Source organism: Coffea eugenioides, chromosome 7, assembly GCF_003713205.1.
Source record: "Coffea eugenioides isolate CCC68of chromosome 7, Ceug_1.0, whole genome shotgun sequence".
Lineage (NCBI taxonomy): Eukaryota > Viridiplantae > Streptophyta > Magnoliopsida > Gentianales > Rubiaceae > Coffea > Coffea eugenioides.
This window is the reverse complement of record NC_040041.1, coordinates 19,588,275-19,660,363: the sequence shown is the minus strand read 5'-3', so window position 1 is coordinate 19,660,363 and position 72,089 is coordinate 19,588,275. Positions and strand designations below refer to the sequence as shown.

Here is a 72,089-nt window from a genome sequence, read left to right as displayed (position 1 = left end):
GTCGAAGTCAGTTTCATAGCTTCTTTCTTGCATTATTATCCTATTTGATCTTCAAAAAGGCTTTGTATCGGAGATTTTGATTGTGTTAATGAGTGGTATATTCTGTTGGATTTTAGTTGACAAATCAATGGGTTTTGTATGATTTTCCGCGTATAAAGCTGATACTTTGCAAAGAAAAGTTGCAGAAGATGAAATGAAGAAGAAAGCCTCGGTTCTGATTTGCATGAAACTTTTAAAAACTGCATTTTGACCCTTGACTTTTCACGTAATTTCACTCTTGCTCAAAAACTTCTACAAATGGATTATTTTTACTCCTTTTAAGCATTAATCTTCTTTTAGATGTCCTAAGCATGTTTCTGAGCATGTTATTTTCAGATTTCAGGGCATGAATAGAGCCTAATTTTTTTTAGAAGAATTATTGTTTTGTTGGATTAGGTTTTGGGTTAAGAAATATTTTTAGTTGGGTTGTTGTTTTATTTCTCTTGGGTTTGGCATTGGGTCAAGAGGGTAAAGCCCAACACTTTTGATTGATTTTCTTTGCTTGGTAAAAGGCAGGCCAACCCACCCTTTTAGTTGGGTCTGTTTGGTCAAAAATGATAGGCTAGTCCGCATTTCTTTCCTTGGGTTTTTGATGGGCCGGGTGGCTTTCAGCCCACAAAAGAAAAAAAGATGACCCAATGGCCTGGTTTGTTAAGAAAATCTAATGCGTAAATTGCAAAATGGTCTGTGTACTTTTCATTAACTATACTATAGCCCTAAAAACTTTGATTTTATTTCAATAAGGTCCCTATGTTAAAAAGACAAAGTATAATCATGAGAGTTCGTCTAGTCACGAATCTTAGTCCCCGCACCCATTATGTTGCATTCCTCTCTTTTAAGTCATGTATATTTATATATTATAATTTTTTTTTCCTTTGGGTCTCATTTTTGCATATTCGTGGCCTTTTCAAAGAGTCATTCTTGGACGTCGCAATTAATGCGATTGACACCAATTAAATTTCGAAGAGATATTCCGGCCCCTCGATACCCTTCTAAGTTTAGGTTTTGCATCCATGTAGAAACATCCCAATGTGATAAGTCTATAGGTTAGATTAAGAAAATTTTCGACTAAATCTCGCAACTAACTTTGGTTAGGTTGAAAGAGTGCTTTAGGTATGATTCTATCAAACCTTTACCTTCCCTTTCTTCAACCGTGACTTCCGAACTCTTTTCTCTTATTATCAAAGATCTGGAGTCGTCTAAAAAAGGGTTTTATCTATTTTTTTTATCAAAAATACATTTTTAGGTGACTTGGTACACCTAAACTCGATACCAAGTGGCGACTCCTATTTTTTCTAACAAATCCTTTTTAAACTATTATTTTGATCCAAAATTGCCGTACTTTTAAATCCCATTTTAGGCCCTTTTCTTTTGTTTACTTTTCTAAAATAAAAAACTCATTTTTCAAATCAAAAATTCATTTTTCTAACACCTAAACGCACTAGATTTATTTTATTTTTCAAAAAAATGGGGCGCGACACTCATATATTTACATATTTTATACTAATATAGGCATATATAAACTAAATTTCACCGTGTATGCCTACTAGTATTAATGAATGTGGTAAATGGTTCCCTTTTTGAGTCTTGATAGATTCATCTTCCAAAAAGCATATTGTTTTCTTTAATATCTTAGTAGCTAAGGTGAGTCATTGTGATGGGTCTGATAATCAAAAGAAATCCTTACCTACTCTCGTTGGCATAACTGTATTAGCTACTAGATTCGATCAGTTCATCGAAGGGGCAAAGTTGCATATTTTTCAAAAACAAGATTTTCAAATACAATGCTACAGTAATATTCAAACAAAAACAATTGAAAAAATATTTCATCCATACAATATATCAAATATTTCAAAAAAAATCTATAATAAAGTTTTTATATACACTACTACAGTAAAATATTTCAAAAACACCCAAAAAAACAACTAATCCAAATGAAGCGTTAGTTTTTCACTGGCTCTTAGTTCTTCCTTGACATCTTCTTCAAGTCAAAAGTCCATAATCACTCTCTATGAAAACAACCTGATATTTTCTAAATACATAATAGAGTTTAATGTTGACAATTCCAAATTAAAGTTGAATATCAATTAAACAATAAAATAGCATTTGGAATCCTAAATAAAAACTTTAATTATTCCCCCAATATTAGGGACTAGTGACTAAATTCAAATTAGGGTATTACTATTAGGAATTCCTAGCAATTTTAGAAAATCAAGAACAACACAAAGCAATTAAACTATATTTATAAACAATTACCTCAAAACTCAAATCCTATTCTTCTGAAACAATTCAAAGGCGGATTAAAAACCCAATTACGCGACCTACTTCCGAGTCCTAATTAGCCCTTAACGAACACAGTAATGTCTCATCCCCAGTTGGATGAGAGGAGAAGAGAGAGGAAGGAGCATCAAGAGAAAAAATAGTTTGCGACTTTTGTGTATGGAGAATAAATGACAGTGATGAAAAATTTAGGAAGAAAAAGAAACTAGTAATTTTACCAATTATATATATATATATATATATATTTGTAGGACATTGTAGATCACTCATTTACACCATTGCTTGACATACGCAATTAACATGTCATCTAAACCAAGTAATTTTAAAAATAAGAAATCTAAAAATTCGAGAAACTTAATCCGAAACACAAAGCCACATATTAAAAAGAAGTTGTAAACAAGTAAATTTAATCAGTAAAATCACAGTTCCAACGGTATTTACCTTAAATTAGAAGAATGATAATCAAAGTATTCGAAGCAACATTTCAATCTATTTGAGGAAAAATCTTAGTCAATGACATGTAGAAAAAGTAATTTTACCAATTCAGAAAAATGAACCAAGAGACTAAGTCATATGAAGACTTAAATTAAACGTTAGCATAACTAATTAAACAAAATTCCACAAATTAAACCAACAAAACAACGTGAATTTTGAAAATAGATAGAAAAATAGAAATATTCCACCAAAAACTTTGAATAAAAGAGTAAATAGATTTGATTTCAAGTGAAGCATAATTTAAAATAACTAATTTCATTACCTTAATAACAAAATGAAATTTGTCTCTCTAAAACACTAGCTTACAATACCTTCAAATCCTATATATATATAAAAGAAGACAATAGATAGCAACATAAACTTATAAAGGGTAAGTAGAAAAACATCGAAGCAAATGAAGAGAGAGAAGGACACTGATTATTGGATCAATTTATTTGACTTAAAAGAGGAAAAGAAAGAAATTAATAAAGAAGATTGCATTCTAGTGAAATGGAAGTAAAAGCAAGAATTTTAAATAGCGGGAGTTACAATTGTATGGACAACAAATTAAATTACTTCTTTAATACATATTAAATGCAATCTTATGTATTCTAAATGATTACTTATTAAAGATTCCACAAAAACCATCTAATTTAGATAGATGCAAAACTTACAAACCACATATGAGGGTAAATAGGTAAATTTATCAAAATAGTAACCTTCAATAATACATCTGCATCTACATTATGTGTTGGATGAGCACATAAAGGCTAAAAATGTCATTTTACTACATGTCTGCTTGTTACATTTTTGTACAATTCACTTTAACTATTTTACTATAGTGATTTAAACTACTAAATTAACCCTAAAACAAGTGGATGAAAACTTATCAAATATAAGTCACAAACTCCTTTTTATACACTATACTAGGGGGGAGTGCCTGCGCATCGCGCTGGTGTTTGGTGCCTGTGGGGAAAGAGGTTTTTTCGTTGAACAAATAATAGTACATTATGAGAAGAAATAAAACTTAGTATGGAAAGATAAACGATATAATTAATCAATTCACACAGTGTTACAATAAAACTGTGTCAAATTAAAGGTCGTTGATAATGCAGAAAGGTAGAGCAACACAGAAAGCTAACATTATTCCATGATCCCCACCGAGAGCTCTTTCTTGCTGTTGCTCCAAACCTATAAGATTATAATCAATCCAGACCAATTGGGGTTAGGCAATGCGAAAAATGCTATCTTGCAACTAAGCAACGTGATAAGAGTCGCTAATTGTAAATACTAAGAATACACCGACAAAATTAAGGGAGGAACTGAAAAATTGGGGGGGTGAAATCTAACCTCACGCTGAACCACCAGGAGTAGCTAGGACTGAAGAGCATTCTGAGCTGATTAGTATGAAACCAGGTAGAATTATCCCAATCTTACAATACGAACAGGGAGAAACTGATAATCAACCATTTAGGCATTAAGATACCAACGATTCGGCAATTGAATTGGGTGTAATTAATGACGAAATAATAGGTAATTTTAGAGTTGAGCTCGGATGGAAGAAAAAACGATGAGGCAAATCGTTGTAGACAAAAGCAAAAAGGGAAAACTTAACTCCTGAAGCTGAAAGGGGATAAAATGACCAACGTTTGTGGCTGGTACATGCAGATTATAAATGATAGAGAAATGGGTTCCTACCATTGATAGAGAAATTGTTGGCTTATTTCCTAAATCCGATTGCCATTCAAATGTTTCAGACAAATCAACATTTCAAACGGTTATTTGCGGCTAAAAGGGGAATTATTAGTAGCTAAGGGATATTCCAGTAATTACACCAACATACAAACATATAAAGGTTGTACAAAATGCAAAAACGGTTGCACACTAATTACACATTCCATCAATACCCAGATGGCTCATCAATGACAACTTTAAATGTATTAAAATAGGGTCATTTAAGTAAACATACCCAAATACATGCTTCCTTAACTTGTACTTAAAGCTTTTAAACTAATACACAACATTTTACATTCCTAGAAAGCCCCCACCTATGCGGTTGAAATTCAACTTATTCTTTGATCAAAATTCAATCTTATATAGTATAAGAATACTAGGGGGAAAGTGCCCGCCCATCGCGCGAGTGTTTGATGCCTATGATTAGGGAGGATTTTTCATTAAACAAATAATAGTATATTTTGGAAAGAAATAGTTATTAAATATGATAAAACTAATAATAGTATATTCTAATTGTAGCACACACTTGTACATTTTATCAATACTTTTACAATTTTACCATTCCTAAAAGACCCCTACATATGTCAATTGAAAATCGTCCAAGAATAAATATAAGTTGTTTCAGACAAAGGAATATCCTTCAACGACTAGTTATAGCAATGTGTTAATTGCATAACGTATTAATATGTCTTTATATTAATTACACAACAAAAGTCATACTTTAATTAAATGAGTCTATAACACCATTTCAATAATTTTATCAATACATAAGGTTATATGAGTTGTACTCGATGCAAAAACTGTTGCAAAATAATTTCATATTTAAAAAATATCTAGATGTCTCCATAAATCAAAATTTTAAATGCCCCCAATTGTACCAAAAGTTTTAAAAAAACTACACAGCATTCCACATTCACAAAAAGCCTCTATCCATATGGTATAAATTCAAACCTCCTTTGATTACAACTCATTCTTATATAGTATAAGGATATATGTATATAGGACATGCAAAATATCAACATACAATATTCAAAAAATGGTTAAAAATTCGCCACTTCAACAAATTTTTAGAGTTATTCAGCAAAGACGGTTAAACATTCTCCACTTAGACAAATTTTTAGAGTTATTTAGCAGTGAAATGTCTCGCATTCACTTACCAGGTGTGACGACCCCACTTCTCCCAAGGACGAACCCAAGGGTATCGGCGGGCCGCCTGCCTAGCTCGCGCCAGGACTCAAAACTTAAAACAACGAAAGCTAGCAAAATCCAAAAGAGTACTATACATATATATGCAATCCCAAAAGAGTTATAAGTACATTCCCCAAAAGTACCTGCTCAAACTATTACATCCTTATAATTACAACCAAAACCAAAAGGGAGACCCTAAGAAGGGTCCTAATACAAACCACCAGAATAAAAACAAACATCCTAAAAGTTCAACTATTACAAGCCAATCCACTAAACTAGTGTATGAGCCCCAAACGTACCCGCGTCGGCCCCTGCTAAGGAAAACAAACGGAATGGGGTAAGCTAAAAGCTTAGTAAGTAAACAGGGGCAAAAGCGTAAATTTCACGTAACATCAATTACACAGTAAGAGTAAAGCAAAAGCAGAAAAGTAACATCACATAATAAGGATACGGGTGGCTCCAAAGCCAAGTCATTTGCCATGCGTGATCTCCTGTCGACACTCCGTCGACTATAAATAAGGTCCGTAGAACTTCACTTGTACACCCACCGACACCTTATCACCCTCACTGGCCAGTCACCTCACAAACTTGCCCAGGCGAACGAAATCACAAACTTGAGCTTGAGTCGCAAGCTCGGGTCACAAACTTGGTGACCTCAATCCAAGTTGGACTGACTTCGACCAAGCCCTAACCGGCTCGAATAGTCCATCTAGGTATTGAGTTCAACCGCAAACTCACAAAATTCACAAAAGTATTCAAAAGTCACCCCGAGCCACAAGCTCAAGGGTTTTTGTTCCAAAATTTCTCACATACATATGTCATGTACAAATTGGTGCGTAAATTAGGGTTTAGATCGAGTGCGATAAAGTACACCCTCGCCTAGGTACCCTTTTTACACATAACGAAACACATAAACAACTAACACATAAGAGCGGCCTGAATACTTACTCAAAATACCAAAAGTAGTATAAAGGCGGAATTCACTTTGTGTGTTGGCTAGTAGTGGGCCCCACCGGCACCGCCTAGCTCACCACTGTCTGAAATCGAAGATTATGTCACAATATATCACAAACGGCAACTAACGTACTTGAAATAAGCCAAACGGCAAAATTGGCACGCGCAAGTGCGGAAACGGCAAAACGGCCGCACACGTCCGCGCAGAACGGCAAACGGAAATGGCCAAATCGGCCATCTCAAACCGTTTTGGTCAAAATTAGGCTAGGAGTATCGGATCAAGGTACATGAGGTACCGTTACGAAGCTAAGAGGAAGGGCTACAATGTTCATGAAGACATCGCAACCCAGATCTCAATGGGTATAGGTGAAAATTGCGTGAAACAGTTCCAGCTGTTTCATTGCGAGTTACCAAACAGGCCCTGTTTGCAAGGCCGTAACTCACGGCTCAGAAATCAAAATTAAGAAATTCCAAAGGCATTAGAAAGCTGAGACATAAGGCTACAACTTTCATGTTTTGGCCAAGACCTGAATCTATTCAGAACAAAACAAAATTCGAGTGCCAAAGTACCCGTCAGAACTGTCCAAATACAAGGCAGTTCTGACGAGCGATATTGTTTTGATCATAACCGGAGCTACGGAACTCGGTTTTCGACGTACTTTATACCGTTTCGAAGCTGAGATCAAGATCTAAACTTCTTATGAAGGAGTCGGTACCCAGATCGAACTCTATAAAAATCGAAAAGTCATGGGCAGAAACAAAATCAGAAAACGCGTAGAACCAGAGGGTCAAAACAGGCTTGAGCATTTCGTCGATAACTCAGGCTACGCTAATCCGATTGACCTGAAATTTTGTAGGCATACTCAGGACTCAAGGGGCTACGACTTTCATGTTTTACGAAACTTCTGAATCAGCACGGAACATTAAGAAAAATGGAGCTCAAGTTCAGGTTCTGGGTTGCCCTGTTTACCCATTTTGCCGGTTTCAAATGTCGCAAACATATGGTTCGTTTTCATGGTTCTTATGCAGGTTTTTCAACCACTTTTGTTCCAAATAAACACACATATACTAACATCTAAAAGGCCTACAAATGGTCCGAAATTCCCCTCCCAAGTCAATACCAAATTTAACAATCATCAACCACAATCCCTAACCAAATTTCATTTGCACCAATGAACTTAATCCAACCTCTCACTAACCAAACTCTATCTCACTAACCATAAGCTAAGCTAAATTAGCCTAATGGAGTTTAGGGTTTCTTAACCCAAATCAGCTTTTTGCAAGTAACCAACCAAATCAAGTGAGGCAATTCATCAAACATAACCACTACAAGTCCATTTCTCAACTAAACAAGTAAGGAAAGCATTACATTAAAAAGCCCTAATTCTCTTTCTCTTGACCGAAATTTCCAGCAGCATAAATCACCAAAAATTAACCAAAGTACTCCATAAAAACAAGTGATAGGCATAAGAGGTACCACAATCAAGCACAACTAAGGTCCTATGCCAAAATAACCACTAGTTCATCAAACAATAATCAACTTAAGTCTTCAACTAGACTTTCTTACCTTTGATTCAAGCTTTGTAGATGATCACCCACAACAATCAAGTGCTCAAGTTGTTTCTCCAAGATCCAAACTCAAGATTGAAGAGCAAAAATGATGCACCAAAGCAAGCTTTCTTTTTTCTTCTCTTCTCACGGCTCTCACTCTCTCTCTCGGCTCTTCCTTTCTTTTTTTCTCTTGTCTCTCTTATAGTTGTAAGACAACATATTAGTCAAAGCTTTGGAAGATATTTCTTATGGCTAGCCAATCACATAAATGCTTTATTTGTTGTTTTCACCCTTGCACTTCAACTTTCTCTTTCATATACATTTTCCCTCAAACATTTGATAACCTTTCACTTTACTCCATAAGTCATAACTTAATCTAATCTAAAACATATAATCACGCTTAATTATGTCACTAATCACTTTCTCATCTTAATCACTTACACTTAAGCATGCTCTATCCCACATAAAAGTACTTAAACAATAACCTTTTTGTCAAGGGCAAAATTAGGTTTAAACCCACTTAAAACTTCTAATAAATCATAACATTAGGGATTTTGCTCACTTAGGGTTTCTAACCTTCTTAAACTTAATTAATCTATACCAAATGGATTAAATCCTATTCTTACCCACACTAAGACACACATTAACCTTACTAACTTTAATCACCACTCGAACTTGTAACCAATACATAACTAGGGTTTAAATCCACTTAGGACGGACTGGGGCCTCACACCAGGCGTCAATTAAAAAACTATGGGTGCGTTTGGAATGTAAAATCGGACTGTTATTTAACCTTTTTGATAAATAAGAGTTTGGACTGTACACAATAAATAAGAGTTGGACCGTACACATTGGATTCCTTCTTGTGAGCAGTCATTTTCACAAGCAATTAACTAAACAACAAAACAGAAGACGTGGCAACCACTGAGGCAAAGTCAGAAAAAAAAACCGTTAGGTAAAGAAAGAGAGAATTTACTTTTCACTCAAACCGACAACTAAAGTGCACCTTTCTTCTCTCCAATTTTTCTCCAATTTTCTTCTACATCCCACAAGCGATATAGCTCCAAGCAAATCCAGCAAACCGATCGGCCAACAATAACTTGCAAAAAATAATTTGAAAGTGGTGAAAAAGGTGTTGGGTTTTAATTCGCCAGTCAATTGCATTTTCGACCGGCGATTTGAAAGAGCTTTAACACGGCTAGACGAGCAAGCTCTTGGCAGGTATGTTCCTGGCTGCTCATTCACATGGGAGTTAGGTTTGTCTTCTAATTATTGATTGGAATGAATCATGCTAATTTCAGCCGTTTCCTTTGTTGGATTGTCTCCTTGTTTGCTGTGGCTATTCTCCCTCTTTTATGCCTCAACTCAGAAAATTTATCGCTTTCAAATTCACAATTCACATGGCCTTTATTTACATGGAATTGATTGTCTTCTGAGTACAGAAACAAAGGAAATATAGTATATATTGTGATGAGATTTACACTTATAGTTCAATTGCTTGTAGGTGCTCTGTTTTATTTTGCCTCACTTGTAATCAGGCTTTTTGCAACTTCTGGCCATTATAAACTGTTGCAAACCAAAATATTTGTACCCAAAATCTAACTGTGCATGTCTTTACTGTCTCATAAATTTGGCCAGTATTATAATCCAAAAAATAAAAAATGGTTGATAGAACTGGGATAGGAAAATAGCTTCAACGCTTTCATTTGTACTTCAGCAATTTCAAATCTTGAAGAGGTTGCTAATTGTTAAAGTTTCAACAAGCTATTGCTTGAGGAAAAAGCCTTTACGAATTTAAGTCCATGTCTTAGCCTTGGAAAACAAAATTTGTCAAAGCTATAAATCATTCTAAAGCAAATCTCCAGAAGGTTGCCAAAAAGCCTAAAGCAATTGTAGTTGTCAATAGCTGAGTCAGCATCTGTTGTTTATGGAGGCGATTTTCTACTTAGTATTAATGTGAAAACAGCATAAATATATTGATTTTGAGTTATGCTACACTAATTCTGCGTATATGAAGGCTCATACTATACACAATGCACACAAATGTATCCACTAAAGAGAATTGAATTTCTTTGGTAATACCAAATTAATAAGTCAAGGCAAAAATAGCTCGTGTATTACCCACCATTACCATTTAACTTTCAAAATTACTCTCTTGGTTTGTCAGTCCTTTCACAATATCCTTATCCACAACAAAAAAATGCAAAAAAAATTAATCTTTAGTACTCCAAGTTTTAAGTGCCTTTTGGTACTATTCTTAATTGTTTTATCTATAAGGGGGGACAAACCTAACAAAAAATTAAGTCAGTGAGATTCATCGTCCTCAATTACAGTTCATCTACTTGCTATTGTATTTACTTGTCAGCCAAGCATTTCTTTCATGTACTTGGTAAGCTTTAGAACTGATGAATAATAATATACATGTCTAGCTGCTGCCATTACTTGGTGCTGACGCTGTTAGATCTTCGGTTATGACCTCTGACAAGAGGAAGAAGCCTTCTTGCGATTGTATGTCCCTCTTCCATTGTCTATAAGTATTTTGTACTCATTTTCCCTGCCAATTACATGAGTTTTACTAGTTGTTGTTGGAATTTTGTAGCTTCACCTGTTAGCTGTACTTCCGATTGCTCCTCCCGTTCTTCAACTGCCTTCAACAATTACATCAATTGCCTTTCCACCTACGTTGACCAAGTAAATTCGTACTTCATCCAACATCTTTGTTCTCGTACTATTATTTATCGATTTCTATTTTCCAAAGCACTTCAAACTATTTTCTAATATCCAGCCTGCTCATACATTTTTTTCTTTCCACATATTTCAGCAAATGGCTTCTAGGATTCAATGGACCGATGCAATTGACGAAGCTTTTATGATAGCCTATGTTAGCTTTAGGGAAAATAACTGGTGGGACAATAAGAAGTCGCTTGAGATGAATTATGATATGTTGGCAGGCCATTTGGTCAGTAATGGCATCATGACTATCACTGGGCAGCAATTACAGACCAGATTCTATCACATCAAGAAAAAATAGGACTTGTCCTATAATCTGTGTGGGATATCCTCAAAATCAGAGACCAGGATTGGGTGGGTTACGGATAGCTACTGCTTCACTGCTGATGACGAACATTGGGAAAGCTTGGTGCAGTTATGCACTTATAACTGCCTTTAATTTTGTGAATTTACTTACTTAGAATGCTCTTGAAATGAATACTTGTTCATTTGAGCAAACTGTTGACAAATGAGTTAGGGAATCACATGCTCAACATTTGGTGTTGACCAAAAATAGATATTCAGACCTGCTTCAAACTCAGTGTCACACTTTGGCCATAAGGGTAGTGCATTACTATAGGAGATGTATTAGTATGGTAATATATGCTATGTGTTTTGGTCACTGCTGCTTCAACATCTCTGTATATATCCTATCTTCAATTAGGAAAATATTCAAACAAAGGAAATTGTGCTAGGAGGACATTTAAGTTCATGTGTATAATGACCATACGGGAAAAAGCTTTGTTGTTTACCTTTCTTTTTATGTGTATTAATATGATTGATTCTTGTAAAGCTTGGTAGATTTTGCAGCTTTTTTAACTTGTCAGCTGATTCTTACATTAAAAAATTTGATGGAACTAGACATTTAGTTCAGCTATTGCTATTTGTGTTGTTGAATACTATTTAATACCAAATTTAGTAGACGGTCTCGGGACCCTTCAATTGCTTGTTCGTTGGATATAATAGCTTTAATGTGCAAATAGTATATGGAGATTCCCGGGTAGTTCATACCTGCTATTTAGCAGGGGATAAGGCTAACTTTCCCTTTGTGCTGTCTCTTGCTCTATTGTTACTAGTTTGCTTCAGATTTATACTTATCTGATACATTAACTATCCTGTTAGTTTGGCAAGTAGTTATATAGTAGTTTGGGAAAAATTTCTTGGTGCTGACTGCTATTTTACTTTTCATTAAACCAATTCCTCATATGCTGAATTCGAAAAAGAGAACTCATGCTACTAGTATGATCGGCTGACCCCAATATTGTTTGAAAAACACACCACAGAGAGTCGTGCCCAATCTGCAAGCGAGATAGTTCCACCGAAACCGCCTCGTCGTCAAAAGGCCAACACTTCTGCTAGGAGTCGGAAGGGAAAAAGGTAAAGCTTCTAACTCGAGGAACGATCATCCTGAGGACATGGGCGAACAAGGGGATGAAGATGATATCTACTATATTCATCCAGTCCCAGGGGCTGTGGGAGGAAAACGGCCAGTCTCAAGTCTAGGGACAAGCGGTGAGCTGGAAGGGACTAGAGGGTCAAAATCAACAAGGTCATCTACTGGTCTTGAGGATGCTATTAGTAAAATTGGAAACTACTGCGAACTTGCACTGGAGGACAGACGGAGTAGGATGGAGTTTGAGTCCCTATATAGTGTAATCCAATGTCAGAACGTGATCAACACAATAAAGATTCCCGACGATTGGAGAATACATGCTAACTACAATTATGCCCAGTGATAGAGAGGGGAAATGAGTTGTGTTCCTTAGAAGTTCTAATTCAGACCGATACGACTATATCTTTAAATTGATGTGGGAGAAGGGCTTGGCTTGAGTTGTAGCTATTGAAAATTTAATATTTGAAATTATATTTGTTGCTGTGACATTTTTTTTAGGGTAAAAAATAAAAAAACCCCCTGTGCTAAACCTAATATACAAATAAGCCCCCTATGATTTCAAAATATACAATGCGATACCTCATATTTTGAACTAAATTGTAATCCTGACGGAAATTGGTAAAATTAACGGGACTAATGTACTGGAAGCTAAAAACAAAGTCTTTATACTTAATTTTTAGCAAATATTTCTATTGTACCCCTTAGCCCCCAATAAAACTCCCAGTGATACTTGTGTAGAGAAATCGATTTTCTACTTGATTGAGAGAAATTGAACTAGCCTTTGGGAGAAATCAAATTACCACCCAATCGAAGAGGAAGGTAAAACTTCTCCAGAGATGAAGTCAACCACCAAGCAGCTACTACACAATATTGGCTAAGGTAAAAAGTTTTGATTTTGGGTTTTGGCTAATAAATTGTTGTTATTAAGGTTTAAAGTAAGAATGTTGATAACTAAATTGAGATTTATTTACTGATGAAGGGAAATGACTGGCTAAAAAATTTGCTCATGTCTTTCTCAAGCTCTCGAGGGTGTAGTGGAGTTAGGGATCTATGGTACCAATATAAGATTTGTGACTGTCGAAGAAAGGCGAAGGTGAATATTGTTGAGTCCGAAAAGCCATCCAAAGGGATGCTGTACTTTGTGTGTGAAAGGGATGGATGTAGATTTTTCTCATGGTGTAATCCCATCTATAGAGATGAAACCAGCAGAGAAAGCTTTTTTGGGAGGCCAACGGTTGAAGAACATTTCTCGTGCTTGAACTCGAATTCTGAAGTGAAGAACTTGAATGATGAAGTGAAGAACTTGAAAGTACTAGTTAGCAATTGTCTAATGGTATCTATTTTTTGACTTTTGCTTTTGTTGATGATAATTTTTATAAAATAAGACAATGATTTTGTTATGAATGAAAATGAAGAAATTTGGTAGTTTGTTTTGTTCATGAAAATGTGCACTTTATTCTTTTGATTTTTCGAAAAATGTCCTACCAAAAAGAAACAAACAACTATTATATACCTTACAGCCCTTAATCATATTTGTGCATTGAAAACAGTTTTGAGCAATAAGTACACGTAATAACGTCTTTTGCAATTGAGAAATACACTTGTAGCTCTTAATCAGAATTCTCCATTAAAACAATCAATAAGTACATTACAGTTTCCAACACTTGACAAGAATTCCAAATAAAGTAGACAAAAGCATCCCACCAAATTACATTAAAGTTTTCAATAGTTGATAATAATTCCAAATAAAGTAGACAAAAGTATCCCACCAAACAAAAACTCCCTCAAAAACTGTCTAAATGTTTGCCACCAACTCTAATAGCAACTACTAATGCCTTAAAACTACACAAAAGGCAATCAACAAACATACAGTTCATTCTAAAATCAACTCTAAAGTTGCTATGTTAACTGAACTACTTCTGTCCACATCTTCTTGCTTTCTTGGACCTTAGGTTGTATAGACATCAGCAACAGTAGGATGAAGGGGTCCTTTTGCTAGTGAAGTTGTGCCATTCACAGGAGAGGAAAATATGAATGTCCGAATGAAAGATGCTTCATTAAATCACATTTGCAGTTCATCTAATCCAACCTGAGAACATGACTGTCTAGCAGGTACATTTTTTGTCACACTCACAATTGTTGGCTACGTATACTGTTTCCCAGGCCTGCAGCTTGTTTTTTGAACATGTGAAGTTTGTTCTTGATTTGGGACTACTGGTTGTGGGACACCATTGGTGAAGGAGCTAATGAATGAATTGCTGAACTTGATTTAGCTACATTAGTGTCAGGTACCTATGAAAAACAAGTTCATATTAATGTTCAATTAATATGATTTGGGATAGCAAATAAGATGGAAAATCTAGTTTATGTTACCATGTAGAATTTAGAATTGGGATGAATGGCATTCTTGCAGGTCCTTGAATTATGTCTTGGCTGAAAACATCTCTTGCAATGTACCACAAGACCCGTCCTGGTTGAGACTTAACCCTTTTTAGGTTCATCGGCTGCCCTTTGCCGAATTTTTTTGAGTCTGCCAGGCAATCTTCGAACTGCAAGAGGATTTGGGAGTTGTTCTTCACATCTCACCCAGTACTTATCACTTGAGACAGGTGTGATAGTGTGCTCATATGTTCTCAAGTAATTTTCTCTATTATAGCATGTATGCACATAATCAAGCAAAGGCAATCTACGTGCTCCTATTGCAGCACATGCATGAGTACAAGGATAACCTGTAAGCTGGAAATAACCACATGTGCAAGTCTTTTGGTTCAAATCCACCACAACAGATTTTCTAGGCTCACAGTCAATTTCATATTTGTTCTTGTCATCCCATGTGGGAATACACAGCCTACTAAGTTTCAGATTCTTGTCAATCTTCTCTGCAATGTTAGGACAGATTTTTTCTTGAAATTTTTGCATACCAGACCTCTTCAGTTGAATCCTTTGCATGAGCCTTCTTTGGATCCACTCAAGTATCCCTATGATATGTAGCTCTCTGGCTTCTAAAATATAGTTATTGAATGACTCACAAAGGTTGTTGACAAGAATATCACATTTGTTAATTTGTCTAAAATGTGATCTACTCCGTAAAACACTTGACATTTTTTGCAGCCATTCAGCTGCATCCTTTGAAACTTTTCAAGGGAATTCACTGCTAATTTTCAGTCTATTTCATTCCCAGCACTTGCAGCTGTCCAGAACAAGTCTTTCAACTCTTTTCCTTTGAACTTGTCCTTGAAATTTTGGTACATATGTCTCAAGCAAAACCTGTGTTCAGAATTTGGAAATAACTCGTTCACTGCATGGACTAGTCCTTTTTGTCGATCTGAGATGAATGTTCAGGGTATGTTTTTCACACCAAGTCCCAGATCAGCCATTAATAGTTCCAGGAATCACTTCCATGAGTCATACCTCTCTACCTCTACCACTGCTACTGCTATTGGAACCATATTATCATTGCCATCTCTACCAATTATTGACAACAACTGACCACCAAATGCAGATTTTAAAAAACACCCATCAAGATCAATTATTGGTCTATAGCCATCGAGGAACCCCTGTTTGCAAGCATGAAGGCAGTAATACAGTCTTTCAAATGTCTCCTGTGAACCCTCTTCTGCTGTATCAACCTTAATCTTGACAGTGCTACTAGGATTTGTCTCTCGGATTGTAACTGCATAACTCCAAAGTTGGTGATATTGCTCCATATCTGTGCCAAGCATATCATATTTTGCCTTTCTCTTTGCTCTGCGTATCTTGGCAACGGACACGTTAATCATTAAATCTCTTCTAATATCATTCTGAAATCCATTCACGGCACACTTCGGGTCACCTCTTATCTTGTCTTGGTACTTCACGCTCAAATACTTGGCTGTTGCATACTTATTGTTGTAATTTCTAGCACAAACATGCTGATCCTTCAATGATTTAATTTGAAAAATAGTTTCACCTTGGATTGGCGTTGTACGAATCCTCCAAGAATAGCCCTATGCACACTTGGCAATAATTTTTTTTGAGTAATTTTTTACCCATTCAACCTCATATCCCTCTCTTACCAACCATTTGACCAACACATATCTAAAAACTTTGAAATTGAAAAGCTTTTGCCCAACTTTCAATTCAAAATGTGGCTTTAGAAACTCCACTTCAGGGTTAAAGTCAAGGCAGTCTTCATGGCCTTCATAATCAAATCCGCACTTGTCCAGCAATTCTTCATCAGAAACTACTGGTTCCTGCCAATCCTCTTCTGGTGTATGTGGTGCTCCTTCTTTTATTGATTTTTCCTCAGCATTTTTATTGTTCGCTGCTTCAGCTTGTGATGGGATCTGAGATGGGCGTTGGTCAGCAGCTTGAGATGGAGCCTCAGATGAAATCTGAAATGAGATATGAGGTGCAATTTCTCTAATGTTGTTTGGCCCTACAGACTGCTTCTTACTTTTGTTGGACTTTTTTTCCTTATTAGTTTCACTTTTGGTAAGGCTTTTGAAATCCATCTTTGCAGGAAAACAGAACATATGATAAGGCTTAAAATGGGTGGAATGTAATATGGACCCACCTTCTGGTTTACTACTTCTGTTCACATCTTTTTTAGTTGCGAAAATGTTCTCATACTCTTTTGTTTCCAACCCCTCCTTCAGCCATTCAGGCTCATCATCATCAGTATAATTTGTTTTCTTTGGATAGTAATTACTAACCCCATCTTCTTCTTTTTTTTTCTAAACTCTTTATGTTATGTACCCCATCATCGTCGCTGTCTATTTTGGTGTTATGTACCCCATTTGCACATTTATTTGATGTTGATGCATCCATTGTCGAATTTGGCTCCAACACATTGTCCTTACCATGTTCTAGTGGTTTTTCAAAAGGATCATCCCCACTGCAGGCATATATTGTCCTTGTTGCCAAATCCCAATGTGCTTTATTCATCAATTTAACATCTTATTGTCCCCAATTGGATGTAGGCCATTATCTAAGTCTACTTGTGGAGCACAAAAATAGAAAGTCACTCTAGTTGCATTCTCATCCACTTTTTTAAATATCCTACAAAGGCTAACTATGGAGATCTGGTCTTCAAGTCTATTTTTAAAGATAGCCATACGGGTTCCTGTGTAATGGAGGGCAGGATATTCTCTAAATTTTTCATCACAATACATATGTATGTCTACTTTTTTCTTTGACTTGTCTTCTTCTGTTGAATATTTCAAGGAATATAATAAATATGCTTTAGTCTCCCGACTATTATGTCTCCATCATTGATATACATAAAATCAAATAAATAGAAAACCACAAACACAGCCAATTTTAATAGCATTTTAGACCACTAAACCAGATAAGACAGTGACAGGTATAGAAATTTATAGTTTTACTCACAAGTCTTTGTTAAATATCTAGTTGTAACAAGTAATTGAGTCGTACTCAAACACACAAACAGATTCTATCGGAAATGGACATTTCAGAAATTATTTGCATGACTCCTACTCAACACCCAAATAGAAATTATTTGCATGACTCCTAGTCAACACCCAAATATCAACAAAAATCTCAGTTTTAAATTCGAAGTTGCATTCCCAAATCAGCAAAAATCTCGACTTTAAATCCAAAGTACCAATTCCAAAACTTACAAAATCAAGATTTGTCTAAGGTCAACACCCAAATATTGCATATTATTAAAGTAAATAACATCATCAACCCTAAGTATTGAAATCAATTTAGTAAAAATCTGAGATGGGCAACCCTAAACCGTAACTAATTATAACATACATGAACTAATTTTAACTAATTATAACATGAACAAAGTATAACATACATACCCACTTGCTTTCGATTTTAAGGAAGAAATCTTTGTCCCCTTCGCTCTTCTTACTTGATTCAGATTGGCTAGGCTTTGGTTGCTCTCTCTCTCCCTCTCTCTTCGTAGGGTTTGAGTCCAGACCAATGATTCTGTTCAATTGCCTTTTGGTTATTATATAAGGGCATTTTGGTCTTTTCATCAGTTCTCGTTAATTTTACCGATTCCCATCAAGGTTATAATTTAGTTCAAAGTATGAGGTGTCGCGTTGTATAGTTTGAAATCATAGAGGGCTTATTTGTATATTAGGTTTAGTATAGGGGATTTTTTTGTTTTTTACCCTTTTTTTTTTATTTGTTGCTGACCTGAAGTTGTGTTTTGGCACAACTTCACCAGTGTGTAGCATGCCCGATTTTGATGCATGTAACATAGAGGTCAGCAATCATTTTAATTAGTTTGTTGGTGTGTATTTTCCTACCCCACTTTGGTGGAGTGGGATTTGTCAGGACTGACTATAAGATGATTTTTTTTATTTATAGGAATTTGTATCTTAGTTAGTTTTACTTTTCTTACGAATTTTTCATTACAGGAAATGCATGTGCTTTCTGATGGGTTTTGTCAGAGTTTTGTTATGTTTCCCAGGCTTTCTTCAGGGCCTTGTCATGTCTGCTTTAAGTCTATCGTCTATACTTCATACAAGTATCTTAAAATGCGGCAATGCATGTGTTCTTCTGCTATGTAGACCTACTATTCGATTTTTCAAAATTTTATCTGATAACTGGTTCGTCAGTCACAAAGGCTATAAATATATGGTTTTAGAATATGCATTTCACCCCAATTGCTCGCGATACAAAAGAAAGAACGAGTTTTAGAGACAGAAGACCTCTGGCGAACAGGCATAGATACCTACTCATACTTAGTGTGCTCGTGCATTGGGTAAGTAGTAGTTTTCCAATGAACGGGCATAGCAATCTGCTAATACTTCGTGTGCCCGTGGATTGGGTAAGTAGTAGCTTTCCATATAATATGCAATCTATATGTTGTGTGTTACTTTTATAGATAGAAACAATTATATACGTCCACGTATATATATAAGTTTATGGAATTAGATATACACACATGAACACACTTATATAACAATATATATAAATATATACTCAATTGTCATGGCATGGAACAACCGCCGTGGTGCTAGGGGATGCAATTCAGTTCGCATAAGGCAGGATGAGGAGGATGAGGCCTTACTAATTATGAGTGCCTCATTAATGCTAATGCATCCGTCTCTTGCACACATAACCAACAATCAACCTATTCCGCAGCATGATGGTTCATTAAGTAGTCGACAATGGATGGAGTGATTATTGAACAGTCATCATAGACGATCAATAGACAATATGCAAATCACAGTTGATAATTTTATGCAACTGTTCGATATCCTTGTGGAGCGCCAGTACATTCCACAAAACTATCAACAATGTGTGCCCATACAGGAGGCGCTAGCTATAACTTTAATATTAGTGAGCCACAAGCATACGCACCGCGTGTTGGGGTCTATTTTTAATCCATCTATTGAGACGATTAATCAAAATATAAGGAAAGTGCTCCGAGGCCTATGTCTATTTGCAACTGAAATAATATGATTGGGTGATCAGATTGGAGTTCATCTACGAATTGCAAACTCAACAAATTTTTATCCATGGTTCAAGGTAATATATAAGGAAGATTTTAAGAGAAGGATCACTGTTGTTCTAGCATTACAAACTAACAAATATGTTCTCCATGAATATTAGGATGATGTAAGAGTGATGAATGGCACCCACATCTCAGTTTGTCCTCCGATAGGAGAGCAAATGACATATACAAATCGACACGGGTTTCAATCACAGAATGTTTTGGCGGTGTGTGATCATGACATGCGTTTCATCTATTTGTATGCTGGATGGGAGGGTAGTGCACATGATGCGCGAGTCTTGGAGTCTGCATTAGCGTATCCGTCCGATTTTTCACTGCCGCCACCTGGTAATTAATCGTAACAATTTTTTAAGTCAATAAATGGCATGCTTTAAATACTAAACGAGTGATAGTTAGCGCATTTAGTAACTAAAATAACTTCTTCAATTCTTCAATTAGGCCAATACTACTTAATCGATGCGGCATATAGGAATGTTTCTGGCTTCATGCCCATGTATAAGAACGTGGGCCTCGAATTTATGGCAATGAGTTTGTTCAATACTTTGCATTCACAGCTTTGAAATGTCATTGAGCGTACATTCAGTGTGCTGAAAAAAATTCAAATTTTTAAAGGGTCCGGTAAATAATTTCTATATGAGTACTCAAATAACTATAGTCATTACTTGTTGTGCGCTGCACAACTTTTTAAGGATGCACCAACCAAGAGATGCACATTTTCAAAGGTTTGAGTCAGAGGATGTGCAGTTAAATTAAGAGCCAGAAGTAGGCGGATCAGTACCACAGTTATTCGCATTGAACATATCTCCTTCAGAGCTTGCGGAATGAAAGGCTAAGCGAGGCTACATAGCAATTGAAATGTACGCTGCACGGGAGCGATGCCGTTAGGTGTTTTTGGAATTAAATGTCGTATTCTGGCAAGGTAATTGCTTGAATTCGTAATTGATGGATGTACTATACTTAAAATGTCAAGCTTTAGATTAATGTGTACGGTTTGTGTATTAAGTGTGATTTGGATGAGATTTTCGGTCCCACAATCAAAATTTTTAAGTCAAAGTCAACTGATTAATTTCAATGTTGAGTTGCTGTCTAAGCACTATTTTACACGATTTACTTGCTATCCAAATGCCTATTTCATATTTACGCAATCTAAAAAAGTAACCTAAAAAATAATCTACTATCTAAACGCACCAATAAATTGACACTTCTTCGTAATTGTCAAATACTTGAGGGGTTGTTTGTGTAATTAAGCCAAAATGCACTTTGCTTGACACTCAAAATATTCCCAGTGGGATTTTAAGTAAAGGAGCGTACCCTCAAAAACAAAAAAGGTGAAGGAGCGTAGTGAGAACAACTCTTGGACCCAGAAAGAGAGAACGATGGGGACAGAAAGCATAGAAGACGACGAGCAACTCCGTCGGATGAAACTCGAAGTAGCCCTAGAAGTCAAATCCCTTAGGCGGATCATCAGCGCTTATCTCAAGTATGCATTGATTTTCATATCTATGATTTTTGTTTTCAGAGTTTAACCGGCAAGAATTAAATAAGAATTCGTGTTACTTTGACTTTTTTAATTTTTAAAAGATTTTTTAGTTGTTCATTATATGCGGATGATTATGCAGCTATCCAGAGGCAGCGGAGGAGGCTGTAAAAAGAAATGAGAGATCTTTTGAGAGGCTTCCGCCGGCTCACAAGGTCCAATTTTCGTCACAGTATTTTATTTTAATCGTTTTGGTTTCTGAGATTTGTTAATTATTTAAATTTTTCCAATTTAAAGGGAAATAAAGGAAAATAATGTGGTAGGAAATTCTGTCATTTTAGTGTTCTGGTTAATTTATTTTGGAAAATTATACTACTTTTAGTATATATTTAATGTTTATTTAGCTGAATTAAACCTGATTTATGTATAATGAGAAAGCTAAGGTAGTGATGATTTTTATTTTTTCTTTATATTGGTAGTGAAGTTGAGACACTACTCAATGTTTCTAAAAGTGGAAGTTAAGAGGAATTCACAGGTCGCATTAAATAATTGTAAAGTGCGAGAATGTGGTTGAGAGAGGTGAGAAATGGGAATTTGCATACTGTCACGAAACTCCAGCACGAGATGTGGAACAGCAGAAGACCCTTTTATTAGAATACTGGAAGAAATGTTCTTAATTTTTGGCAAAAGTAGCAAGCTGCAAAGATGCCATGCCCATCAACCAAAATTCCCATGGTTGTTCATGTGGGGATCACTGCTGTCAAGAGGATAGCTGTATGAGCTTGCTAAGCTGGCATATAAAATCCAACTGTCCAATGGTTACTGAATTGCAAAAGGTTTAATAAGTATTCATCTTTGGAAAAACTAATTTGTTGAATGGTAATAAACTTGTGTATTACGTGACGTCGTAAAGGGCAAAATCATCGTACAGCAATTGGTTGTGTTAGGGTGCTTTTGGCTTGAGGGAATTGGGTGGATTTTGAAATTCTTAACCACAATGCCATCAACCAAAATTTCCATGGTTGTTCATGTGGTGATCACTGCTCTCAAGAGGATTGCTGTATGAGCTTGCTAAGCTGGCTTATAAAATCCAACTCTCCAATGGTTACTGAATTGCAAAAGGTTTAGTAAGTATTCATCTTAGGAAAAACTAATTTGTTGAATGGTAATAAACTTGTGTATTACATGACATTGTAAAGGGCAAAATCATCGTACAGCAATTGGTTGTGACGATAAATATTGCTATTAGGGTGCATTTGGCTTGAGGGAATTGGGTGGATTTGAAATTCTTAACGACAATCCCTTAGCTTGTTTGGCTACCTTTAGTTGGAATTTGGATTTGAATCAACCAAGGAGTAGGTTGAACTTTGAGTTCTGAAGACCGAACTACCCAATCACCAAGTTACATGTCTCTTATGTCTCCTTTAAGCTACTCCTCTCCTTGTGTACGTAGCAAAGAAAACTTACAACTACATACAATGGTTTCATCATAGCCTCCACCACTGGTCAGGTGTCCGGAAAAAGAAATAATAGATTCACTAACCATGTGTTTAGGTTGGTTTGAGTGCCCCATATGTGGAGTTGAATTTGAGTGTGTGGCAGAGAGTGATGATGGGGAACATAGCTTCTGCCGTTGCTAGAAAAGATTGAGATCAGAAGCAGTTCATGGAAGCTAGGGCTTCAGAACCCAAAGAGGGAAAGACAAAAGTTTGAATGCTATCTCCTGTGCTTTCTAGTTATTCTGTTTTTGTTCGAACTATTTCTGACAATTGTAAGTTAGCCAAACAATTACTCTAAATGAATTTATTTGAAATTTGTCCATTTAGAATGATTGCTTAATTCAAATTGTCTGGTTCAACAAGTCTTCTTCTGTATGATGCAGAACATTGAAGCCTCTGTAAAATAACCAGAAGTAGTTACATGTTCGAATTGTAATTTAAGGTTGCCTTTCTCTGCTTCCAGCTTGTGGTATTGCTAGTTCCTTCATCTTGTTAATTAGGCAGAACTCTGAAGCCTCTAGAAAATACCTACTCGGCCTAAGCTTCTTAAACTTAAGACCAATACTCTATTAAGACCCATACCCAAACATAGTTATTTATTTGAATTTCGTAATTTAAAGTAGTTTTTCTCTTCTTCCAATTTTGTTTTATTACTTCTGTGCATGCTTAAGACATCCAGCTGATTATGCAGAAGTGAAGCTTTTTGAATTGAGTGGCCAGGATTGATTAACTTAGGGAACTACTGTACAGTGGAGAAAATCAACTATATTAACAATTGAATGCATAATAGTGTGTAACATTTACATTATCAAAATTTGAGTTGCCTTTTTGTGATTGCAAATAGTAAAGTTTCGAAATATTGTAGCAGGTACTTTTAAGTGGCCATGAAAGTGCTTTGCCTTATCATAAAAAGGGGGGGGGGGGGATGTGAAATACGATACTGGATATTTCAGATTATAGTTATTAACCACAAAAGTTGATGGTCATTTTGAATTTCATGACTCAAAAGAATTCATGCAAATTGCAAGCCTGATAAAAAGTGAAGTTGAATGCAACTATACTTGAAATAGATCACCAGAGACAGTATAAATGAAATTGCACAAAGTAAAGTTGCATATCGAACCCAGTGGACATGGGTATGTTTATCTGGCTTGAATGCTCGACTAGAAACAGTGGTTCAAGGATTCGAGTAGCTGATAAGACTTATAAGCATGAATTACAATCTAATAAATATGTTTCTCAATCATTCCAGAACAGATGTAGAAATATTGTCTAACATTTCAAGGATCTTAGTCAATTATAACATGCTTTCTGCTTCAGCTACAAGCTCCATGCCCGTACCATATGACTCAAATATTAAGAAAAGTGTAGACAGTATTGCCTAATAATTTGCTTTATTTGGTAATTTGGGTGGTGAAACCCAGTGCCATATCATCTATAAATCTTTTCTTGTAAGCAAGAGTTTAGTTCCATGGACTTTGGCATTTATGAGTATGGTCAGAACCTTCTAGGAGTATTTAAGGATAAATATTGCAACTTGTAGCTGTTTGTGTTATTTGGTGATTTACATTTTAGCATAGTTGTCATTTGTTATCTTTCAAAAAGACATGTTCCTGCAATATGCTTTAAGCAGTCATAAAAGCTCTTTTGTATATTTGGTGTAGTTAGTGATGTCCAAGTTACTTCTTCAGCCATTATGCTTTAATATGCTTAAAGTTTAGCCTGATTCTTATGATAAATATTTTGCATTTTGCAGGCATTGCTGTGTCACCTTCCATCTAAATTTCAGAAACTTAGATGGTATGATTTTTTGTAACCTTCAGTTCATTTTTTACTAAGGGTGAATTAGATTATTTGCATTCTTTTGGTTCTGTTTGAGTAATAGATCCTCGTCTCTCGAGTGTTCTGAAATTTAAGTTACTTTGCATACACGTAATTTACTCATTCTTATGCGAACCAATTAAGCTCAGGTCTTTGTTGACAGTTTCTTCAATACTTTTAATGGATCTATGCAGAATCAGATTCAAATGGTTATATTTCACTCCTATGCTGTATTATTACATTGTAAACCATCTCTCTTGCTCAGATGACCATTTTTTGCTTGTTTATGAAATGCCAATGTGAAAACTGAAGTAAAGATAGTGCTCTGTGATGACAAACTTCAATCTGTCTAAGAATATTTTCTGATAGCACTTTTTTTTCTTGATTCCTCTTAAAGAGTGATATTATAAGCTCATTAAACTGTAAGTTGTCTTACATAGTCAGGTGCATCTCTATGATCATCATTAGAATGAAATTCCTTGCATGAATCTACAATTTCCTGTCACCTGACTCTATTGTGTTTCTGATAATTGTCATTTGTATCTTGAGAATAAATGCTTCATGTCTAATAAAATGCTTCAATTGATAAGTTACTCTTCTTATCTGATTCTGATAATTCTGCTATTCTTGGTGCAGGTGCATTCCAAAGAATTCATTTTTCATTTTTGAGATGCTTAAGGTAATTAAAATTTTTATTTGTCTGCTTTGCTTCTTTCTTTTTAATACCTTTACTGTTGGTGACTAATTTTGCCTAGCATTGTATTGGTGCTGAGGTCTGTTGAAATGTGTTGTTTAGACCTACTATTGTCACAAAAACTCAACAATTTTGTTTCTTTGCAGATGTTTGAGCCACCACTTGATATGAGTCAGGACATTGATATTTGTGAGCATGAACTTCAGAGCGATGTTTCAGATAGTCACCTGTTACCTGGTCAGAGAAACCTTGGTCCTAGCGAGCTTCCCTCAGAAGATGGAAGAGTTCCTCTCTTGAAAACAGATGGACCAAACCTTGGAGATGTCATTTGCAGGTTTCCTAAAGTAATAACGATGAATGAACTCTGACACTTTCTTTTCATTGTAATAGGAGTATTTGGTTCTCTATCTTTCATTTTCATTATGAGATTTGACCTCTGTAGATAACAACAGGAGATGAGAAATGAACAATCTACTGAGACCAATGCTGGGAGCTGCGGTATAGGCTTGGAGTACAAGGGAGATGAAGGTTGCCCTAACAATGAGGCAACTTGTTCTGCTCTTGGTTGTACTGGAAATGTAAGCTCTTCACTTTCATTACTCAAGGGGCTGGCCCATGCTTCCCCTTTTTCTCGAAAAGCAAGGAGAGAATCTGTGATGGACGGGAGGAAGGGGGCTGGGTTGGGTGGGAAGGGAGGTAGCAGTGTCTGATGTCTTCTTTTATTTGTCAACTCAAACAACTACATATACAAGAAGTTTTATGGTCATATTGTTTTAATGGCTATGCTGTTCTCATCCTACATTTCTTCTTTACTCAAGACTTTTGATTTTTATATTTTCTTTGGCAACAATTTACTAGCTAATATAAGTTCCTTTGAAAATGACACTTAGCCACAAAAGCTAAACATGAATTTCATGGTAACCTGAAAAAAATAACCTTTTCTTTTCTTTCGCTGGAATGTTGTACCGCCTCTTGTATCTGTTCTAATAGCTAGAGTAAAAATGAAAAAGAATGCTCATGAATGTTACTTTGTGCTCTATCTATCTTTTTTTATTTGCTTAGAGCATTTGATTGTGTTCCATTCCCTGTCGTATGATTTTTTCTTTTTATCTTACTTGATTTTCCATTGCAGGTTATGTCATCTCCTCCTGATTGGTTGGACCCATCATTGCAACTGCATGTTCCCTTAGTGGATGTAGATAAGGTATTCTGCAAAGAAGAGTTTCGCTTATTATACTTTCGTGGACTATGATTGATGATTACTTTTTTAGCGATTTAGTTCTGTTGCTATTTTTAACGTTGCAGTATAACTGGAGTTGCCAAATTCAGGAAACTCTTATCTTTCTGCTGAATCAGAATGGTTTCGGGCTGATATTGATTTATTTATAATCCCTCCAACTCTGTATTGGAACAGTTTTTTTCTGCCAGATGCGTGATAAAATTACTATGCACAATAATTTTATGTTTACTATTTACACAAGTATCTCTCTAATTGTTGTATTCCACATAATGTCATTTCATGCATAATTTCCTGTTTCTTCCTGGTGTTATATGTCTATAAGCATTCATAAGATATTAGGATGTAAATTTATAGACCATCAATTATATTAGAAGGATTTAGAATTGTTATCAGATGAAGAGTGTTGTTCTTTCAATCTTTAATTTCTCATCCAGTAATTTTGCAGTCACACTAGAACCTCATTGGTCCCTTTTTCCTTATGTTTCTTTGTCCTGTAGTTAGGGTTGGTAATGCTTACCTTTCAGTTTCATTCGGTGTCCATAAGTCAAATTTAAATGCCTCAGAACATGTATCTAACTATTAAAGACCTTATGAAATTGTAAAGTTTCGAACATTCTTATATTATTTTTAAGTGGATTCAAATTCAATTCTTGATGTATCTCATTTTTTTTTTTGAATAATATAAAGTTTGTCTTGTTCGTCTTACCTTCTGATATATTTCCAGGTACGATGTATCATTAGAAACATTGTACGAGATTGGGCATCCGAGGTAATCATCAAGTGTTCATTGAAGTTTCTTCCATTATGTATGGTAATCTTAACATGAGGATGCTGTTAATGGATGAAAATATAGGACAGAGAAAGTAAGAAAGAATTAAATGAAGAAGTACATTTAATAATTCCATTAGTTAAATTGTACAGGGGCAGAAGGAACGGGACCAATGCTATAAGCCCATTCTTGAAGAACTTCAAAATCTATTTCCTCATCGTAGTAAAGAGAGGTTGGTCACTTTCCTTCTCGTGTCCTGCTATAGTTTTGTGTAGATTAATGCATCTCATACGTACTTCACCTTGTCAGACATTGATGTTGATGAGTTCCTTTATGCACATTCTGCTGGTCTGTCACTGAATTAAGTATTTTAGTTTTCTTCTGAAGAATACTGATAGCATGTTCATGTTTGATAGTCCACCTACTTGTTTAGTCCCTGGTGCTGGACTTGGGAGGCTGGCTCTAGAAATTTCATGTCTTGGTGCGTTTTCTGTTGCTGAAAACTTCTTGCATGCGCATGGAATTTTTTGCTCCAGGCATCTGATGTTTTCCTTTGTATGGCAGGGTTCATATGCCAAGGCAATGAATTTTCATACTATATGATGATCTGTTCAAGCTTTATTCTTAACCAGTGAGGACACTACTTGAATATTTTATATTATCAAAGATTCAGGGCCAATATGGTCATTAAACTGATGTTAAGTCACTTTTGCCTGTCAGTGCTCAGACAGCTGAGGAGTGGACAATCTACCCATGGATACACAGCAATTGCAACTCTCTTTCCGATAATGATCAGCTTCGTCCAGTTGCAATTCCCGATATACATCCTGCTACGTATGATTAATGTGTCACAATCGTGAACAATTATACTTTCTTCTGTATATTCTTCATTCTTATGACCATATGATACCACATTCACATATTTTGCTGTTTACTGATAAACTTTTCTCCAGCTCCAATGGTTCAAACATTTTTTTGTGCAGTGTGGCTAATGTATTTTTAGTACTTTCCAATTATACATCATGCTATGTTTCCATTCTTCTCTGTTAGGATCAGTTGTTTTCCTTCAAAATCTAGCAATAACATGCATAAATTCATTTCTTTGAAAGAAAAAATCACCATGTATCTGCTAGCTATCTGATTATAACTCCATCTTGAACTACGTCGATTGATGTGAATTGACAGGATTCAGAATACACGTATTTATATGTACAGCTATAAGGTTTCTGTATACACCAAGCTACTTATTAGCATTTGAGCAATGGTCTCACTCAAGACATTCAGATACACACGCAGACAAATATGACAAATCTGGAGTTTCTTTTTGCATATTATATGGATGATTGAACCTGCTAGTCTGTGATTGGGCATTAGTGGTTGCTTAAACCCATTTAGGTGAAATGGGGAGAAGGCATACTTTTTTGGTGAAAAATCAATTTTATTTTAGTTATCAATTAGAAAAAGAGAAGAGGTATTTGAATTTTCAGTGTTTAGAGTTTGCTTGATGGTCCTTGTGTCACAAAAGTTGAATGTACCAGGAGGAGAATGTGGTCAAGGATCATTAGTCTTCAGTTTTTTTTTTTATTATTATTTTTCCTTCTGTTGAAGGAAAGGTCAGGGAATTTGGTTCATGTTTTGCAAAGCCTGTGCAAATATTCCTTTCCAGCTATTCTGAACATGACTCAAGTATGAAGCCTTTACCCTGATATGTTCCCTCGTGAATTTGCCACTAAAAGCTGTCCAGCTTTCTGGGATCTCATTTGTTGAAATGGAAGGAGGACAACCTAGTGAAAGCTGGCCTGGGTGATTTTTTTTATTGGGGGGGGGGGGGTGTTTGGGAGCTGCTTCTGCTTCTTAGGTTTACTTGTTACACTTGGAAAGTGTTTACATAGTCTTGCAACTGTTGAGTTTGGAGCTATTAGGTGGCGCTACTGTAGTTGCTTTGTCTCTTTTTCAAGCAAATTTTGGTCATTCCTCTTGAAACTTATGCTGATGGAAATATGCTTGGGATCAAGCATTTCATGCAATTTATTCTATTCACAATGAAAACACAGGCACTTCCATTACCCCTTGTGTGTCTCTGTCTGTTTATGGTGGTTGTTCATGATCCTTCTTACATGCTTTTTGATTTGTGATCAAACATTAGTTTATCTTGTGATGCTGTGCTTGGCTCTGTAGAATTTGGTACTTCATTATAAGTTAGCATTTCTTGTTCTGTGTTTTACATTTCTTGACTGTTGGTGATGATGCTGATATCATGCATGTTTTCTGGCGTCCTTGTAAGCCGTTATTCTCTTTGCATCTTCCTGCCACCTTATCAGTAGTCTTTGAATGTACCCTAGTTAGTGCTCCTCCTTCAGCTTGATGAAATCTTGAGCAGCAATTGGTGCTATGGATGTGTCCTTGTTTATGGTCACTTATGTCGGTAATATTTATGTGCATGTGATCATTACTAACTGTCTCCTCTGCTGTTTCCTGTAATTAATTGGGATTATTGACTACTTTTGCTGCTTCTTTTCCTTCAACTGACTGGATAAAAGAGATTTGATAGTGTATTACCAGCACTCTTTGCTAAAAGATTCTGTTGGCCGAAGCTGTAACCAGTTTACACACTTAAATTAATTCCTCTGTTTTACCTCATTCTGGTAAAGTGCTTTTCTGAAGGTTGTGGAGTTGAAATTTCTGAATGTGTAGATTGATTTTGTGTCAAATTTTCCTCATCCATTTGGATATTGGTATTTCTGCAATGTTTGTTGTCAAATAGATATGTTTATTTTCTTAAAATATTGAGTATATCCCTCCAAAAACAGTGCAGGGACCACTGAAGGTTTCTCAATGTGCGGTGGTGATTTTGTTGAAGTCTACAGTGATCCAAACCAAGTAGGTAAGTAAAGGAACAGAACTTTTTCGTTCCTCTCGCTGGTAACTAAAATATAAGAATAATGGTAGTGGCGATAATATTTATTATACATTTTGCTTCAAGATCAAATCATCTTTTGGAATCATCAGAACATGTGATCATTCAATACTTAAATCGTGTTTTGAAGCTTAAATTATTGTATTAAACCAATACTATTTGAATAATGCTCAAAACTAAGGTTAAAGATGGAAGAGAAAGGGAGGACAGTCTCAAATATTTTTCTATTTTTTATTACCCCATCCCCGTGCGTGCGCGCTGGGTGTATGAGCCGTTATATTGCATAATCAGTTTGTGTCAATTCAGTGGGTGAGAAATCTTAAAGTTAACCTCTTCACAAAATTTATTTGCTATCATTTTTGCCTACAAGGACATCTTGTAGGCTTTTATAGGCAAGGCTGGTTAAACTTTAATAGGTGTGACTGAGCAGTGTTTCTGGGGCAAGTCCTGCAAATTTCCCTCCTTTGGCTTTTCTGAAACTCTTGTTTGAAAGTGGGCAAATTTCTCAAAATAATCATGAAAAAAATCACAGATCTAGGGATCTTTTAGATCCCTTTCTTAATCTAGGGTTGCTACACATCCAATGTGTGGTGACTAGCAAAATTTCCCTTTTTTTTTTAAACCCAAGATTTTTTTTGCATCCCAGTCTCCAGGGACTGGAATGCAAAATGTCATTTTTTCAAAGTAGTAGTGTATATGTGTAGCTACAATTTGAATATATTTTTTTAATTGTGAGTATTAGCCAAATTACTTGTTTTACAAAATGTCAAATTCTTTTTAAAAAAAGGTATTAGTGTAGCTGCACAAATGATGTGCTGCTACACTTTGATTGTTTTTTCAAAAAGTATGTTTGCATCGTATGTGCTGCACATATGATGTAGTTTGGTTTACATTTGAATTTTTTAAAAGTTTTTTAAAAAGCCAAATACATTTGTTAATGTATTTGAAAAATATTTTTGGTTTTGTACAAATTTTGAACATTTAGAACACCATGGTTGATTGTGTAAATTTATTCTTTGGATTGAAATTAAATTGTCCAATATGTATGAATTAAAAGTTTTGGCTAGTTTAATTTGGGATGTGTAGCTCGATTAAAAGTGTTATTTAATTGTATTTGGATTTATAGATTAAGAAAGATATAAAAATAAATGTAGATTGTGTATGAATTGCAAAATAAACTAATTTATGTTTTGAATTCTTGATTAAGAAATAAGCAAAAATAAATGTAGATTGTGTATGAAATGCAAGATAAACTTTTTTTAATTTTTGAAATCCTAGTACAATTAAAGAACACTTTTAATCGAATTACACATCCCAAATTAAAACCACCCAAAACTTTTAATTCGTACATATTGGATAATTTTAATATTAATCCAAAGAATAAAGTTATACAATCAATCGTGATGTTCTAAATGTTGGAAATTTGTACAAACTGAAAATTTTTTTCCAGTTTCATTAACAAATTATTTGTCTTTTAATTAAAAAAAATCAAAGTGGAAACCAAACTACCTTAGATGTGGTGCATATGATGTAAACCAAACTTTATTAAAAAAAAAATTTTCAAAGTATAGCCACACATTATATGTGCGGACACAATAATACATTTTTCAAATTTTTTTTTTTTGACATTTTGTAAGACAAGTAATCTAGCTAACACTCACAATTACACACACACACACACACACACACACACATATATATATATATATATATGCATATTCAAAGTGTAGCCAGACATGGTATGTGTGGCTACACCATCACTTCCTTTTTTTTTGGTTTTTAAAAAAAAATTGACATTTTGCATTCCAGTTCCTAGGGATTGGAATGCAAAAAAATAAAAAAAAAATCTTGTGTTGCTGCACATGCAATGTGTGGTGCCGTTGGTTTAAAAAAAAAAAAATCTCCAGTCACTGCACATGGGATTTGCTGTGACCCTGGATTAAGAAAGGGATCTAAAGGACTCCTAGTTTTGTGATTTTTTTTCATGATTATGTTGAGAAATTTGCCTTGTAAGTGTGTAACTTCCTGCTTAGAATTTTAGGGTTCTTGATTGGACATTTATGGAGACACATAATCTTGTTTATAAGTTCATCATCTTCGGTTTTATTTTGAAGGCTATGGAGAAGCTGAGATCAATTATTAAAGAATAGTTTGTCTAGTGGTAAATCTTATTTTTTGTGAAAATTGCTTTCTATAGCTCCATATCCCTGAATGAGTGTTTGCTTCACTGGAATGCATTTTGACATGGAACATTAATGCTAGGCTGATGAAGTTGCATAGTGTAGACAGAATTGCAAGTAGCATGGTAAATAGTCTATGCTGAAAGCCTTATTCTTGGTGAAGTGTAACATTTTTACTTTCCTTACTGCTAGCTTAGGGTCTGAAACGGACGAGTTTTGGTGATAGTGGAATTTATGACCTCAAAACTTGGAAAAGAGCTGTTAAAGTATTGGTCTCCCAGGATGTGAGCATCTCAGTTGCTGTGAGATGAAATTTTTAGAAATGACAACAGCCTGTGTCTGGAGGCATGTTCCTGAAGCTAACAATTAGCCAAGCTATGTTGTTTGGCATGCAATTACTTCTAACTGCATGGAAGTTCAAAGTATGACAGAGACTGTGTAAGTTACTGCTATATCACAGAAAATGTCAGGGGATCTTGTAGTACCGTGCTGCTACAGTTTTTCTGGACTTAAATCAATAGCAGACTACCCTGTCTGCTTAAAAGATTCCCTTTAGCAACAATAAAGAGATACTTATGGTTCGTCTAATCTGGGAGAGCCAAGTACGTTAAAAAAATTGATATTATAAATGAACCTCCTCTGGCAGGGAGAAAGAAAATTCTCCTCATCATTGGAGGTCCTCAGCTGTTTTCAACTGAATAAATTTCTTGAATTATCAATCAAATGTCCATTGATATCAAGAGCTTAATGGCTAATTGGTTTTGTTTAGCTTGCAATTACATTTTGATAGAGTTCTTAAAGATTGTGCCTGAATGAGACAGACATAGGAATGATAACGGGGCGGGGCAGCCTCCTGCCCCCAGGAGGGCTAAAAAAAATTTGTCCTATAATTGCATTGTAGCCAAATTTTAGCCAAAAATCGAGTACGTAAATACCAACACATCTTCCAGCCATTATTTACTGTAATTTCACAATTGAAACCCACAAAAACAATCAAATAAAAACTATTTGAATACAATCCAACATGATGACAAATACAACTAAAGTAGTCAAGTGACATGATGACAAATACAACTAAAGTAGTCAAGTTTTCACTTTTGAGACAAATACAGTCACCAAGTCATTATTGGGTTTTTTTTTTTTGAGAAAAAAAGTATTATTGTGTTGAGTGTAATTAGGAATTTAGTATAAATGTATCAGTAAATTTAGCATAACTAATTAATAATTTCTATTAGCAAACATGTATAGTTATTAGTATAATTGATAATATTAATTATATTATATATACTAATGTACATTATATAGTACTTATAGTTAATAATACCATTATTATAAGTTTTTTAACTAATTAAATTAAATATATATTACATATATATATATATATATATACATATATAATTTTTTTAATGGGTGGCGGGTCAGCATTTTTTAACCGGGGGAAAAATTTTCCACGGCCCCGCCCCATTGGCCCCCCAGGGGCACCCACCTTAATTTCCATCCTTAGACAGACAAGCACTGCGGAATACCTTGTCTGTGTGCAGTTAAAGGTTCACTGCTAAACAGAGTCTATTTTTGTCTCATGACCAATCTTGTATATATTAACATTCAGCTCTTGGTGACTCACAGAACACAGAAATGTACAGATGGTAGACTAGCTGATTCAAGCCGAGCGTTAAAGCTATTGAAGATTCATTGGTCTTTAACCCTGCTTAAGTAGTGTTGAAATGTGGCTTAAGTACTTTTTTGGTTGACATAATTTTGTCATTGAGATGAAATGATCTTTTATCAGTCATAGCGGGAGTGAGCTTGAGTTGCTTGACAAGATGATGTGCAGTAATGTAATTATTATATCTTACGCTTTATCCCGAGTGCTGTCTGTGAACTCACATTATTTAACTAATTAATAATATCAGTATTAATTTGTGTCTCTGAACTCACATTGTTTGTTGAGCTTCACTGAGTGCTGTCTGTGTGTCATTTGCAGGAGCTTGGGATGCTGTGGTGACTTGCTTTTTCCTTGACACTGCTCATAACATTGTAGAATACATTGATATCATTTCAAGAATTCTCAAGGACGGGGGAGTAAGTAGTTTTGAAAAAATCTGTTATCAATTTCTTTATAATCTGTTGGAAGGCATATCTAATCTCGTTGATTTCCAGGTCTGGATAAATTTGGGTCCCTTACTTTATCACTTTGCAGACATGTACGGTCAAGAAGATGTAAGGCTCTTCTTTGGAAGTGGATATATATTATCTTTTGACTGTCACAGCTCTTTTTGAGTTTTTTTTTTCTTTTTTTAAACATCAATCCTGCCTCCATGTAGGAAATGTCTGTTGAACTAAGTTTGGAAGATGTGAAAAAGGTTGCTCTTCATTATGGATTTGAATTTGAGGTAACTTTGTTTTCAAGTTCAATGACTCATTTCAGTTTAGACTTATGTGGCTTACATTTGGAATTCAGCTCTTAAATTTGTCTGTTGCAGCAATCCTCAACCATTGAGACAACATATACAACAAATCCTCGTTCTATGATGCAAGTAAGCTATTTGCCTTTCTGCATCATAGTTTTTCTTGGTTTTAAGTTCTTGTCATTATTTTAGATATTGAGCTGAAACAAAATTTGTCATATGTTGTACAATTGTAGCTGTGCAGAGTCTTTTACTGAACATTGGAGAGTTGTTTTATTTTATATTTTCTATTTTCTTCGTGTGACCAGAGAAATCCTACAAACTAGACCAACTATATCAAATTCAGATTAAAATTAGGAACTTGAAGCTCAGTTATTGGTTTCCTGCGCTGGAGCTACAGAAAACATACATATATTTCATTATTTCTTGGTTTAATGTTTAATGCGGGTATCTGGTGTTGAAAGAATGATTCCATGGAGGACGTTTGGTGGTGATCAGTTACCCCTCCGCAGAATGCTTGGCAGTAAATTGAGCTTTAGGAGTACTTAAAGAAACTATAAGTAGTGGAACTTAGCTTTAAAAGTAAAAATGCAGGCAATTTCAAGAGGAATAAATACAAAACATCTTAGGCACACCAAAAATTCGAGAGGTCTTTGGCTGACCAAAAAAATTTAAGAAATTTCATTGTTCGATATTCTTCATTTGAATTTGATAAGTTGTAATCAGAAGGTACAAAATCACTTGGGGACTTTTAAGTTTTTTTTGTGACCTCCAATCAAAATTAAAATCTTGTTTTATTAAGTTTTATTTTTTATTTAAAAATTGTTGTTGGCATAAAATGCATTGAAGTCATGTAGCTCATACATGAAACCAGAGTCTTGGAAAACACACGATTAAATGGACAAAAATAGTTTGTGCAGCCGATGCTTAACTACTCTTGCTATTAAATAATCTAAAACAAACAATAACTTATCTACTAAAGTAGCTCCAGATCCACATCTCTGCATAACGTATTTTGTTAAAATTCAAGTTTTGCCTTCTTCTGCTGTATTTGAAATCAGGGTCAACTTCCCGAATTATGAGAAAGATATATTGGATATGAGAACTTCGAGCATCATTGTGGCCATTGAGGGTGTGGTTTTTGCCTCTCTTGGTGTGTGATTTTAGGAGGATTATAATTGTTAAGGATTAGCTGCAATTCTTAAGTAATTTTACTTCCCTAGGTTGTTTGTCTTCTGGTTTAGTATTCATTTGGCCTCTAACTCAACAGCAGCTCCAGTTGTAGGTTTTAGTGTCTCTCATGAATACACCGTAATAAATGAACATTACTGTAGAATTCTATTTTGGGGTATTTTAAAATTTAGAATTTCTTTGGTATGTTTAAACTTTTTTTATTATTCCTCCCCCTCTTGCTCTCCTCCGCCTCTTCCCCCTCTGTCCTTTGCTCTTCTTCCCTCCTTCCTCCTTTCCACCTCCTATCTCTTTCCCTATGCCATCTCTCCCCGTCCCCCCCCATTGCCCCCTCCCACACCGTTCTCCCTTTCCCCTGCCAGATCTGGTTTTGGTTGCAGGAAGGAGGGGGAGCAGGGTGGGGGAATTGAGGAAGGGGAAGAGGAGGAAGAAGGGGAGGAGGGGAAGATGAGGAGTAAGAGAGGAAGGAGGGGGAAGAGGAGGGTGGCGGGGTTGGTGGTGGAATAGGAGGGTGGTGGTTCTTTTTCTTTTCCCTAGTTATTTTTTGGTGTGCTGTCTGGATGTATTTGGCGCATTTTTTATGGGTGTTACTATAGCATTATATTTGAAAAACTAGTATTTGGTAAAGCTACCTATCTAAACAGACCATTTTTTGCAGAGCAGTTATGGGACAACTCCCGTTATAATCTGTAATTACGCAATTTGGTAATACTAATTGGTGTGATTTAGGTACACAGACTTATCTATATTTGGGTACATTTCTACTTAAGACTCACTCAGAAGGTTCTCCATTTCAGTAACTTAGATCTGGGCCTTGGCCTTGGTTTGGGTGTGGTCTAATTAACAAATGAATTGGTTTAGGTCAGCATAGCTAGCGTTTGACATGCCTACTGTAAGCATATTAGCACTCATCTTGGACATAAAAGTTCATAGTATCAATCACTGAGGCTGATTGGAGATTTGACTTTCAGGTTAGTTTTGGATTCATGTAATTTGTAAGTTTCAGTTAGCAAGAAATGTTTTGGCTAATTGAATGGCATGAAAATAAATTTCAGTTTGTCTTAACAGGATTTTTTCCTTACAAATAAAAATGGGTATAGATGAAAGATCGGCACAAGATAAACAGATAGGCAATTTCTGATCTGTACTCCACCTGTGTACTGGTTAAATTTGGGTAAAACAAGATAGCTTTAGATATGTGCTGCATCACCAAAATGGCATTGGGTCAACTACCATCTTGAGTTGTAATTTGGAGGACTTGTACTGAGTTACAAGTTGTGATTGCAATATTATTACTGTACTGAGTTACAAGCTGTAATTGCAATATTATCACCTTAACCGGTACTCTCATCGTAAATGCAACATTCATGAGGTTTTGCTATGAAATCTCGCTAAATATGAAATACGGGGCTTACAATCTGGTTTATCCAGCATTTACAAAAAATATGCGGATGTTTCCCCTTGGAAGAGGAGATTTTCCAATAATAACCCCATGACATTTGTTTAATTTGTTCTAACATGAATTTGAGGTGTGCTTGATTCGGATTCCTAAATTTAGTTTCCATCTGGCTGCAGAACCAATATCATGCTGCATTTTGGAGTATGCGGAAGAGGATGAAGAATGTCTAGCATAAGTCTGTCTACTTAAATTAAAGGCTAGACAAAGAGTATGGAGACTGTCTTTGGCTATTTCCTGGTCCGTTTTGTTTGCCTAATCCTGTTAATCTTATTATTGTTCTGTTATAGCAGAAAGTGGATTACAGTAGTATGCGGATTGAAATGCTAAACTTGTGCGAGTGAGTGTAATATCATGGAAATGTATATTGGTTCTCCCGTGTAAACTAAACAAGGATCCGTGTTTCACGACTGTTGATGTACTTCTAGTAATGTTAAAGCAGATTTGTGTTTTTCTACTTTTTAGGGATACAGGAAATTTGTTTAAAATTATGCCAGGAGTATTGAAATTTAATGCAGTTTAACGATGGAAGAAACAGACTGCAGTTTAGGATGCTTGAAATGGGATGTTTTGTCATTGGATTACCCTGGAGTCACTTATTCATTGTCTAAAAATTTATTTGTAATGAAACTCAGTTGATTTTAATTCATTAGATCACCAACGATGTAAACTCCGCCAGCCTACTACTAATATTTTTTATTTTTTAAATCACTACAATGATAAAGTAGGAGCAGAGTTTGATTTGTTGTAAACATTTTATTATCACTTTTTATAATTTCGTATTTACTCTTCTAATTAATTTCTGACCAATTACAGTAACCACGTTAATTACTGTTCCAATCAAATATATCATGCAACTCCTCCTAATTAGCTCTTACCCTAATCGCAAGACTTCAACTTCTCCACCAAAAAGTATTGAAACAAGAAACTACCTCTTCATTTTATGTACTCAACTTAAACATCTGATACTGAAGAACTATGGCCATATCTCATAAAAAACCCTTTTTTCTCCCCTCATGGAATTGTGACTTTGAAAAAATTTTATACTTATTCAAGTATTAAATACAAGTTCTATCTAGTAGGGATTTGTACGATTTATATTTGTATATATAGTGTGTCAATGTTTTTTTTTTTTTTTCTTCTTTAACTTTCTTTTTGGCATTGTTCCTCAATTTTATTGAGTTCTGATAGTTTGCAGCCATACTTATTTTATCTTTTATTTGTGTTTCTCTTTTATTTTTTTTTTGGGGTAAATTTCACGTTTTTTTTTCCTTTATAAAACCAGGTATCTGTTAATTAGAGTAATTCTTGAATAAGGGAAAGCAACTCCTGGAATGGTGTACTACTACTCTACCATCATCTTATAGTCAAATTCCTGGGAAAAGGAACTCAAATTCAATCTCAGAAATTAGAGAATTACCCCTGGATTCATTAGAGGCAAAACAAGTGAAACAAATGTCTATAAACCTTTTGTTATTAAATTCGTTTACAAAATATAATGCTTTTACTAATCACACACAATAGGTATGAGATTAACGTTGAACCACACTTTGCCAAGTCTATGTAATGTTTCTTTGTTTCAAGAAAGGAAGAATATAAAATAACGAAGAAATTTTTAACCAATTACGTAGATTTAGTCAAAATAGCGACTTGCATTTCCTGGTTATTTCATGTATCAAATTAATGCATAGCTTCCAAGACTTGTCATTCAAGATTTCATACAAAGTTCACGAGTTCAGTCATATATTCATTGGCTGCAAAGTACTCGGTCAAGCATTGACGAAGATTGGAAAATGTCTTTGAAAGACTTGCAAGATGTGAAATGAGATCGTCACAAGCCTAGACGTTGGAATTTGGTGTCTACTTGACACTTCGAAAAATTATAAATAGATCCCCATTTAACAATAAACATAGCCATCTTTCTTTTATTTTAACCTATTCACGAATTCAAAATTAGGGTTTTTTTTATAGATATAAATACGTTGTTCTCGATCTTTTCATATCAAGAATAAAAATATTTAAAATTGACTAAGAATCACCTCTGAAGTTTGAAAATTGTGAACCAAATTCAATTTTTAATTACACTATCTATGATCAATATCTCTGAAAGGTTTCTTCGTGAAAGTCGTAGTGGTCCAAATGAAAACTAACCAACATAAAAACCATTTTTTGTATGATTTTTCTAATTCAAGAGACAGCCCATTTTTGTAAATCTGGTTTAAGTTAGAGATCCTTCTCATTTTTGCATTTAGGTAACGAGATTTAAATGTATTAAAGTAGGGATTCGCAAATGATTCCGACATCAAATTAGTGATGGCCTGTTGTGTCCCAAAAAGATGATTCCAAAAGCTAAACACGTCAAAGTTTAGTTTCAACAGATTCTTCTTGATCCCTATGAAAATTTGATAGTTGTTTATTATGACGATTCAGAAAAATATGCCATGGCCCTAAGAATTTTTAAGATAAAATAGTATGGAATCTGTCACACAACTCCACTAACTAGCAAAATATTAAGCAGTAGCTTTCTTTTAACTTAAAGAGTATCTATGCAAAACTTATGATGAAGGCCTCAACAGTGACATCAAATTGCAGCAAAATATAAAACTCTAATTCGAAATTATTGGCATTTACATCATCTAAATAGCACATATTAAGGGAAATTACAATCAATATATCAGGTCAAACTCAAACTGCCAGTGATCATCATTCAAGACTTAAGTCCTGAAAAATGATATTCCTGTTTTGTGATGTATGCAAGTCAGCAAGTGCGATTAAGGAAAGTTACATATCCTAGCACAACGGTGGACATAACACTGATTGTCGGCAATGACTCAATTCCGCCATGCACAACCATTTATAAACTCAGCATCCCTACGGCTGATAAGTCCAATAAACAAATAATCTCTTGCTAAAGTAATAGGCTGCGAACTAGTGTGTTTAGAGCTCTTGCTTGCTCGACTGAATGAGTTATTGTTAGTATGTATGTCTTGATCAATCAACTTCGAGGGTTTTTGTGTACTTTTACTATTGATCAATTTGATTGCTTGTATTTTGTAATTCGGATGATAAAGTCCATAAAATTAACCTAAATCAATAAAATAATTGATATGACGATGATATTGTTGGATTTATTTAGGGTTTATACTTAACTATTACGCTTCTTCTTTACAAATGAAATATCAATAAGACACGATATTGTTAATAGGGATACACTAGCACATATCATGGCTCTTTTTTTTATAAATGAAGCAATAGATCTCATTTACTATAACGTGGAGACATATCAACTAGCATGTGATGGCTATAGAATGATCAAAATTACTAGATTGATTCGCATAAACAATTCAGATGGATAATTATTTTATCTTGTCGACAAATTATTCTCTATGTGATAGAGTCGATAAATTATTCTCTATGTGACAGTGTAATTGTTCGCACAAACAATTCAAATGATTATAATAGTATCTTGAGACATTTCCAATCCATATTGAAATATAGTAACAATTGCTTAATCTTAAAGTAAGTCCACAAGGTAATGTATGTAAATTCCTATGGCTAATGAGCAACTCTTACTCCATTGCCTAGGGAGAGCCACGGTTTAGGTTTAAACTGGAACCAAACTGGAATCAAAAGAAAATTTGGAAACTAGATTTGAAACCATAATTGTTACTAAAGGAAAACTTGAACTAGAACTAGAACTGACTACTTAGAATCGGTTCAAGCTATTTATAAAAAAATATTGCTATCTAGATCTATTTGACCACTTCAAAATTCAATATCAATATCAGCATCTAACACCAGCAGCGCCAATTCTCCAACAGCCCATTGTCTCTTCCTATTAGTAAGTTTAGACCCCATAACTAATTTAAGTCTAAAACCAATCTAATCTAATCAATCATAATATTTTTTCATAAAATTTGCATCATTTTTTAAATTTTTCTTGAACAAGATAGTACAATAATGTTCTTATTTTTTTCTACATTCATTATCATATTTTCTTAAAATCAATTTTATAACAAGTGTTTAAGCATAATTAAATGAACCGGAACTATAATTGGAAGAAATCGAAACTGTAATCGAAATAAAATTGGAACTAAAATTGGACCGAAATTGGGGTTTTAAGATGCTTATAAGGGCGAGTTCAGGTTCCATCTTTTAGTAGGATTGGAATCGTTAGTTTTTAAACTAGAACCGGCAGTTCTGGAATCATGACCATGTCTACCATTGCCTGCGCATATGAAGAGTTTACCATTTTTGGGTCATCTACTTTTCTTTCATCCTTGCATGTTCACATAAATATGAGATGCATTTTTGGCATCTAATACCCGAGGGTTAGCTTCAGAATTAGAAAAACTAAATTCAACCACAAATACTTCTGAAACAGAAACTTTAATAAGTTTCTTCTCCTTTAAACTTTTAGCAATCCTATGAAATTATAGAATAACATCGAAACAAACTTTCAAATTTTTCTATGGTGTAGAGTTGTACGAATGACTTAGGGTGCATTGCTTGATCGATACCTTTATTCTTCATGTAGTCATAGTTTCTACCAAATTTATAACAGTAAATAATTTATATTCCTAGCATCCCTACACCATAAGCTAATACCACTTATATTTGCATTTGAATTTTATTCAATGATATCTACCATTTCAATGTACACTATCAATTTTATATGAGCTTGCTCCCATTTTTAAAATATATGTTGAATGCCATTTTTATTGCGGATAATTCAAAAACCTCCCTTGAGGTTTTTAACAATTATAGAGAGCTCCCCTCAGGTTCTAAAAATTACATATACCTCCCCTACTTTTAATGTTCAGTAACAATGTAGGCTCAACAAGATAGATTTTCTAACAAACATCCTAAATTGCCCTTTTGTACAAAACTAAGAAAGAAAAATATAGTATACTCAATCATTTTTTTTCATACTTTGCATAAATCAACAAGTCTAATCCCCAATAATCATTCAAACATAAGTTTTAAAACCAAATAGCCATCTAAAAAATTCCAAATTGCATGTACAGTATCAAAACTTGTCACGCAAAAAAAAAAAAAAGAAAAAAAAATACACACACAAACCCCATTGACAACCAGTTGTACCCCAAAATCAAATGTCAATGCTTAAATACCTTTTCAATACAAGTTAGTTTGACCTAGAACTACCATTATAACCCTCCTATGGCTTTAAAAATATTAATATCTCAAAAGTAGAGAATAAATTCTATCTCCATAATAAAATTGTAATAAAAAATTTCTAATCCAATGAAAGAAATTCTTATGTAATTATTGACATTTTATAAAAGATTTTCTTGACAACAAACAAAATATGACAAATTCTACATCTTTAGTTCTTCTAATTTCATCAATTTCATTATTTATTTTTGTATCACTGCGAGTCTCTTTGTTTCCTCTTAATTTGACATATAATTTGCTCTTTCTGTTGATTTTGTAATTTCAATTTGCTAATATCCATAAAATTGAAAATAACAAAAGAGGTTATATTAATTAGAAAAGAGAGGAGCGAAAATAGATAAGAGACAGAAAAATAGATTTTTTTTGGGTTTTGTAAATTTATTGCCTTAAATTTAAAATTGTCTACCAAGTGGAGGGCATTATAGGTATTTTACTATGCCAAGGGAGGTAAGTGTAATTTTTTAAACCTGAGGAGAGCCGAGTGAAATTGTCAAAAACCTCAAGGGAGGTTTCTGAAATTATCCCTTTTTATTACTATAATAAAAAAGCTCTGACACAATTGTTACTCATACGTCCAGACATTCCATCCACTCTCACATATATTTTTGAGGGAATTACTTTTGTATATATGGCAATCATCAAGTTATTCAACCATTTGGAATGAACATCTTTATCTCTCTTCCATATTCATTATTCTTCAAGGCATTTTCAATTACCAAAAACTCACTATTTCATTACCTAGGCTAATAATTTACCCCGATTTCTTCGCAGTTTAGTAATTCATTGCCCGTTTATTTCCCCTTATATGACTTGTATCAATTTTACCAAGAAACAAAGCTTCCTCCACTTCACTCTTCTCCTGATTTTATCGATTTTGCCATCTCTTCACCATTTTTTCCAAATTAACTGGTGGTTTTAACTTTTGATCTCCAAAACTACAAAGACACCATCTTATCACCAGTGTCGCACTTTTGGCTTTCTTTGATACAGCATACTCTGTCTTACCATCGGTGTGAAAAACACACTCCAAAATTTGCTTATGCATTTGGCCCTGTTTTTTTGTTTCCTCTGTTGCTATAAAAACATTCTCTTGAACTTGTGTCCGTGAATAAATAAAGTCTAGCAAATACTTCCCAAAATTTTAGTTCACGGTTGACTCTGATTTTATTAAACCTAGCAAGAGCTGGAAGAACAATTAGCCACATATTTATTTATACATTAGAAGCTTGCACATCCAGTTTTATTAGTAGAAATTATGACAACTGAAAAAGAAAAAACTAATATTTGTTCTTCAGATTTCTAGAAAGACCCGACCTGTGGATTTTCCATATTATGCAAGGAGATGATTCGGTGATCTCATGATTATAGGAAACAAGATGCAAGATTTGGAACTCCGCTGAATGAGAATTCCCGCCCTCCTCTCCTCCCTTTTTCGGGCAATATGAAATTACATGGGGACAGGAAACTGCGTAAACAAGTATTTTCATCCTATAATAAGATGCATATGTACCTGTTCTCCATTTCCTATTTCCGAACAAGTAACTGTTTCAGTTAAATTCTTCCAACATCAAGAATTATGTACATAATTTTATGCTAGAACACAAGAAGTACAGCAAGTTGCCTGTTACCATTCAAACCATACAAGAACTGTCAAAAACTCCTCGCTAAATATAAGAAAAATCTGTGACTTCAATCATGAAATGACATCCCTATTTTGCCTCGCAATATTACTGCTTCAGCTGTTTGGTCCACAAAATTATCCATGAAATGGCTCCTCTTCATCCGGCAAGATGGCAGCCAGAAGAGAGTACTTCACACGAAGAGATATCTTGCCATTATCAACCACAAGCCTCGCTCCAGAAACAACCCAGTATCCAGGTGGATCCTGTGGTCCTCTTGTCATTTCCTTTGTGTCAACATATCTCAAAAGTTTACGGGTTTGTGCTGGCATTGGGGGGCCGTCAGGATACAGTGCTGAGTTGATGTTTACATCAGATGGATTTGGTGGAGGTTTCTGACTACTTGAAAAGCGAGTGCTAATCAATGTTGAGATAATTCCAGACTTTTGGCCCAGCACTGTGGAACCATCCCACTCAGGTTTCTTGACAACCATGGCGCCAATGACCTTTGAAAAATGAAGGCGCAGAAAAAGAACATTTTTCATACCAGATTCTTTGACTTCAAATTCAGCACCAGTAACGATGGCAAGGTCCTCATCAGATTCAACAGGAGCACTGCATACGTGTGAGAAGCTCTTCCACTGGACTTTCTCATAATACCTGTGGTCATACGAGTTACCCGCATTGCGATTTGAATTATTCTGAAGCTGAAAGCTCTTGGGTAAAGAGGAAAGGTGCTGCAAATGAATTGCTAGGCAATCGCTTCTTTTCCCTTCTAAATACAGTCGAAGTCCTGTCGCAGGCTTATTGCCCACATCAACCTATTAAAAGTAATTGCACCAACTAAATAAATAATCACATCATTAAACAATTATTCAACATATCTGAGTTGCAAAAAGACTAGACACAATAAATGGACCCGTTAAAGAGAGCATATTTGTCATCCAAAGACTTTCCTATTGACAACCTTTATTTTTTCTCTAAGATTTATGGTGAGAAGGGCAGCATTACACTCAAAGTTGTGCTAAAGCAGCATGGCTATCTCAGAGAACTGGAGAAATCAGATGAAATGCATCTAAAATTACGTTAGGAAGGCAAGTCAAGAAAGCAATCAAGGTGAAAGTAAAATCATTATTTGATGCGTTAATCTCACTTATCTTTTGACAATACTTGTAATAAACATGCGAAACCAAGTGATTATCCATAAGAAGGAAAAAAGTGACAAGCGAATTCAGCCAGCCACAATTTGTATGCCTTAATATGTAGGGTCAGAAGTATCACTGCCTTGATATGTAGGGTCAGAAGTATCACACTCACATGGTTCATTTATTGAACTCTTAAACCTCCACCAATACAACATATTAGCAACAGGCACATGGTAAAAAGGCCCACAAAGATAGTCCAGGTAATCTGGTGAAGAGAAAAGATTTAAAGATGCATAGTTTATCAACTTATGTGGAAATTGCACTAAGTACATCCTGTTGCATTAAATAAACATTTCCAAATACACTGGTTCCAGAGGGATATTGTTTCTCAGTTTATGTGGGAAATAAATGTGCTCAATACCTCCAATTGCATGTTATAAGTACTTCCATATACATTTTGCTGCAAGAAGAATACTGTTTCTCAACTATTTTGGGAAACACTTGTGCTAAATACCTCTCATTGTGTGGCAAGCATAAAGGAACTAAAACAAATCCACCCAGTAGAAAATAATATTGGAGAGAACTTCTGTGAAACATAGATTATTTCAAGACATAATCAGGAATCCTACACCTTTCTACCCTTAAGCAAAACTAAGAAAAAGAAAACAAAGTATCAAAACCAAAAGTTTCAGATACATCAAGTTGAAGTCACTAATGAAGTAGCTGCAGCCAGCAGACTGACCTTCATAACAGATTTCAAGTTTGAGGTCACTACTTTAGATTAAGCAAGACATGTTATTCGCTTCAACATCACCATCAGTGAAATACTTAATATCTCTAGGTATGTCAGACCACTTCAAAACTCCTTTCCACTAACTCTTGCTATATAGCACTTTTCAACTCCTTCCCACCAACCCTTACCATGTAGCACTACTTCCCAACCCTCATTCAACCAACTCTATGTGCTCTGTCTCATTCTTTCCTTTCCCTTTATTTACTAGTTCATTCCCTTAGGTCCATATAAATGCAAAGCTTATGATTTATATATATATATATATATATATATATATATATATATATATTCTGATAAGTCTAAACTAGAGTCCTAATTTGAACAAAAAAGGGATTCAGAAAAATCATTATTTTCTGCAGGATTTACTTCCAGATCAGAGTTTCAAAAGGCAGATTACAGGAATTCTAAACATCACAACTATGAAACCTGCTGACATACTTGTTTCAAGGTTAAGGAACTGAAACAGATAACTGTTTAAAGTCCTTTGTCAATGCAAAGATGCCAACAAAAAGTTTAAGCACACTCGATTTTATGAGACTGTTACCGGGTTTGTATTAACATATAGCTTTGGACCCATTAAGCTGAACTGCAAAGATGCACCACTCTGCTGCTTTCTGTCAGGACCTAGGGGAAGTTCACCAAATACTGGTGCCCATTGCCGAGGAAGTTGAAACTCCAAAAACTGATATAGTTCTTCAATTGGTGGTTTATCTGCATCCCCAAGACTTGAGATTAATATTTCCAGGTTGAAGAAAAATACCATTTATATATTATGATTGCTGTAACATAGTTAAACACATTAATGAAGGCACAATGAGATGAGATCTTTAAAGCATCTCATACTGCTCACTAGTGTGGACCACATATTAATGTCGAATACATGCCAAGCTCATCAACTCAGAAAGTGAAATTGCCAATTATCAAATTTATATGTTTAATTTTGCTTACAAAAAAAATTTTTATGTTTAATTTCAACTTATGCTTTTTCTTTCATCTTTCTAAAGTTAAGCCCACAATGCTAGGAGAATATCGTAATTTGACAGTTCCAATTCTAGTAAATGTGCCTAACATGGCTTTTGCATAATTGAATTATACTTCATTCAAGTTGTTGCTTGCTCATATCAAGCTCATCCTTTGTCCAACCATGTGGACCATCTATCCACCCTCGGAGTTGTTACATAACAGCCATCTGCAGGAACAGTTCAGCAAAATTTTCTCTGCATCTATTTAGTGTTTCACTTATTGGCTCATTTATGAATGAGATAACATCATACATGGTAATAGCAGTAAATAAAATGGTTTCTCTATCTCTGAATCCAAGTTTCACATCTGGTACTAAATAAAGATGATGCGACTAACAAAATGTTCACCAATAAGGAACCTGGAAAGAGTCTAAGGCAACACGCTGAAAGATGGACATAAGAATGTTGACCATACGCACAGAGAGGAATCAGAAAACTTGGCTTTGATATTTAAAAGGTGAAAAAGAGGACAATGGCAGCTACATAACCTTGGATAGATGATAGTAAATAATCATGACACTGGAACTCTATGTAGACCAAGCTGCAATACAAGCTAGGACTATCACAAATGTTCAAGCTAATGAAACTGTTTCCTAACGGAAGAGCTCTTATATCCCAACTATAGATACAATAAGCTGTGATATTTTGTAGAGCATGTGTAGGCATTCAATCAAACAGAGGAAAAGTATTGCTGACAAAAAATTTGCTGCTAAATCTCCTGCCTAAATATCATGACATGATCCTCTAAAAGAACTAAGAAGTTCATAGAACTCTTCAAAAATTTCAGCTTCGAGTGAGGACACATACAGAAGTCCAGAATTTTTATTAGAGTAATTTTTCTCTGAGAGGTTGTGTTACATAATGTATGTACTTCACTTAACCGATGACGACTTCTAGTTTCTGAGTAATGGATTAATAGTTATAAGATGGAACCACATGGCATATGGTAAAACCATTTAATAGCAAGTGGACCAGACAGTTAACATTTAAAGAACCTTTTTGATTTTGGTCAAAGTTTAAAAGTAAATAAAGTTTACTTTCTTTACAACTTTTGAATCAAATGTGCATGTTGTTCTTTCTGATTCTTTTCCTTAGAAGTTTCATCTTAGTTTTCTAAATCTAGTATCCACAGAATGGCTGCTAGGAATTGAATTAAATCTTAAAGTTATGCTTTTCATTTACATTTATCACAGATTATGGAACATATCCCACTTCATTTTCCATGATACATGCAAACCTCTTGTCCTTCTGGCAACTATAATTATAGGCCTAATGTCAAACAAATTAGCAAAAGCAAAACATTCTTGCACAAAATAATATATGAAAGGCAGTAAAAATAAAAACAAAAAAGTGAGGTTAGACATTCAAAAAACAGGCTTGATTCAAAAATATCATCAAAAAATTCTCTGAGAAACTTATAATTAGTTGAGTAGATAGATTGACCAGTAAGACGCAAGTCCCTAGGAACTGTGACTATATACATCTTGTGTATTTATGGTCAAATTATGGATATAATAGGGAGGGTAACACTCAAAGTTCTCACACTAGCACAAGAATGAGGAGGGTTTATGGAGTGAGGTCCCAGGATGTGATAGTTCAAATAGTGAAGGGCACCAAATATTCAATCAATCAGAGAGAGAGAGCACCTAATGATGTTATTACATTTCTCTCCATAAATGAGGAATAAGTCTTTAAGATGACAGTTAAATTGACTTTAAATCAGAGAATCAAGTACTTCTGATTATGAAACTTAGAAAAGACCACTTGATGGAGGAGAAGACAGGAAAAACTTGCCTACTAGCACAGCAGAGGAATGAGAACATATTGGGGCTGTGACCGCTACCAGTGAACAGTAGGGGGGAAAGTGGAGAAGAAGAGGATTTAGGGTATGATGAGGAAGAAGAAAATTAATGACTAAACAAAAGACTCAATTCTTTCTTGATCATTGATCAATCTACATGTAATATAAGCTGTAACAAGAGTACCTATAAGCTATAAGCTACCCTAAAAACAGAATCATATTCATAATCCCAATTCCTATTCACAAGCAAAATTAGTTGAAGAAGTTTCCTGGGACTTTTCTACAACACCAACTCCAGTTAGATTCTAATACAATCAAAATAACCTCGTAACACTCAACAACTCAATTACTGAAAATTTTGTGTGAACACTAAAAAGACTAAACTACCCTTAAGGCCTAAAATTCTAGAAAGTAGTAAAACTCAAGAGGATATAGTTCCTACCGTGTTGACACTTAAACAAGGACTCTTAATTTACGTATTCCAACTGCCAAATAAACAGTTAATGGTCAAGGGATGCCTCAATGAAGCTGGAGAAAAATCGTGAAAAGTTTCAACTTTAGATTCTGCGAGCTCTTTTTTGACTGCATCACAAATTCCTGTCTAGCTTGCCCTAAACACCTGGCTTGGAATAGGAGAAATGTTGTCAATGGCAGTAAGTACAGATAGCATTCACTTCTTCCTCAGTAAGGCCACACCTTTACTCAATTTGCTAATCTATGTATTCTCAACCTTTACCAGAGTAAAGCGATACCAAGAGTAGGTCACTTGTCAAAGAAGTTAAAAGATTTCTAGGCTCTCCCACAGTGGACCCTAAGATGATATGACAGTGTGAGGGAGTCAAGTGAGAAGCATAATGCGTGAATATGTGATTCAAGTCATGCTGGAATGGTTCCAAATGCTCTCAAAAAGTTTCCAAATCGACAACTACATAGTAGAAACAAGTACAACAACGATATCCATATCCAAGTGGTGAGCAGCATTACCCCCAAACAAATTTCAATAGCTCATAGCATCAACATACTGGAACCAGTTTGAAATGTAGAGTTTGATACTGAAGTTGGTTTACAATATCAGAATCGTAGATAACCACCTCAGCAAATACAACTAAAACTAGGAAATTAAACGTCTAAGATGTTAAATACGTGGATAAAAAGACATTCCAACTATAGAGATCCTTGCACCATCTCCAGATTGATTGCAGCCGTGATGACCAACAACTTGGCATTTGTACATTTAAATTCACCAAAAGAGCGGACAAAAATGAATGAATTTATTTATCTGAGTAATCCAACTAACTAATCTGGTCCACTAGCTTGGAAAACTGATTGGAAGTCTGTCAAGTAATGGGTGAAAGAAAAGCCAAAATTACATGACATAAAACCAATGATTGAATGACTACTGTCAACCTATGTAATATGCCAATCTTCAAAGCTTGTCTACATGTACCAATCCCCAAACCCATCTAATATGCCAATCCTCAAAAACTGTCTATAACAATGAACAAATCCTAGCATGATAGATGTACAAGCGCAGATTGCCTAACAGTAGGCTATTATACAACTCAAATTAGTTATCCCGCAGACTCGAGAGCACCATTGTGAGATTTTCTAAAGGGGAAAGATTTGATGGAGACCCAATAATTAAGCTCTAGAAAGCAACTTCCATTAGCTTCACAACACATTATTGCCGGATTTCTTTTCAGGATAGCACAACTCAGGAGATATACTTTGTCTAGTGAAAAAGAATGGCTTTATCATTTCAATTTATTGGATATACCAAGAAGGGAAGACAAGTAAACAAATGTTGATTTGATGAGATTTTACATACCCACAGAGCTCATTGATTTTCCAAAGATATCATGGTATGTAGAAATGGTACCAAACATGTCATGAAATGTAAAACAAACACATCTATCTGTCTCCGGAAAGGATAATCCTTACTTTGGAACCTCTCAATTCTATTGTCACAAAAAACACTAAGTCAGAGCTACAGTGCACTTTCATGAATGCATAGGCATATCATTTGCAATAAACTAATAAATAACCGAGTCAGCCACTTGGCAATGGATGTCAATTCTACTCAGAACAACTAAAATGGGCCAAAGCAATTAAGTCACCACCAAAATAATTAAAAAATAGTATTCCACAGAGTTTGCGTAATATGGCTGAAGACAGAGCTTACAGCGTAGGTAAAGGTTGATAGCATGGCTTAAAAATCCACTTCCATCAATTCCACTCAGCAATGATGAGATTGGTATGAAGGACATCAAAATCACATCAGGTTCGAGCTGGACACTTTGACACCACTTACTATGGGACAGGTTCCTGCTACTGCTCCCACCCCTCCTTCTACAGAAGAATGTAATATCCTGCTTTAGAAATGAATAAACCCATCAAGTTCATCGATCTCTTTGCTTCCAAAAATCATCACCTTCAACTTGAGTGTTTAATGTTTTGTTTGCTACTAAAAAGAAAGAATACAGAATTTCCAGTTGGTTTATACAATATATAACAGGTCTTTAGCCTTAATTTCGGAATTTTATCCAAATTGTTCAAAGTGATATAATCATGAAATTGATGTCAATACAAGTAATATGGTATATGCTTGAAGAGCAAATTCAAAGCCATGGTCTAGAAAAACACAAAATATCTGTAATCAAAGACTGGAATATTTATTCATCCTAATTTATTTGCATTTTTTAGAGCACAGCTGTTTTGATTTAATTTTAATCACGCTGAAAACAATAACTTGTTATTAGTTGAAAACACTTATCTCTTGCTTGTTTTGGGAGACAATAAAGAGAAAATCAGGCCATTCAGCATTTTAGTTTCTATCCAAACCAGGTAAGACAATTTATTTAAATTTTACTGCAGGGTGATTAATTCTGAAACTCACGTTTGATGTCAATTTGCTATCTTGATTTCCATTGACCTTTATTACATCCAAAACTTTTATGCCCCATATATTCACAAGTTCACACTACTCAGCTCAGCATGGTAGATTGCTGTCTGCTATGTACTAAACACATAACACAAGGAAGAAACAAATAAATTTTCAATTTTAGCAGAATCCACCTCCTAAGGGCATTTAAACAAAAAGGTTGTGCTAGGCATGCTTTCTTCTTTCGGTTGTTATGCAAATGAAGATTATCTACTGCTGACAGTCTGAGAAGCTGGGAATGATGAAGCTGAGGATTGTGTAATACATTGTTCAGGCATTAACTCCACAAATGGTACAATTTTTACATGTTTTGCTGCAGTGTGGCATAGAATACTTGGACTGTTCTTTATTTATAGATTCGTCGAGGCTTGGCCTTTTGGATTGTCCTGGTTAAGCCATCAGTTTGACCGCAAATCATTTGTAGGATAAGGAAAGAAACTGTCTCTTGCTGCTATTTTGCATGGTATTTGGAGGTCAAGGAATGGTACTGTGTTCAGAAATTGTATTCCATCTGTAGTATTTGCTACTAATCATATTGTGGAGGAAATTAGGTGTACTGTGGCTGTATGGCAGGAACTTGGAGCTTACTGAATGAAACTTTAGCGTAGACATTTTCTCAGCTGTTGCAACTTTGTTATTGGGACAATTGGTTCCTATTTGATGTATTCCTTGCATAAAGAAGGCTCCTCCATGAGACTTTGTAAATGAGTAGTATTTTGAAGAATAAAAATAAATTTTCCTGCACCATAAAAGAAGGGTTTCCTCTTGCCCTGTTCTTTTAACAGGCTTGAAGGTGGTCTTATCAACTTCCACTTTAGATTCACCTATTCTAAGTCAGGCATAACAAGGAAAATGAAAAAGTTCAATTCCATGGTGCTTAATGCAATTGACATCTCAATAGGTAAGTCATCAAAAAGACTGCCAAGTTAGGACACAATACAATACTTTAAGGGCCAAATTTTGAACCTCCTTGTCATCAGCTACAAAAAATCAAGAGATATGTCTGAATATTATTCAAGTGGTACTTTTTAAATTACTTTGGGAAAATAAAAGCAGTTCTAAAGTCAATATTAAAAACAGTACTTGAAGATTGAATCTCCTTCTTATTGATAGCAAAGGGCCTTCTAATTAGCTTGCTTAACGCAGCAAGATCTCAGATCAGATCTACCGGATTTCCTGCTTACCCGCTATCCTTAAAATCAGACTAGCAGTAGAAAAGAATGGGAAGCTAGGATGGTATCGGCTGCAGCATAAGAAGCTACGTCACTGCAGTTCAGTTAGAGACAAAGGCCTCTGCACAGCCTATGTCTTTGATTTTTATGCCTATGTTGCCCTTCTTCCACCCGAAACTAGCTTAGATTCTGCTGACTCAGATGAGTTTTACTGTTTGGAAGCACTTGCAAGAAATTGTCGCATTTCAACAAAATATATAGGACAAATTCTCATATTTCACAATTTCTACATTCAGCGGTGACACCAGAATATTGATTGAGCTACTTCCTCATTCGCTCTCATTGCAATACTTTCACATCCGACAATTTTGAAGCAGCATATTGAAATTATTTTTTCTGGAACTTTTACCATGTATTTTTTCCCATCCATTGGTGTTTAAGGAGATATAAGATATGCTTTTAGTTTGCTTAATCTTCAGCTTGAAAAAGACTTACACTATTATTCTCCCCTTGACATTACTGAATAAATGCCTAAACAAATGTTAAGAAAAACCATAGATTGTTTTCTATCTTTAATAGTTCAGGTATCACATTACTAGCCCAGAAAATCAAGGGAACAAAGCAGAAATAGTATTCCATGATTCTAATTTGAAGATATAGTGCTAAAAATATTTGTTACGAGGAATCAAAATGCCGCTCTTACATGAGAATTTTTATTCAGCAAGATATATAGAGCATAAGTACCTCATTCTGGGAATAAATGCTCCCTGTAGTGGTATCCATGAAGGTCTGACCACTGTCATTGCCATCCAGCTGAAATAGAAATTAGAAAAGAGACGTGCTTAAGAATTCAAAGCCCACAATAGTGAACACCTACTGACACATGACTCGATTTTGATGCCATGACAGGGATGATGAAAGAAAGAACAAATAGGAAATCATCAGGACTGACATGAAAGAATCAAGTATGCACTTATTAGGAATGGAGAAACATAAATGCAATTTTATCACAGTAATTTTGACCATAATCAGATGAGTTCTGCATTATACTGCTACCTATACTATTCAAGAAGTGAAAATAAATTTAGATGCTTGAGCTTTAATCGTATGAAACATTGCTGGCTCTTAGATCAGGATTAAAGCTTAACTCTCTCTATGCTCCCCCACATTTTGATGACAGCATCTTTCCATTCCCAAACACTAACAACATTACTATCTTAAAAAGGAATCACAGCACCATTCTCAATACTCAGAAATGAAATGCAAGAAAGACTCTAGAGTCTCGAGTCCTTATCTACGAACGAGGTCATTTCCCTATTCCCAAGGCAAGTCTTCGTGTGCGGACGCAATATAGTGTAACTCCATTGCTAAGTTTGTCTATTCTTAGGTTTGTGACTTTCCTTTAGTGTGTCTGTATTAAGAACTGCCAAGAGCTACATGCTGGATACTATCTCATGCTGAACACAGACATTGTCTGGACAAACAATTGCACATCCAATAACAAGATGTTTATTGACAAACCCAATATCAGCTGGTCAATAAGCATCAGATCTCACCTACATACATGGATAGATACAGTTTAGAAAACCTAGAAAGGCACACTGAAAGATGTGCCTTACAGGACAATAAGATTTAGAACTCACCATTTCCCTGATATAAACTTTATCATTGTGGGTGCTTGAAGGTCCACTTGCATGAGTAAACCTCTTGTCTGCAACATCCTTCAATTTTTTCTGAATGTCAGCAGGCTGGAGTGGTGATGAGTATTGCTGGTTTACATACACGACATCCTTTCCCCCCATCTTCACACCAACAATCACATGGGTTCCGTATTTCTCGATAAACCTAAGTTTCTCCAAGTTAGCACAGATTGGACATGACCTTAAACTGATTCCAATTTTATGAGGTAAAGTTTGACTCTGTGAAAATCACAGATGCTGCTCAGCTCATCCATAAAGATATATTTATAAAAACAAAATGAAAAAGCAAATCTGAGGAACATATTTCCAAACATTGGAAAACAAAGAAAATCAAAAGAAATTCATCCATAGCACTAAACAACAACTAGAAAGAACTACACAAGTTATCAACTACTTGTAGATGTTGGACTAGAATCGTATATTATCTTTATCATGCCTAGGTAATGACACCTATAAACAACAGTAGCTAAGTAGTATGACAGCTCATGAGAACTATAAGTAGACATCTTGTAGCATTCCACAGGAAAACCTCCTGTTGCGGAAGTGAGATATATTCCTACTGGTGATATTATGGTAAGGAATTAAGCATCTGCTTTTCAAATCCTGTGTCAGATAAATTTTGGCTTCACACATTTTTTGTTACACTCTTTGGACTGAATGCAAGAACTTTGAAGCTCAAATCCTCTGCTTCAAGTAGCACTTGATTGAACTAACATAACTCTATACTTAAACTCCTTTAATTAACAATGGTTGAACATTATCCAAGATGTGCCAACTAAGTTTTGCATTCTGTAACCAACAACTGCAGGTCCACAATCTTCAGTGGAATGACAGTCTTTACTAAGTTAAATCTCTCTGCTGCAACGGACCTTAAATTTATCGAAACAACCATTTCAAAACATTAGTCTATAGTTTCAAGCCCAGCACAGTCGTATAACTCAGCCAGGTTTAAAACACCAGAATAATGGGATGATTAAAAGATTTGTAACGCAAAAGGTAGAAGCAGATAACTTCTAGATTAAACATCTTTACATAAAAATTATTGCCTGCAAAGCTATGCACATGGAAACAAACTGGAAATGCACAGGTTACTGCCTGCAAAGATATGCACACATAACCAAATTAGAAATATATGCTGCTGGATCCTGGGGACAAACGGTTTAAGAAATAAAATACATTTCCTCAAATTTTAAGATAACATTTTCTTGTAATTGTATATAAACGTTGTGCTGTCACTCTCTCTGTGGGTGCCACCAGAAAAACTAAATAAACCCGTAAACGCAAAAAAACATATAAGGAGGCTGCAAATGTCTGGTTACAGTTGAAATTTGGAAACATGTAGTTTTGTGGTGAAACACATGCAACAGTAGGTACAAAGACAAAAGATGAGACTGTATACAAATAAATGACAAAGTCTCAACTAATTTGGTTGGTCACACTGCAATATTGTCATTGCTGGGACACCAAAAACAGAATCCCAGAAAAGACTCTGTGAAAAAACATCTTTATGAAGAACCACAACAAACTACCACAGAAGATGGCTGGCTCTAATAATCATGACAAATCAACAAATAGATTTAAATATGGTTTGTCCTACTAAATAAGCCAAAATCAACAAACAGAGCTACAAGTTAAAGAAACTTGACCACATAAGCAAGCAGCCAACGTTATAAAGCCTTGAGGAAATCACATGTTGAGGACCAAATTGAAAATACCAAATGGAAAGCAAAGAAAATAAATAATTAAAGAATCTGACTTCCAAGCAACCAGTCTACTCACCTTGCCAATGCAGCCGGATCCCATGATGAGGGGACAGCTTGTTTAACATGATCGCTTAGCATTACTTGGGATTTCTCTAATGCAATGCTGTAGAGGGTGATGAAGACACCATCAAAAGCAAGGGCTTTTGTGTAGGCAGCGTCTTTCTGCCAGCAACCCGTAAATTCAAAGGCAGCATTGAAGTGTCCTGTTGGGATTTTACCACTAAGAGCTACATCTTGGTTGAATTGTTCTGACATCTGGAAGGTGAAAAGGATAAAAATTGCAGAAAAATAAGAAATTATGAAAAGAAATGCTAAAATGTTTTGGCGCATGAACTTCACCAAGAGAACAATACAGCTAATGCAAAGAAAGCGGGACTCTGCCTATAGCTCTGGCAGCCCTCACTCCTTGAACAAGAGTTTTTTGCAGCTGAACCATAGACAGCCATACCTCCAAAAGAATCAATCAGTTGACACTTTTCTACTCTAACTGAGGAACTATTGCTCAATATAGACTCCTGACTCTAACTACATGCTTAAGTTTTTCACCCTTTTCATTCCCTGTGTTCTACAAAGTTCGCATTCAATCGATGTAACTGAACCATAAAAACCTTCTTACTTGAAAATGCATAATATTTTTCCAACACAGGCTCTTATATCAATACATATGCATGTGTAACAATCAAAACTGAAAATTTTCAGACAACGGAAGCTTCAAACAAGAACAAAACAACAAAAGAACATAACTGATACAAACTTACGGTAACAATTCAGAGAATTCCACCGATTGAAGGACAAATTCAACTCACATAAATACAACAGCATACCTGCTGAAAAGACAGAACATCAGAGCCAAACCGTAATCGCTCTCCTTTATCACACTTGATCGACTTAGGAACATTCTGGACCAAAATTCCACCGGGAACCGCAATATCTCTGACCTGATCATCATCAACGGCGATCAATCGTGACTGCAGCTTCTTGCAATACTTCAACCTAAGGTCCACCGCCATGTCATAACCCAACCCTATACACTCTATGGCCGCCTCCGCTGCCGCTCTCAGCCTCAAAGCCGTCTCCTTACTACTACTATTACTACCCGAATTCGCCGCCATAGCTGAAAGTTCCGAACTCCGAATCCCAAATTCCAACTCTTTTCTCGGTTTCCAAACCTTTCGATCAATCAAAACCTGCAGCGGCGGCCTGCGGCAGCAGCATTATTTGTAGGCCAATAAAGCTAAAGAAGAGAAGAGAAGAGGAGAAGAAGGAATGAAATTATGCAAAATGAAGACTGAGTATTCTGAGTATTGTTTTTTAGTTGTGGAATTAGTTCAATATAATGATGATTAGTCGCTGATTAGAAATAAAAAATGGATAAAAGAATGAGATTAAGAACAAGTCGTCGGATGCTTTGTTTTGTTTAATAGTAAATAATGGGGCGGTTGGCCTGGTTTGAAAAACTCAAAAAGGTTAGTGATGGATTCTTCAGCATTGATGGGCTGATACCAGACTACCAGTATAGAGTACAGAAGACGGCTTTACTGACGGCGTCAAGTAATTGACTGGGGGCGTTTGACCACCGACCCAGTCAAAGTTGAACCCGTTAATTTGGGTTTACACCCGTCAATTTTCACTTTAGCCTCTAAATTTTAAAATGTGACACTTTAATTTTTAAATTATAAAGTTTATCTTATTTTAGAGATTAAAGTATAAAAGATTTTACACTTTACGGATAAAAGTGGGATAAATTTAATGTGTTATGGATTAAAGTAAAGTACCTCATTTTAAAATTTAAGGATTAAAGTGAAAATTAGAATATAGTTAGATGATGCAAAATGAAATTATCCCTTTTTACTATACTAAGTGCTTTAGATTTTAATAATAATAGTAATAATAATAATAATAATAATAGTAATCATAATAATAATGACAATAACAATAACAACAATAGATAATAATAATGACAATGGTAAATGATTATCTACCATCTAAAGCATAGTCATTTTTATACTTTATTTTGCACTCTTACTTAAAGACGGTTAAATGATCTTGAATATGTTAACTACACCATGCAATTGTTCCCACAATTACTTAAAATCTCATTCCAGCTTTTACAGTTGGTCTAGACGTATGCATGTGGGACAATTTGCACACTTATACAATATACGAGTACAAAGTACCATATAAGAGAGGGATGAGTTGGATGATAGAAAAGAGAGAATGTAAATGGGAGATCTTGGTTTTAAATTTGCGACCTTCCACTTGTACTAAAAAAAAAAGAGTATAGAGCACCATATATATCCGAACACTGCCAATGAGTTGACTGCTTAATTGATAAATCTGTTATTTGAATACAAAAGCATAGCAATTTGTGATATTAGTACATTACAAAATATGGAATCCTCGATCCACAAGGATTTTTATCCATTAATCTCCGCAGCTATTACATGGACAATAATTATGGATTGATATTCTTGCTATTTTTAGAGTTTCTAAATAAAAAATAATAGATTTGGAGGGGAGAACTAAAAAGAAAAAAAGTGAAATGAAAAGGATACAAAAGGCACATGCCAACACAATTAGCCAGCTTTGTTGGCTTAAGTTTGTAGAAAGATAAAAACAAGAATACAAACATTTGGAGGAAAAAAAAAAAAGAAATAAGGAGATGCATTAGAGAAGGTTTGGGCGGTGCAAGTAAGTGGGCCTGGGAAGAAAATATAAGATAATAATCATGAGATTATATTACCTGCATAAAGTTCAATGCCTTCTTACCTCTCATTAAGACTTTTTATATTGTATGCATACCATTACTTTAGGTTTTTAAATAATTAGAAATATAAAGCACTAACCAACTTTTATATTAAATTTGGGATTGGCATCCCTCTCCTGTCAATGGGTTTGCCAATTTAAAAAAAAAAAACTTTTATATTGGATCTTGTATGTGCAATAATCTTTTTGGTCTTGTGGAGAATCTTTTTCCATAGTCAGTAGTCACTAAATTAATGCTTATTGACATTTTTCACTAGATAAATTTAGTTATTATTTCCTTAATTAAACTATAGAATAATTTATAAATTACTTTTAGTCTTGTGACTTACTTTTCGTTAAAAATGGCAAATTTTAAAGCCATTTTTTGTTAAGTACTTTTTTTTTTGAATATACGCGCATGAATAAAAGTACGTTTTTTTCCAATCTCTATTTTTTATGCCAAAATTTTTGTCATAATTTTAAACGAAAATACTGAACTATATTCCTACGTTTAAAGTAGTATATACATTGCCGTCCTGTACTTTACTAACTATGATAATAATATCAAAGATAATAATAAGAATAACAATGACAAATGATTATCTACTATATAAAGTTCGGTTAGTTTTTATACTTTGGTTTGTTCTCTTATTGAAAGGGTAAAACAAAAAAAAAATGATCCCACTATATTAATTGCGTCATGCAATTTCTCTCATAATTGCATAGAATCCCATGGCAACTGCTACAATTGGCCTAGATGCATGTGGGATGATTTGCACACTTGTATGGATACGAACATAAAGAGCCATATATATATCTAGACAATGCCAGTAAGTTGACTGGTGAATTGATAAATGCATAATTTGAATAGAAAGCATAGCATTGACAAAATTGTAAAAATATTCGCACGTTAAAAAACATGGAATAGACAATCCACACGAATCTTTGAATATGAATGAAAGACAATTGCCAATATGTAAATTAGGTGGTATGGCATAATTAGGTTTGCAACCATCATTAACTCTCACTTCTGCATCCAAGCAAAGCTTTGCAGCATCTAGTATTGCCATGCCAACGGACAAGGCCGGAACGGTTCGTTAGAAAATCGTTCGGATCGATTTTGTGCAAAATATACAAGATGTAATTTTGTATGCACGAGATGTAATTCAGTTTCAACAAGATCTAGGTCACCTTTAAATAATGTGACCACTTACCAAACTACGGTAACGTTGGCTTTGTCCTGGCGGCTTCTTTAATGACTTCTTTCGCTGTCTATGCAAAGATGGGGAACTAGGAGGTGTCGGGGATTGAAATTAGGGACCAAGATACATTGGGGGCAATTTCCTTTACTGAACCACCAAAGGCTAAAATTTATATATAGAAATTTATAATCTTGCCCAATAATTAGAGAATATTGCCCTCACTGAGTTTCAATAGAATATTTAGCTAATATTTATGAGTGTGTTTGGATAAGAAATTATGTGTTGTATGTGAAAAAAAAAAGTTAAAAAATGTGTTTGTGATACACTATCTCTTGTTTATCTTTTCATTCCATCACGTTAACACAATTAAAAATAAATTACGAACCATGTCAACTCGTACACTTGACCAAAACCAATCAACTTTACTTTTATTCTTCTTCTCTTTCTTTCTCATTATGTTTTGAATACACAAATTTATTTGAAAAGTTATCATAATTTTTTTTCTCTACACATTGAAACTCATAAAAACTGCCAACCATTTCTTAATTTTACATTTACAAATGGATTTTGATAAGAGAAATGGCAAAATACTTTAACATGTTAAATTTGGGATTTGAAATTTAGGAATAGTATAATTTAACATGTTAAATTTGCCAGCCCTCTGCTTTTGATTGAGACGGTGTGGAACCTTACAGTGATTCTTGAGAATCTACATTGAAAGTTGCACAGTTACTTTCAATTTATCATCAATCTCCAAGAAGTGACTGTGACCTTTCTTTACCGTATTATATTGATTCTTCAACAACTCAGGACCGGTTTTACCAATTGCATTGGCAGCAATAATTCTCCAATTTGCACACTACATTAGAGTCCAACACAATCAGAAAATGTATCTTCAAGAAAGATAAAGTCCCCATTTAATGACTTTCTTACATAAAGATTATCAGCTATAACCAGCAACTTTCAACATTTAAGGTCCTTAAATCCATACTCAACTCCTTTTTTAACTGTGAAAAGTTCATAGAAAAAGTTTTTTTTAAAAAATTATGAAAACCAAACTAAATACCTCCCAACTTATTTTTTTTATATGTATAGGATTACAATACCCGTATCTTATGCTTGAACCAAGTGCACTTTTCTCCTTTAACTTGTTAATAACCTTTCCAATAACTAACCTTCAATGGCCTAGTTTTCCACCATCCGTGTAAAAGCAAACTCTCTTTTCTAAGTTAAAACATTAAAACAAATTTATATGCTAGCTTAGTAGGTAATAGGTGTGTATCATTTATAGTTTATGTGATTAGTTTAGATGTACTTGGATGATGTTTCTAACTCACAAGACGAAACTTTTCTTGAAAAAAAAAAAAACTACTCCTATCTTAAAAATTCAAAAATTTTTGAGTTTAATATTACTAAAATTAGAAGTAAAAGTTGAATAGAATTTAGTAAATGTGATTTTCCAGATACTTGCATTTTTTTTTGTAGCTATAAGTCCTTGACAAGAAACTGCTAAAGTTATGATTATTATGGTGATTTACCTAAATGCATTTCGATGAAAGCAGTTCATACGTCGTCATGTTCTTATAAAATCAATTTTGCACAAAACTCTTTATGAATTATCTATTGTTTACTTATTTTAAAGTTTTTAATTGGAAATGTTTTATTTTGAATATATGGGAACATCTTAGTAAATTTGATAAATAAAGGTATATTTTTTGAATGGTCAATGGATAAATGTTTAAGATTATTTTAGATGTATCTGTAGTTATTTTAGTGTGTTTTTAATTGTTTGAGAGGCAATCGATTATGGTTTTAGTTAATTTTGCATCAAACGTGTTAAATGAAGAATTTTTACATTTCTATAAATTAAGTGGTTTTAAACTTCATGTGTTGTAGGTATTAACGAAAAAAGGAACATTTGAGATAAAAATTTGAAGACATTGGCATGATGCCATGATGTTTTACAAGTACTTTAATCTATTGGATATGAGCTATAATGTAAAACCCACGACTTTTGGCTCAATTTTTATTCTTGCCAATTAACTAAATGGTGATTTACCATGAGTAAAAGTAAAAATAATTGTAAGATATGTTAAATGGTTAATTATGGGTTAGTATGGAGATAAAATAGGATAAGAGTTTACAACAGATTAAAACTCTTATCTAGCCATCATGTGGTGGGTAGTATTAGGAATCTAAAATACCTGCCTAAGGGTTTAGAGAAACAACGATACCTTTATTTTCTCATTATCGTTATTTCCTTAGAGTTAGAGCGTGAGAAGAAAAGGGAGAAGACAAGAAAGTACAAAGAGTAATCTGACAACATCAACATCTAAACCAATACAAGTAAGATTCTGACCTGTAATTTTATGATTTATTCGTTTTACGAATTTTGTAAGCCTAGGTGTTCAATGGGTGATTCTAATAGAATTGAGTCAAGATGCTTGATGGCTATTAAGGGCTCCAATTTATATATTAGCATATTCTAACTTGTAGGAATTTACGATGGAATATGTCAGTGCAAATGGTATCGAGCACCAAAATTATTGCGTGAATTCTGTGAATTGCACAACCACAACTGGTGTATCATTTGTGGGTTGCATATTCATGGAATGGATGGATTGGAAGCCTTTGTTTCCTGGTAGAGATCATATACATAAGCTACGTATTCTTGTGAAGGCTTTCTTATTTGGAGGTTCTAGTTGTTCATTAGACATTATATGGTGATTTTTTTTAAATACAATATTAGAAGCACATGTGTTAAGTTTATTGTTCTTGATAAACAGTTCATATACCAATGCAATGGATTTCTATAAGGCCTAATATACACCGATTGATGTCTCGGGTTGAAAAAAAAAAATAGGCCAAAACAATTAGTAGTTTGGTCTTGGCCTTACGGCTGAAAACAAGAGAAAGAAAAGAATTAAACATTAATCCATCAAGCCAACGGGATAATAATTCCAAAGCTTTCACAACACAAACAAGATAGACCCAGAAAAAAAAAAAAAAAAAGAGAATTAACCCTTATTGGAGCAAGAGAAAAGGTACAATTGGCAATTAGTCCCAAGGATGAAAACGTGCTTGAGCTTCATATTTGGTTTCCATAAGTTTCAATACAACTCCAAAACATTTAAGATAATTAAAGTATTCTAAAGATTACCTTATGGTCCAAAAGGTTTGACATTTAACTGGTTTTATAAATTGATTTTGAATTAAGTGGTCCTATTGGTTAAATTGACTCCTAAATATTTTAAGATTACCCAACGAAATATGCTGATATTTTGTAATGCCCAAATTAGTTAGGCCAAGTCATTTTCATTAAGTAGATTATTTTAAAAGTCCAAATTTTCTTAAAAGTCCAAATTTATAGTGATGTCCAATTTTAATTAGATATCTCACAAAATTTATTTTAAAAGTCCAACGCTATTATAAATACCCAATTTTGGTTAAACGAATAAAAAAAAAGAAAAGAAAAATGAAATGAATCTGTCTAAGTTAGGAAATTTTTAGGAAGGGGAACCAGGCTATTTTTGGGAAACTATTCAAGAACATTTTAGAGAATGTCCAAGCATGTTTTCTAGGATTATTTAAGGTAGGACTAGGCATTTCAAGAATAAGATAATTAAATTGATTAAGGTATATATGTTATTGGTTATAGGTTTGAAGCAAGTTTAAGGGCGCATTAAGAATCTTCTCAAGAGAGTAGTTTGAGGTAGGTGGTACTTACCCTTCTGAGATTTCAAATGTGCAAAAATGAAATTTTTATTGTCAATCCTATTTTGCTGTGTTAACTCGAAATGTATTTGATTGAATGTTTTACTTGGATATTTATGAAAGTTATATTTTTACTATACAAAAATGGACCATGTGACTTATTTGAAATGTTTTGATATATTATTATGTACCAAACAAGCTGAATCTTTTTGAAATCAAAGATTTATGTATGTGACGTGTGGAATGAATTTTTGACAAGTAAAGTTCAAAACAGTCATGAAATAGACGGTAGGAGCTATAGTCCTGTCTAATCGTCATGGTAGCCTGGTATAAAGTCCGGCCGATTGACAAGGTCATGGTAGCCTGGTACAGAGTCCGGCCGATTGACAAAGCCATGGTAGCCTGATATAAAATCCGGTCGATTGGCAAGGTCATGGTAGTCTGGTATAAAGTCCGGCCAATTGACCCATGTATGAAAAGAGGCCAATCGGTAGTCATGAAACCTATTGGTCACCCACCTAGAAGGGGTTTAATCTCTAGGCTGAGTACTCAGTAATCGGTCATCACATGTACTTGTTATGATCTAAGATGAAATGATTTATGAGTTGATATGAAATGATTTATGAACTGATCGGAAATGAGACTTATGAACTGATTTATGAATTGATTTATGAGTGGATGTGAAGAGGCTTGTGAATTGAGACGAAATGATTTACAACGTTGTGATTTTCCATGTTCATTTATCAATAAGGTGCTTTTAAAATTGTGTGCCAGTTGTTACTACTAATTGTTTTATAAATGATGTTACTTTCAAATTTCGGATGTGATCGATGTGCAAATGATTTAATTTGTATCTATATATATGTATCTATAAAGCTATGAGTACATTGTCTGATAGAAGGGTAGTTATTACCTACTAGGCGATTTGTTGCTCAACCCATTTTTACCATCCTTGCAGATTCAGAAGAGTATGAGTTGGTTTACGTAGAAGACCCTGAGGACGACTTTTATTAGTTTAGATGAATAGAAGTGGGCAGTCTAGCTACTTCTAGTTGTTAGTCTTATTTACTTTTGTTTCCACTATTTCCATTAGAGAATAAATGTACGAGCGTCCTGAATATTTGTAGACTTTCTTTTATATGTAATTCATACCGCACTTTATTTAGTTAAATTATTTAGTACTGTTAAAGTTAAACTAGTTAATGCAGCCTTGTATTCTTGAGTGGGACTTGGGAGTACGGTGGATGTCATGTGACGGGCACGTGCGGGCTCGGGCCGTGACATATAAACAACAAAGAATTGAGTGCAATAAGAAAATAAGAAGATTAGCGAAAACTCAATGCAGATGCAAGTGTGTGTGGAGATAAAATGCTTGTCCTCGAGCAAAACTCAATTTACTTTCCAAAACAAAAGTGTAATGCTATCGACAATTAACGATTGAACTTTCAAAATATCATAACATGCCAAGAACATATTTTAAATAATATAAGATTATATACCAAGCATTTTCACTTGAAAATAAAATAGCCAAATTGATAGACCTCACAGAAGTAATCACGCAACTTTATGTGTTTGCAGAGTTTAATTTCGCTCAAATTCTTTTCAATGGAAATGATTTACCATAGGCTTGCATATCTTCTCATTCCCTACCATTGAAATCACATGTATTACATAAATCATAATGTCTTTCCAAGGGCTATATTGAGCTTCGAATCAAGGTAGGAAATATTTGGTAAGATAGCTTAAAAGCCATCGAAATAAATGGTGCAAAAGTACATCAAATCAATTCTAAATATTTCAAATATGTAATAACAGCCACTCTGAAGAAAGAGGCTTACTCTGAAAAAGAGTAGTATTGGGCTCAGAAAGCAAGGATTGATTGGTTGAAAGAAGGGGATAAGAACACAAAATTCTTTCATGCCTGTGTGAAGGGAAGAAGAAGGAAAAACAGAATGCTTAATATTCAAAGTGAAGATGGAACGTGGACAAAAAGTGAGGAGGAGCTGGGGAAAGAAGTAGCAGACTATTATAGAGTTCTGTTTTCTAGCTGTGGCAGTGAAGGTCTAGGAGAGATTCTAAGTGGCCTACCTCCAACTATCACTACTGAGATGAATGATAAGCTAAATAAGGAGGTTGATGAACTGGAAATTAAAACAGCTATTTTTTCTACGAACCCAAATAAGGCTCCAAGTCAAGATGGTATGACTCCATTGTTTTTTCAAAAATTTTGGCATGTTGTTAAATCAGATTTAATTGCTGCCATTAGGCAATTTTTCCAATCAAGCCATATGCCTATATCTTGGAATCATACTGTCATTTCTCTCATTCCCAAAACAAAGAATCCTATTAATTTGAAGAGCTATAGGCCAATTAGCCTCTGTAATGTAGTTTATAAAGTGATTTCAAAAATATTGGCCAATTGACTCAAGAAAGTTTTAAGCTACTGCATTAGCAAAAATCAAGCAGCTTTTATCCCAGGCAGGCAAATCCTTGACAATGTCATTCTGTCTCATGAATATTTGCATTACATGAAAAATAAAAAACAAGGACAGAATGGTTTTATGGCTGTGAAACTTGACATGTCCAAGGCCTACGATAGAGTGGAGTGGAAATTCCTTGATTCTATGATGGCTAAGATGGGCTTCTGTACGGTCTGGAGGCAATGGATTTGGAGCTGCCTTACCTCAGTCACATACTCTTTTAATATTAATGGAGTGCCAAAAGAGTTTGTAATTCCAGAAAGAGGAATCAGACAAGGTGATCCACTATCACCTTATCTGTTCCTTTATGTTCAGAAGACTTTTCCAATTTATTGAAGCAAGCTGAAGGAAATAAAAGGATCTCTGGGATAAAGATAAGCAGAAATGGCCCAAGTATGACTCACCTATTTTTTGCTGATGATTCTTTATTTTTTTGTAAAGCTGACAAAGAGGAAGCCAGTGAACTCATTCAAATTTTGAAGAAGTATGAGAAGGGGTCTGGTCAATCTATAAATCTGGAAAAATTCTCAGTTTTCGTCAGTAGTAATGTGAATCATCAAAGGAAAAGGGAAGTGAGGCAAAGTCTAGGCACAATTCAGGTTGCTACACAAGGGAGATATCTGGGGCTCCCTATGGTGATAACAAGATCTAAACAGCAAGTTTTTGGCTACATTAAGGACAGTATTAGTAGGAGAATGAATAGCTGGAAGAACAAGTTGCTCAACCAAGGTGGGAAGGAAGTATTATTGAAGGCAGTGTCCATGGCAATGCCAGTCTATACAATGTCATGCTTTAAGCTGCCAAACAAACTTTGTAAAAAAGTGTCTTCCATGTTTGCTAACTACTGGTGGGGTGAAGCTGAAGGGAGAAATAAGATGCATTGGTGTTCATGGGGGAGACTGACTAAGGAAAAACAAGAGGGAGGACTGGGATTCAAGGACCTACAGAACTTTAACAAAGCCTTGCTAGCTAAACAGTTATGGAGACTGATTTCCAAACCAAACCTATTAGTTAGTAAGGTCATGAGAGCAAAGTACTACCATAAGGACTCAATCTTTAAGTGCAAGGTCCCTAAATGTTCTTCGTGGATTTGGCAAAGCCTGATGAATATTAGAGATTTTGTGCAAAATGGAACTAGGAAGAAGATAGGCAATGGCAAGGCAACCAACATTTTGGAAGGACAATTGGATTCCCGGAAATAAGGATGGCAAAGTCACCTCTGTGATGCCTCTGAATTGCAACATCAAAAGAGTTGAGGAGCTGATCAGTGGATATAGATGGAGAAAACCACTAGTATTTAGGACCTTTAACCGCAAGGATGCAGAGGAAATTCTGGAGATTCCTATTAGCATCTCAGGAAAGGATGATAGCAATTACTGGGTACATAGTGCTAATGGCATATACACGGTCAACTCAAGATACAAGGTACTATGTAGAGGAACAACTCAACAAAAAGGAAGAAGAGAGAATGAGGCAGAAACTAGTATAGCAAGTTCCTATGAAAAGCAATGGAAGTGGATGTGGAGGCTGAACATTAAGAGCAAGATAAAACATTTCATTTGGAAGTGCCTACATGGCCTGCTACCAGTTAATGGCCTGGTGTTTAAAAGAACACACAAGGGTGATCCAATCTGTGATGGTTGTGGAGAACAGGAAGAGTCAATTGAACACATGTTTTTCCAATGCAGCAAAGCGCAAGAGGTGTAGAAAATGGCTCCATTACAATGGGATTGGATTAAAGGAACAGACAGGGAATTATCAAGCTTGATGGACTGCTATTCTGGAAGCTACAAGCAGGATAGATGGAAGGGAGCATATAGAGCTCACAATGAACATTCTCTGGCAGCTCTGGAAAAGGAGAAATGAATGGAAGTTCAATGCCAAACAAAGGCACCCTTGGCAAACAGTCCAAAATGCTCAACAGGAATGGCAAGAACAAGCAACTGACCAGAGCAAGCAGAAAATGACCCTTGAGGATGCTGAAAGAGATGAAGTGGAAGTAGATCCAGAGGAGGCAGGAAGGAATGAAAGTCAGATCAGAATATCAACTAAAGTGCAAGAACAATCCAACAGAGTTGGCATGGGGTTTATCGCATCTAATTTCAACAATCAGTTGGTGGCTGCATGGGCACTTATTGATAAGAAAATAGGGAATCAGATGCAGTCTACTGCAGAAGCTGTGAAAATGGCCATCATAAAGGCTAGACAACAGCAATGGAAGGAAATTATAGTCCACATCCCCAACTCCCAGCTACTGAAGATGATAACGGAAAGGATGGATAAGGACATCAAAATGGCTACTGTGATAGATGATATTAACGACCTCAGGTCCTTATTTTAGAAATGCTCCTTTTGTTTAGATGGGAGCTTAGACTCTAGATGTGAAGTGATTAGTGACTATGCTTTAGGCATATTTCAAGATGAGGAATGGATCAATCCTCAGCGTGTTTAACACTTTTGTATAGAATCCCTTGAGCCTTTGCTCATATAAGTATACATCTTTTGCCAATTAATACAAAAATCTAACGTTGCAGAAAAAAAAATAATAACAGCCACTCTATAAATGCAATCTTCAGACTTAGCTTCTAAATATTAAAACCATATAAAACTCCTTCATTGTAAAATAGATCATTCAAGAGAAATTTTCATTCATAACAGGGTGCAATCTTTCATCTTCTGTATCCTTAGCACCTTACTAGAGTTTTTCAAAGGAATCAAAGACATGAATGTCACACTAAACTCCTCCTTCACTTCCCTTTTCATTTCTCTACTTTTTTCCCTCCTTCTTCATTTTTTTTTCTTGTTACAAAGAATGAATAAATCTTTACAACTAAAAGTGGTTCACAAAGGGCAAGTAATTCGAAGGTAAGCTATTAGGTTTATATGTGCCTTGTAACCAAGAAGGTCTTAATCATGTTCATATATGCATGTATAAATGTGGTTTTGAAAGGAATCAAGGCAAGTTATAGAAAAACAAAACCATGGTAGAAAATTGCTCATGAACGAAAATAGAGATTGATATGGACACTTAAGTCGAAAGGCTCAAAGTCAGCTTTCTTTGGTCAAAACAGGGGTAAAACTTCCTTAATCTCCATGTCTTTCACAAGCAAAGAAGATAACTGGTTGCATGTTAGTTTTAGTAAATAATCTTGTGGTTCTTTTTGAAGATTAAAATTAAACTACCGTTGATTTGAGTTAATCTGGCCGCTTTGACATAATATTGCATTTGCAAACTTTTGCTTCCAGTTTTGAGTAAATTCACTAGACAAACATAAAATATGTTCTGTATACTCTTTATTTGGTGATGCATGTAAGTTTTATGGTGACAAGCTTGAGTTTTGTTGCTGGAATTCTTGTTTGGAGGACTGCATGGCCGCTAGAAAAATTCCAGCTTAGCCGATGGTGGTTCTTTTGAGTTACTAATGGATGTTTTGGTGAATTGAAGCTGGAAAATCATGTTGTATGCCCTATACGAGCTATATCTAGTATTACATGCTGAATTTTCTGGATGGAAACCTTGTTGAAAATTTCGAAGTAACTTTGCTGGAAAACTCTGTGATGGCCGAGAGAGTGGAGCTGGAATTGCAGCTTGTTACCAGAATTTTCTTTGGAGAATTATGCTAGGAATGCATGAAATATGTTCATCTCTGATCTTACAGGATACCTATTTGTGGAACTAGTAAAAATGTTGATGGATTCGGCTTGAAATGTTGAAAGAAAGCTGCTAGAGTTTCTTAGTTTTTGTCGAGACAAAGAGATGAGGAATTTCCAGCTTCCTCTATGAATTTTGGTTCCAAACTTGTATATTGAGGTTCAATACATTACATAAAACTTTAGTCTTGACATGCATGTTAGATTTAAGTGTGAGATGAAGAGTTCATTCACCTTACTCCTTGAATATTGGATAAAAAAATGATTTAATCTTAGTCTAAACATCTTACAAGACTTTAAACTTGGTATATATGTATATTTATTTGGTTTCTGTCGAAATTTGATGCTTAAATTATGTTAAAATTGCTGGTATGAATGTCATACTTAAATGTATGGATGGTTTGAATAAAAGTCTTATGGTTTTGAAAGAGAAAAAGGAGTTTTTCCACAAGTGAAAAATGAGTTTCCAGATTTTCGGATTTCATTGACCAGTCTCAGTAAAATGCTTATATCCTGGTGTAGGAAAGTCCGATTGAGGTGCCATTAGTGGCATTTGAAACTAGAATCATGGGCCTTTGTTCTGTAGAAATTTCATATTTTTCCTCCATGTGTACTGCTGTCCGTGACTCCTCAAAGTAGGCTGTCCTGCTTGAATGTCCCGTTTCTTCAGGAAAATGAATTTTTGACTTGGATCGAATATTTGGCCTATTTGTGATTTGAAACTCTGAAAAGTGTCTTCTGGGATGTGATAGTACTAAAAATCTATTTTACAACAGTATAACTTTCATAATTGTTTGATTTTTGGAACTCGAGTTACGAATTTCTAAACGTTACTGCTACTACTCATCTGCGTAGATTCCTGAAGCATAGAAATGGGCTTCTTGACTTTAAAACCTCAGACGGTCTACTTCCAACCTCTCATCTTGATTTTTCTACGTCCTTGACATCAAATATATCCCTATTGAACTTCTCTCGCTAATGTATCTTCCATTTCTTCAAAATTTTACTCTTTTAACACGTTACCTTAATTAAAGCGGTCAAGACTTGTACTTAGCTTTTAGCCACCATCTCTGAATTTCCAAGTGAAGCTTACATGCTAAAATTGTCTTGGGTGTGAATGACATTGAGCCTAGTGAAATGCTATTGTGGTAATCTGAGTTTAGATGTGTATCTAGCTAACTAAAATCTGGATTTCTAGAGTTATCTAAGAGTTAAGTTAGCCGTGACTTTCCTCTTTGTTTTGAGTTGAATTTCTGGTTTAATTGTAGTAGGAAGTGACTGTTTGATGCTAAGAGCTAATGATTGATGAAGCTCTTGGCCATTTGAGTAATTGTTGCAAGGGTTATTATTTTTGGTGGAATTTTGTAAGTGGGTTGGTCGAAATGTACTTGGAAGGTCCATGAATTGTGGTTTGGTTTTATTTTGATATTTTGGACTTTCTTTGTTTAATTTTGATTAGAATTGAATCTGTTAAGACCTAGGGCTAATGATTGATGAAGCCCTGGTGAAATTGATGTTTGAATTGTGATTTTGCCATATTGGCGACTTGAAATATAATGTGCAAATGAATTGGAATCGTGAAGTCCGTTTTTGTCCTTTGAATTCGAGTACCTTGATAACCAAGCCTTGTG

General features: G+C 34.9%; 3 protein-coding genes across 4 annotated transcripts; 2 read left to right on the top strand and 1 right to left on the bottom strand.

Moving 5' to 3' along the window:
• The first annotated feature begins 21,184 nt into the window (after positions 1 to 21,184).
• LOC113778298 (carnosine N-methyltransferase-like) lies at positions 21,185 to 38,005 on the top strand. Its single transcript, XM_027323651.1, has 18 exons — positions 21,185 to 21,342; positions 21,482 to 21,554; positions 24,595 to 24,638; positions 25,296 to 25,338; positions 25,500 to 25,697; positions 25,806 to 25,931; positions 26,486 to 26,557; positions 27,318 to 27,362; positions 27,515 to 27,594; positions 27,779 to 27,843; positions 27,927 to 27,993; positions 28,083 to 28,196; positions 30,173 to 30,246; positions 34,444 to 34,541; positions 34,620 to 34,679; positions 34,784 to 34,852; positions 34,943 to 34,996; positions 37,634 to 38,005. Exons 1-18 carry the CDS (start codon positions 21,239 to 21,241, stop codon positions 37,685 to 37,687), a joined length of 1,440 nt encoding a protein of 479 aa, XP_027179452.1. The 5' UTR covers positions 21,185 to 21,238; the 3' UTR covers positions 37,688 to 38,005.
• A 6,185-nt stretch (positions 38,006 to 44,190) lies between these two features.
• LOC113778593 (MACPF domain-containing protein At4g24290-like) lies at positions 44,191 to 58,127 on the bottom strand. Of its 2 annotated transcripts, none has more exons than XM_027324045.1 (7): positions 57,491 to 58,127; positions 56,683 to 56,921; positions 54,847 to 55,048; positions 53,948 to 54,016; positions 51,273 to 51,462; positions 46,812 to 46,978; positions 44,191 to 45,150 (listed from the first exon to the last, which is right to left on the bottom strand). In XM_027324045.1, exons 1-7 carry the CDS (start codon positions 57,776 to 57,778, stop codon positions 44,467 to 44,469), a joined length of 1,839 nt encoding a protein of 612 aa, XP_027179846.1. In that variant the 5' UTR covers positions 57,779 to 58,127; the 3' UTR covers positions 44,191 to 44,466. The 2 variants fall into 2 exon arrangements, with proteins under 2 accessions (XP_027179846.1, XP_027179847.1); XM_027324046.1 differs by having other exon boundaries at positions 51,273 to 51,459.
• Positions 58,128 to 68,031: 9,904 nt separating this feature from the next.
• LOC113777087 lies at positions 68,032 to 69,148 on the top strand. Its single transcript, XM_027322132.1, has 2 exons — positions 68,032 to 68,480; positions 68,605 to 69,148. The coding sequence occupies exons 1-2, from the start codon at positions 68,032 to 68,034 to the stop codon at positions 69,146 to 69,148; spliced, it is 993 nt and encodes a 330-aa protein (XP_027177933.1).
• The last annotated feature ends 2,941 nt before the right edge of the window (positions 69,149 to 72,089 follow it).

Coding starts and splice junctions, on each gene's coding strand:
- LOC113778298 (XM_027323651.1), top strand. CDS start 21,239: ATGGGGACAGAAAGCATAGAAGACGACGAGCAACTCCGTCGGATGAAA. Junction 26,558..27,317: donor CCTTAGTGGATGTAGATAAG/GTATTCTGCAAA, acceptor ATATATTTCCAG/GTACGATGTATCATTAGAAA. Junction 34,542..34,619: donor GAATTCTCAAGGACGGGGGA/GTAAGTAGTTTT, acceptor GTTGATTTCCAG/GTCTGGATAAATTTGGGTCC.
- LOC113778593 (XM_027324045.1), bottom strand. CDS start 57,778: ATGGCGGCGAATTCGGGTAGTAATAGTAGTAGTAAGGAGACGGCTTTG. Junction 56,922..57,490: donor ATGTTCTGTCTTTTCAGCAG/GTATGCTGTTGT, acceptor TTCACCTTCCAG/ATGTCAGAACAATTCAACCA. Junction 54,017..54,846: donor AAGTTTATATCAGGGAAATG/GTGAGTTCTAAA, acceptor TTTCTATTTCAG/CTGGATGGCAATGACAGTGG.
- LOC113777087 (XM_027322132.1), top strand. CDS start 68,032: ATGCCTCTGAATTGCAACATCAAAAGAGTTGAGGAGCTGATCAGTGGA. Junction 68,481..68,604: donor GAAGAGTCAATTGAACACAT/GTTTTTCCAATG, acceptor AGCTACAAGCAG/GATAGATGGAAGGGAGCATA.